At 37.5% G+C, this 72,089-nt stretch overlaps 1 protein-coding gene across 1 annotated transcript; it reads left to right on the forward strand.

The window, feature by feature from the left end:
• Nucleotides 1-27,175: 27,175 nt before the first annotated feature.
• On the forward strand, nt 27,176-56,842 carry GPR171 (G protein-coupled receptor 171). Its single transcript, XM_044070558.1, has 2 exons — nt 27,176-27,315; nt 55,206-56,842. The coding sequence occupies exon 2, from the start codon at nt 55,253-55,255 to the stop codon at nt 56,207-56,209; it is 957 nt and encodes a 318-aa protein (XP_043926493.1). The 5' UTR covers nt 27,176-27,315; nt 55,206-55,252; the 3' UTR covers nt 56,210-56,842.
• Nucleotides 56,843-72,089: the final 15,247 nt, after the last annotated feature.

The following is a 72,089-nucleotide window of genomic DNA, read 5'->3' on the forward strand; positions in this document are numbered from 1 at the left end:
CTGGTTACCACTTATGGACGAAATTCCAGGGGCTTTATGAATATTATAAACAGACATTGGAATATTCTGATGGCAGATGAAAAACTTCACCCTTTTCTTAGAGACAGATGTTCTTTTTCATTTAGAAGGGGACGTACATTAGGTTCTATGTTCAGTCATTATAAGAGACCTTCTTTTGACCCCATAGGTTCTATTCAATTATCTCTTACAGGGGGACCAGTTTTGGGGTGTATTCCCTGTGGTCACTGTTCCTACTGTGCTCGGGTTTTACATACACGGGAATTTAGTGGTAAAAATACTTCTGAGATTTTTGATATTAAATTTTGGACTAATTGCAGTACTGAGTGGGTCATCTATTTGGTGACCTGCACTTGTTCTGCTTTTTATGTGGGGCAGACTTCTAGAGCTCTTCGTTTTAGAATTGGCGAACATTTAAGTGACATCAGGAACAAACGCCATAATAATGCTTCATATAGACATGGTTTAAAACACACAATAGCTACTTTCAAGTTTGTTATTATTGACTGTATTAAGGGTATATGCAGGGATAAACACAATTGGCATGAAATACTAAACTGTAAGGAAAGGAAATGGATAGTTAAACTTGGAGCTCTGTTTCCACCTGGTCTTAATGACCAATTTTGAATTATACATTATTTGTTTCTATTGGTTCCTACATGTCACTCCAGTTATATATATATATATATATATATATATATATATATATATATATATATATATACTGGGTTTGACTTGTTTTACTGTTTGTTATCCACTGAAGAAGGCTTGGTTTTAGCCGAAACCGGTTTGGATATGTGTTATTTAGGGGATTTTCCCCCTATGTTTTTTGTTTAATAAATTATATTTGTTTTGGCACTTTCCACCTCTTGCTGGCTTTGTGTTTTTTGTATTCTACAAAAGGGCCTTACAGAAACAGATGCCTGGTGCCAGAGCCATGGGCTCAAGCTTAATGCCAAGAAATGTTTAGTCATCCCCTTTGGAAAAAAACATGTACCCATGAACTGCCACATAGGTGGCAGGACACTAAACATCAAAAGTGTGATGAGAGACTTAGAGACACAAGTGGACAGTGGTCTCGCTTTCCATAACCACATCGCCACAGCAGTCAGGAAATCCTTCTAGGTGGTACACCTCATCACTAAGGGCTTTTCATCCAGAAAAAAGGAGGTCATTGTCCCACTGTACTCATCCCTCATTAGACCCATTATAGATTATAATGCCCCATTTGGTATGTACCTCACAAGACATCTGCAACAGCTGGAAAGGCCACAGAAATACCTCACTAAAAGAATCACAGGCCTAAAGCAGATGCCATATGCTGACTGTCTAAAAAAACTCCAGCTATACTCTGTGGCATATCGTCTACTCAGAGGCGATCTCTGCTTAACATACAAGGCCATGTCAAACCCTGGGCTGTTGGACATGCTCCACTTAAAGAAATCCCAATCCCTCAGAGCCACACCCTTCAGGGATCTAAACCTTATCATCACAATGAACAAAACATGCTGGAGGGATAGGTTCCTGACCCAGAGACTCCCCATACTCTGGAACAGACTGCCCATACATGTCAAGCAGAGCACCTCATTGGCCCTCTTCAAACGGAAACTTGATGATTGGATGGGAGATAGGAAATTCACCGCGGGGATCATGTCAGTCACCCTGCTAGACAGGGGCCCAGAGAAGTAAATATTGTTGGAAAAATTGTTATGGCTAGGGTTACATAGGCCTTAGGGCCGATAGCCTAGTACCAACCTATGAACCTATGAACAACTTCTAATCAAAATAAAATGACAGCACCACCCCTTAACAATACTTTTCTTGTCATCCTGATTCTGCTCACAAACTACCACATCACCCGCTATATTTTACCCTTGCACACTAAACCAATAACTGCTATCCCATTTCTCACCCAGTATTAATTTGATAGCAGTCCACAACTTTTATCATACCAGTTTCTATCAGCTCCTAACATCTTACTATCTTCCTCCACATTTCCAACTTCTCAAGTTACCCCACTGTTTCCAAACTACTAAATGACGTAAATCATCTAAAGTCAACTTCCCTTCAAGTTTTAATTCACATCTATGCAGTGGGGACATTCTTCCAAATCCAAGGCCCTCCCAGCTCTTCAGCAATTAATAGACATTCAACTCAACCATCATAAACATACTAAAACTCTTACATATACCATAGGCATTTAGATGAAATAGAATTTCCAGCCTACACTCCTGGATTGAATGACATAATCCTAACATTCTAGCTTTGACATCCCTGATCTGGGCCAGTAATCAAGGAACCTTATCTTCACTACTGACACTGGAGAGAGACGTTCACTTGGAACAAAACTAGATACACACAGTATTTCCAGATGCAACTCTCTGCACCAAGCACAGTTTCCCTTAAGAACACACAGGGAACACACTCCATCCTGTGGATGGGTTTCCCTCTCTTTCACCAGGATTCCCACTGGAACTGCTGTAGAGATGAGCCCTCAGCCAAGTGTTCCAAGCCAATTCCTCCACCACCCTTGCTGTGAAACATTGCTTTGTCTCCCTACTCCATGTAGCTGACACACAAACACACACACACACACACACACACACACACACACACACACACACACACACACACACTCTTTGAGATTTGATTTTCACAGACGTGCACACACACACACACACACACACACACACACACACACACACACACACACACACACACCTGGGAAAGCCTGGCATAGATTTACTAGCTAAACCCACTATGTCCAGGCTATAAGGTAGGTACTGCCACCAGAACACTCCAAAGCCAGCTGCTCTAAGGTTCTTACAAGGATACCCAATTATACTGAGTAAAATTAATACTAATACAAATGGCTTTCAAAAGAGGCCATAGTTTTGCTAAATAATTATAAGTACTCTCAAGGGTTAAAATATTCTCTAAAAACCAGCCACAATGGAAAGTTTAAATATATTTAATAATAAATAATAAAAAAGCATGAAAATACTCAATATCTATTTGCAATAAACACCAGATTTTCAATCACAGGAAATATTAAAAATAACACAGATGGATAGATGGACATAGATACAGAAAAAAGTACTTAACTGATCTCACTATATTTTCTTGACTGATCTGATCTGAAGCATTATTATTCCCTGGTTGCTTACTAAAGCAAGGCAAGATGAAGTAGGTGAGTAATCCTTCCTTGTCATGTTTCAGAAACAGACTGCTTGAAGACTTCTGTCTCATCTAGTATTAAAACATCATTCAGTGCTGATTTACAGAATGACATCACATACATCTGATCATCTGACTCTGGTTCGTTCCCACACTACCCTTTTACTAGAAACTTAACCAGAATCTAGCACGTGTTATCCAGACACAGAGCTTTGGTAAGATGTGTTAAAGAATCTGGAAGCTATAAAACCATTTCAAAGCATTCACCCTTCCAGGGTAGCAATAAGTTCACCACTAATGGCAATACAGTAAGATTCCTAGTCCTGGTTTTCACATACAATTTTCTCTGGCTGCAATTAGAACTGTAAGATACAATCTTTATAGCCTAAACCAAGTAATTTAATTTCATACTATTTTATAAAGTTAGCTGGACTGAGATTAACCTATTCTCCTTCAGTATCCTAGGATACAATATATTAATTTCAACAGTTACAATATAGTCTGACATGCAGGTGTATTTCTTATTTGTCTAGCAGGAGGCACGGGTGGTACAAATTTAACACAAGCAGCTTTACAAATACATTTTCAGCACAAGCACATGTAGAAATCAGTTTGCTATACACAGGACATATAATTCTTTTCAAAACTCCAGCTAGCTATGCAGGCATATGTTACACATCCACTGCCCTACTTCTCCTGGCATAGCTGGCAATACCTCACATCATCACATTATCCATAATTAAGACATGGGTTAAAGGCCGCTACAGCCTCTGAAGACATACAGAATTACCAGCTGGTGACAGCTTAATAAACCATGATAGCACAAACAAAATAGGGGAGAGGGTCATTACACCACTCTACCAAAACAATCTCTGGCTTTCTCTGCACCAATTCCATCTTTCTCAAAAGGAGAAATCCTGATCTGATTCACAAAGATTAACTGCACCAAGTCTATTTGCATAACAGCCTTCTATATTCAGTCCTTTAGTGAATCAAACTGTGGCATATTGGAAGACATTCTCTCATGGTTATCTTCTAATATACTACTTCAAACTACCATCTTAAGTGAGGTAAACATCATTTGGTCTTCCACAACACTTCCAAATCAACTTCCCTATATAAACCTTGTCAGTTTCACTCAGTTTAATCAACTCCACTGCTAGATGCAGTAAATTTATAGACTCAGTATTCATACTAGATTGATCCTAGTAATCCAAAAAAAAAAAAAAAAATCAATCATGCTGCTGTTCCACAAGATACCCTAAACAACCATTATATTCTATTTACCAAAACACAGCATGTCAACAACAGAGAAGCTTGTCAGCAGTCTTTCTAACTTCAACAAGGATTCATTCCTTGCATCCCTCCAGGCTCACAACTGGCACCTACTAAAGCTCCTACAACTAGAAAATGCTATGCACTACCTTAACAATACTTTTTTTTAAATATCCTAAATGTTCATGCCCCACTCAGGCATAAAAAAGTCAAATCTATCCAAGTCCTCGGCACAGTATACTTGCCAAACAATTCCAAGACTACAAACATGCAGCCAAAACCTAAATAAATTCAGATATACAACTTATTTCCTCTCCCAACAGACCCATCACACCAAATCTCTCAAATCATTCTGGTCAACCATTTCTAAACTTTTAAACTCATGCAAAACCTCAAAACCTACCCTCTACCTAATGAATCTGCTTTCGATGTAGATTGCTCATTCAACACATGTACTTTATCAATAATGCTGTGCTACTCTTTAATCTCAGTACAGACTCAGTTCCAGTGTCCACATACCCTATTGAAAATACTTTTCCTTTTTTTCTCAGTGCCTCTCAATTACTCCATGTCTCCCAGCTAATATCCTACCCCACTGGAATTACTCCAGTATTGTTGGGGCAGGTTGTGGATCCTAACAGCATCCTGGGGGCTCAGCTGTCTTTGTATCCATCCAAGATTGTTTTCTTTTTCTGCCTTCCACACAAGTCAACTACTTCAGAAAGCAACTTCACTCTTTGGAATACACCTCCCTTTAGGAACCATCAGCAATAAACACCCTGTCACCCAGGAGGAACATGTCCATCCCTCACTTCCACTCTGTTAGTCACCTGAGACACTAATAGAAATGGGGTCACCTAGACCACAGTTATGGTTTTATCCCTCTGTGCCAAAGGACTGGCTATATACTGAACATACTCTTGACTTCAATCCAGTTCCCACCAAAATCATGAAGTAGAAACTCAAAAAAAAAAAACAAAGTCACCATCATAACTCCACAAAACCTCCCCACATAATATCTAATACTTGTAGCTGAAAGATAGCTTATCCTGTCTCTGTCTTAATTAGATAAATTCAGAAAGCATACTTCCCTGAAATTGGTAAAAAAAAATCTTTAATCTTCCCACTGCACAAAGATGGCCCATCCTCTGCTAGCTTTAGTCTTAGACCATGATATCCTCTCACCACGCACACACACAGCGTCTCACTCTCTCACAGCACTAACACATCTCGCCTCTCATTTCTAAACACTGTATATAGCATTAGGAACAGAAATCTAGTACCCTCAGTACTCCATGACCTTTGTAAAAATTTGATATTGTCTCAGAATGCATTCTACTGCATAAACTCTCCAAGAAAGGCTTATCAGACAAAACCATCCTGTGATTTAAATCTTAACTTCATAGAAGTCAGAGAATAAAATGACTAGAAACATCCTCCACATTCCTGCCCATCCCAGTCAGTGCCCCCAAAGAATCTATCCTTAGCCCAGGTCTTTTGAATATATTCTTCAATAATCTGCCCACTGCATAAACCAACTCCACTCTGACTAGTTATGAGATGACTCCACCTTCATCTGTTCAGCCCCTGCTATCTCTGAACTTCAAAAGACACTCAACATTTCTTCACATTTCTGGAAACCTAGCTACTGCAATTTAATGTAGTCCTAACACCCCCCCCAAAAAAAAAGTATACTCTTCTCAACTAAATCAATGTCAGCACTGCTGAACCCACTTAACCATTCAATCAAATTATGGCACATTAATTCAACTAGTCCACCACACTAAACTACTTGGAAGCCGTACTGATAAACACCTGAAATTTGAAGTACAAATTCATCAAGTAAACTTTAAGGCCAACCAAAAATTAAGTATGGTCTATTGATCCAAAACATTTTTGTGTAATCAAGCTCAGATGTCCACTGCTGCTGCCTACTTTATCCATCCCCTGACACATACCTCAGCAATCTTTACCAATCTAATATCAACACAACTCCCAAATTGTGAGTAATCTTGCAGGATACACCAGCCTTCCTAACAGAACACACCAGTGCTGCTCTCCAATGCCTAAACTGACTCAACTTCCCTAATTTCCTCAAACTCAACCAATTAAAAATAGCACAAAAAATCCTCAATAAGCCACAAGTTTATCCCACTCTCAATAGTCTACTGTACTGGCGTATACCTTCTTATAGGATCATAGGAAGTTAGTATGCTACTGACCCTAAGGCCCTTACAAGCCTGGCCAAGAATTTAGCCCATATTATGATAAGTCAGCACCTGATGCCCCTGTTCAGCAGGGACAAGTGGAATCCCAGGGGTGTATTTTCTGTTCCCTATCCAGTTCTCCAAGTTGCACTTAATAAGTGTTAATGAGGTACTCTGCTTGACTTGTAGAGGGAATGTATTCCACACAGGGGGGAGTCTCTGGGATACAAATCTGTCCCGTCAGCAAGTCCTATTGATGCCACAGACCAGGTAGAGGTTGCACATGTGGACTACTAAAGTGGAGCTTGACTTTCAGATATGCAGCAATCTGATCAAGGTGGGATCTGAGATTGCTTTGTATGCCAGACAGAGGTCACCTCTGAGGAGTCTGTATGAGACTGAGTAGAGGGACAGGGCTTTTAGCCTATCTGTATAGGGTAGATGTTTGAGGCTTTGAATTCTCCTGATGAGGAATCTCTGTGGTCTCTCCAGTTACTGCATGTGCTTTGTGAGGTACATGTTGAAAGGGGCATTGTATACAATAATGGTCTTATAAGGGAAGAATACAGGGATATTATGACCTCCTTGTCCCTAGACTAGATACCCTTCCTAATAAGGTGGGCCATGTAGAAAGCTTTCCATACATACAATTGAGGCAATATGGAGGTCAAAAGTCAGTTACTATCAACCTGGATGACCAAGTCCCTCACAACTGATTGCGTGCTTTGGACCTTGTTATTAATGTGATAATTTGCGGGGATGTCACTTTCCCCAAAGAGGATGATGATGCATTTTTTGGAATTCAGTTTGAGGTCATTTGTTTGTACTCTTCTTTCATCTCACAATGTCTGGCAGATGTGACTCCCCTCACACAGCTCTCATAGGGACTTAATATATGCTTTCCATGTGGCAAAAGAGTGAATCTCCCTTCCAAACTCTGTCCATCAAATAAATGCATCAAAAACTTTCAAACAGGATACAGAATCTTTCCTTCTTGGCACCTGGTAATGACTGTGTTCCTAAGCACCCAACTAGCTCCTCCTTCTCTTTCTACCTTTCCCACAAAATAGCATACAGCTACTATTGGCTATCCTACGAGTAATCACTGACTCATTGGTCGCATGTGTTGTTAGTGACAGGATGTTATGTCATGGTGAGTTTTGCTGCAGTGTTTTGTATTATATGAGCAGCCGGTGCATTTTCTGGGTTTCACCTTTTTCTCCATTATAGTGCAACCATGGAGTTGGTATATATTTAACTTGGGAGGGAGATGACCTACATCAGAGGTGGCAGGTGCTTTCTCAACTTAACTATTTTTGAAGTTACATTTTCTGAAAACAGAGAGACAAAAAAGGTACATTCAACAGCTTGTAAAAAAGCCTCTACCAGCAACTAAAGCATCTCCCCTGTGCAAAGTCTTTTCTTCTAAACTAACCATCATCAAAATGGATCCTTAATGTATGACTGACCTATTCAAGCTGTTCATCTGCTTCTTATCCAAAACACAACTTTGACGAATACTTACCTCCGTCTTCATATCTTCTGCTATATATGTCACCAATACATGGTTTACAGAATGGCATCTCTTTCTCATAGCACACTAATCTTCTCTATCCCTATCCAATGCTCAGTTATGTATTAATTTCTATTTCTTTTCATTCTTTCATAATTGTATTAGCTCAGCCTAGGTGCCCCATAATCATTATCCCCCTCACTACTTGAGTGCCTATCTCTAATACTGTCTTTATATATATATATATATATATATATATATATATATATATATATATATATATATATATATATATATATATATATAAATTATGTGTATTATATAGTGCAACCACAAAAACTCTTTGTATTCATTTTTAAATAAAAAATTCACTTTACTATATGTACAGCAGAGTACTACCTCCAAAGCTATCTTTGTATATTTTTTATAAAACATTCACTTTATTGTATATGCCTTGTGCAGTGCAATTAATTCATTGTTAAACTCTTGGTATGTCTCTGTTATAACCTATAAAATGTTTTTCTTTAATTCAATTTTGCATAACTTTATATTTGCAGCCATGGAGCTTTCTCACTGGGCATCTGCTGAAAAAGGGTTTTAATTCTCCATGAACAAATGTATATCAAGAAACAGACAGATAAAATTAAATATGCAAAAACTTACAATAATGCAGAAAAAAGTAAAGTAAGCTAGAAAGCTGTCATGTTTCAAAATCAGTTTGTATGTTTCCAGATTTGAGAACTGGTGAAACATTAGTCCAGAATCTGAGTTTGCTGTAATGATAATACCTAATATTACTAATAGTAATGAGAATGGATTATGAGGAAGGGGGTACTATCAATGACAGAAAATGTGCATTTAATGGGGAGGATGAATGGAATGGTGTCTGAGCAAAAGTGAATTGGAAACAAGCTTACAGTCCAAACACAACAATCTGGTGATAATTCCTCTTTAAATCTATGTAACAGCAAATAGCAACCGCAAGAAAAGAGTAGACATACATATGACTGTGTATGAAGTCTGACTGGACATCTAGTCTTTACAAGGTTATTATGCATTTAGAATAATTTACCTAGGTATGTGGTGTTTCTAGAGCTAGGAAAATAAATTAGGTTATACAAAACTTGCAGTTTTCTGAAAAAAAAAAATTGCAATGGGTTTAGTTCAGACCACAAATGTCCGGGTTAAACTCTGATGTTGCAAAATCAGATAAGCATACAGGCAGTCAGAGTTTCATATCAGATAAATAAGAGCAGTCATATTCTGACACCAGATGCATAACAGCTCCTTTTTTAGACACTATTATTTTCTCTTATTTCAAAAGACCTCCAAAGCAGGAGGCAGTCATTGCGTTTGACTTTAGCAAGGGACAACGTTTTTAAAAAAACTGTCTTCTGTCAGAGGTAATGTATTTTCTGATAGAATTATTTGTTTATTCCTTCTTTATCAGCTCTATCAGTTCAGAGCAACACTGCATGAAGCAATGCAGCAGTGGAATATTTAATGATAGCAGCCTAATAGCGAAGATGTCTGTGGGAAAAATTTGAACTTATCATAGGAATTTATGATCATAGCAGGGTACTAGGCTAATGGCCCTAGGGCCCTTACAAGCCTAGCCAAGTACAACCCCTGTTTCCAAGAATATCAGGATAGTAAGTAGAACTAAGTCAATAACTACTGCCCCCGTCCAAGAGGGATACAGGTGAAACTCCTGGGGTGAATTTGCAGTTTCCCATCCAGTCATTTAAATTATGCTTAAAAGGGTCAGTGAGGGGCTCTGTTTCACCTGAATTGGAAGTTTTATTCCAGAGGACAGGTAACCTCTGCGAGATATATCTGTCTCTCCAGCAAGTCCTGTTGATGCACTTATATAGCCAAACTGGAAGCAAAGCTCTCTTCACCCAATACTGGATTAGACAGTCATGAGGAGAGGGTAAACACTTGCACCGCACCACACTCATCACATAGTCCCTCAAAACCTACACCACCAAAACACACACAAGAAACACAAAACACACACCTACATTCACAGAGGATCTAAATAAAAATCTGCCCAAGTAACAGAGACCTCCAAAGCAGAAACGCAAGCAACTTCCACCCCGCAAAACAACCCAAATGACACATAGCCCACAAACTCAGTGTACCACCCAACCACAGCCCATAAGGCATAACAACATACACAACATTCTAGTCATAGGTGACTCTATAGTCAGGCACACTGATGTTCCACTCACTGGGTTAAACAAGGAGAAAGTTACTGTCAGCTGCCTGTCGGGTGCCAGGATCCACCACATAATGCACACACTCAGGTCACTCCACAACAAGTACAAATATGACTCTGTCATTGTCCATGTTGGTGTGAATAACCTAAGATGTATCCCCCTGGACTACATAAAAAGAGACATGGAGGAGCTCTCCGATCTTGTAGCCCAGGCAAGTATGACCCTAGCCCTGAGTAGCATCCTGCCATCACCCAGAATGATACCACAGTACAAGGACAAAATGACTGACTTCAACAATTGGCTAAGCTTCTGGTGTCATTCTAAGGGGATCCAGTATCTGTTTGCCTGGGATGGCATGATCGACAGACCATGATGCTTTGCCAGAATTGGCCTGCACCTGTTGCCCTTGGGATTCCAGATACTAGCTAACGCACTTCCCACCCCTACAGTGCCTTTTTTAGGCAAGGCTCAAATAACAAATTTACCACCGTAACAGGTACAAGCAAGAAAAATCTGAGGGTAATGCTACTCAATGCTAGAAGTCTAAACCTCAAAATTCACTAATTCGAGGCACGCCTTAAAATGGAGAACATCGACATCTGTGCAGTGACAGAGACCTGGTTCAAAGCTCCAGAGAGCACTTCTGCATTACCAGGCTATAATTCATATCACACCTTTCAGCCACCTAACCTGGACCAAAACATTAAAGTCGGAGGCATGTCCATATTCATTAAGGATATCCACACCTCCAGGCTAGTTGCTCAGCATAATGCATCCAAGATTATCCAAGTGCAACTAACTCTGGGCAAGACCACAGTCCAAATTGTAGCTTGCTAGAGATCCCCCACCATGCCCTAGGATTCCCATTCCTCATTTCTTGATACACTGGAAAATATTAGGGTACAACCTAACACCATAATAATGGGTGATTTCAACTACCCCACCATTAACTGGGAAAACTACTCATGTACCAACTCTTTTGCTCAACATTTTCTGAAATTCATAAATTCCAGTGCCTTGGATCAACTTATCCACAGCCCCACCAGGTGCAGCAATATGCTAGACCTGGTCATTACCAATATGGGCGACTGGTGTTCCACAACAGAGGTCAATTCCTTGTTGGTCAGATCTGACCACAAGCTAATCACCCTAGACATCCACATCCCGCCCGCACCCCCCATTAGGGAAACCACCGTAAAAAATTTCTACAAAGCCAACTTCACGCTTCTTAAGACAGAAGTGGCAAACTTCACTACACCCATGCAGACAGACAGTAGAGGTATGACTGCTGAATCCTACACAAATGCACTTTATAAGCACTTACACGAGTGCATGAATCATGCTATCCATAACAGAACTAAGACACTATCCTCCAAAGAAAAGGAAGCCAATCTGGTGGTCCCCTGCCATAAAGAAACTCTACAAGAGAAGAAAGAAACTACTGCAAAAAGGAGCAAAATCTCATGATTGGAGGAACTCCGTGTTCAGCCTCAGTAAGTAGCTGAGATCCCTCATAAAATCCTCCAAACCTAGTTAAGGAAACAAAGTCATCACTGTTTCTAAAGACAACCACAAAACATTCAATAGCTATGTCAAGAATCTCAATGGCAACACTCAGATCTGCTCTGAGTTACATCACAAGAGCACTAAATATACAGAACCAACTGATATTGCCAAAATCCTGGCAGATAGGTTCAGTGCTAACTTTACCCCCCCCCCCTCACCCCCTAAAGGGTCCATCTCTACACCAGAAGAATGCAAAGTTACTGTAATCATGGCTGCATAGTTAAAAACCACACTCTCCAAAGCGAAGAACACAGCATCCATGGAACCTGACAATATCCCAGGCTGCGTTCTACACAAACTACAGAACAAAGTGGCACCCCACCTAAGTACCTTGTTCAGTCATAGCCTCACCTCAGGCTTTGTGCCCATTGAATGGTGCACAGCAACAGTTATCCCACTCCACGGACCCTGGGAACTACCGACCAATTAGCCTGACGAGCCTGGTCTGCAAGGCCATGGAACGTATCATTATGGAACTTATAAACAAAGACATTGTTAATCTCCAAACTCTGGACCCCACCCAGTTTGGCTTGTAAAATGCAGATTATGTCTCCTAAACCTGATAGACTTCTTTGAAGCAGTCACCAAAGCCATAGATGAGGGTAAGGTGGTTCACACAGCCTATCTAGATCTCGCCAAGGCTTTCAACACCAACCCCCACTCTGGAATTATAGATAAACTCACTAAACTAGGTATAAATCCCTATGTCACAAGACGGGTTGCCAAATATCTCACTGACAGAACCCACACTGTGAAAGTAGCAGACTCCAAATCTGACTTCAGACCAGTGACAAGTGGAGTACCACAGGGTTCACTCCTGGGTACTTTCCTGTTTGGTATCTACTTCTCTGAAATACAGGCTAATACAGAAGGTCTTTGGAGAATGAAGTTTGCAGATGACTGCAAACTAGGAGCCATAATCAAAACTCCTAATGATGTTGACATCCTACAAAGGGGCCTCACTGAGACAGATGCCTGGTGTCAAAGCCATGGCCTCAAGCTCAATGCCAAAAAGTGCATTGTTATCCCTTTTGGTAAAAACTCTGTACCCATGAACTACCACAAAGGCGGTAGTCTACTTAACACAGAAAGTGTGATAAGAGACCTTGGGACACAGGTGGACAGTAGTCTCTCCTTTGATAATCACATTGCCACAGTAGTCAGGAAATCCTTCAACATGGCATACCTCATCACAAAAGGTTTCTCATCCAGGAAAAAAGAGGTAATTGTTCCCCTCTACTCATCACTCATTAGACCCATTATAGAGTACAATGCCCCTTTTGGTATGTACTTCACAAGACATCTACAACAACTGGAAGGGCCGGAGAAATACCTCACAAAGAGGATTACTGGCCTCAGATGCCCTACGCAGACCATCTCAAAAAACTCCAGCTTTACTCCGTCGCATATTGCCTACTCAGAGGCGATCTCTGCCTAACATACAAAGCTATGTCAAACCCAGAGCTGTTGGACATGCTCCACTGAAAGAAATACCAATCTCTCCGAGCTACATGCTCTAGGGACCTAAAACTTGTCACCACAATAAACAGAACATGCTGGAGAGATAAATTCCTGTCCCAGAGACTTCCCATACTCTGGAACAATCTACCTATGTATATCAAACAAAGCTCCTTAATAGCACTCTTCAAGAAAAATCTTGATGATTGGATGGGAAATAGGAAATTCACCCCGGGATCACTTCTGTGGCTCTGCTCAACAGGGGCACAGGAAAATAACTTTCTTGGGTGATGAAAGCCAGGGTACCTTTTTGACTGGGCTTATATAGGCCCTAAGGCCACTAGCCTAGTACCTACCTATAAAGCTATGTCACATACTAGGTTGAGTTACCTAGAACGAGTGCATCTTATACCATTTGATTTACGAAATGTGCAGCATTTCCATTAAAGCAGGATCAGAGATTGCTTTATATGCAAGGCAGAGATCACCTTTGAGTAGTCTGTAAGATACAGAGTATAGTGACAGTAATTTCAGTCTGACAACATATGACATACATTGAAGACACTGACTTTTCTTTATAAGAAACCTTTGAGGTTTTTCCAGTTGTTGCAGGTGACTGGTAAGGTACATACTAAAAGTAGCATTGTACTTTGTTACTGGCCTGATGAGTGAGGAGTACAGGAGGGTTATAACCTCTTTTTTTTTCTTGATGCAATGCCCTTGCTTATGAGGTGGGCAATGTAGAAAGCCTTTCTTACCACTGTGCATACATGGTGGTCAAAGGAAATGTTGCTGTCAACCTGTGTGCCCAAATCTCTCACCACTGATTGTGTGCTTAGGGTGCTGTCATTAATGTGGTAATCTGCAGGGATTTTTGCCTTTGCTGAAGGTGATGATAATGCATTTTGTGCATTGAATTTTGTTTTAGCCCATGAATTTGGCACCAGTTGTTTGTCTGTGTAAGTCCCTCTTGTTAGATGTTGACATAGCTTGGGCACTCGATGACTGCGCCCAGTTTGCAATCATCAGAAAACTGTCAGCCATACGCCTTTTGTTTTAGCCTGTACATCTGAGAAATAGATTCCAAACCATAGGGGCCACAGCACCAAACCCTGTGGAGCACCACTGGTTATGGGACTGCTGGTAGAGGTAGAGTTACCTATTTTGACTGTGTACATTCTCTCAGTGAGCCAGTTTGAAACCACCCTGACAATATATGAGTTGATCTCCAGCTAGGTGAGTTTATCAATGATGCTTGAGTGGGGAATAGTGTCAAAGGTCTTGGTCAGGTCCAGGTAGGCCATATGGATGGATCTGCCTTCATCCAGGGCTTTGCTGACTGTCTCAAAGAAGTTCACCAAGTTGAAGAGGTAGGGTCTCCCCTTTACAAAGCCAAACTGGGTGGGGTAGAGTATTTGGGAATTCCCTATATCTTTGTTAATAAGGTCCATAATTATTCATTACATGACCTTGCAGATAAAGCTGGTCAGGCTAAGGGATCTATAGTTTTTGGAGTCCATGGATGCACCCCCTTTGTGCAAAGAGATGACAGTAGCTGTTTTCCATTCCACTAGGATGAAACCAGTGCTTAATCTGTGATTGAAAAGCATGCACAATGATGATGCTAATTCCTGTTTTAACCCATGTAGAACACAGCACAGGATGTTGTCTAGTGCAAAAGAGGCTGTTTTGTTTTTGAAGAGGCCATTTAAGACCTGCTCCTCAGAGATGCTAGGTGGGGGACAGGTATTATGGATGCTTTGGGTTATATGTGATGAGGACTGGGAGTGAAGTTTTCACTGAACCTGTCAACCAACAGGTTTGCTATATCCACATTTTATATGTGTGTATATATATATATATATATATATATATATATATATATATATATATATATATATATATATATATATATATATATATATATATATGTTTATATATATATATATATATATATATATATATATATATATATATATATGTATATATGTACTACCATTAACTATGAGTTCAGCACAAATCCGGGCCTTGCCTTTGAGGTTACGGATGTAACTAAAATGCCTTGCGGTTATCCTTAGTTAGGGAAGCTAACTTGAATTCATAGTTAACTTTGGAAGACTTCACTAGGAGTCTTATTTGCTTGTTTAAGTTGAGGAGGGAGTGTTTCCAGTTTTGAGATCATTTCTTCCTCCTCTTACATAGCAATTTCTTTCTCCTATTGTATAGCCTATTAATGGCAGTTGTCCACCAGGCAGGTGTGTCTTTCCTTAAAGATCTTGCTTTGGTTCCATCAGGTAGAGCAGAGTCAATATAATTGTATAGGTGCTTGTATAAAGCCTTAGTGTAGAACTCAACATAGGTGTCTGTTTCATCATTGGGGGGATGGGCTAGGAAGCTATTTATGCTGTCACATAAGCAGTTGTAATTGGCCTTGGAGAAATGTTTTACTCTACTTGTTGCTAAGGGGGGGAGGCTTGTGTTATAGTTACTTCTAGCAAGACTGATTTGTGGTCAGATATCAACAGGGATGATCCCCTTGTGGGTGTGTCAACCAGTTGGTCCAGGGCATTGGAGTTAAAGTCCAGGAACCTTTTGGCAAGTGAGTTAGAACACATATAATTTACCCAAACCAGGGTGCTTGGTTGTATCTTGACTGACTCAAGTAGATTCAAGTACGATGAGTGGATGTTGTGATTCATGGAGGGGGTCCTATATCTGGCAATGATCTGAAGAGGGGTCTTACATACAGTCAATTGCACCTGAAGTAATCAAGGTAATTGAGCTGTTTAACCAATCTGGAGGTGTATTTATTTTTAATGAATATTGATACAATACCTTCTTTAGTTCTCATGCCTTCAGTTTGCGGTCTGAACGTGTGGAAAGAAATGTAACCTGGTATTGCTGGGGTACTCTCCACAGCCTTAAACCAAGTCTCAGTGACTGATCAAATATCAGCATTTTCCAGGGTGAGGACTGCTTCCAGTGAGTGCAGTTTCTGGTTTAGACTCCTAGCATTTAGCAGCATAACCTCGAGGTTGTTTTTAGATGTTTTTTTTACATCAGGAATTGTGACATTACCTAAAAAGGCACTATGGGTATGGCATGAGCCTTAGCCAGTAACCAAAATCCCAGGGGTGACAGATGAAGGCCATGTGTACAAAACATTGAGGTCTATTGACCATGTCATCCCACGCTGACAGATATTGTATCCCCTCTGAATGACACCAGAAACTAAGCCAATTGTTGATGTCAATTAATTGTGTTTATATTGAGGTACCATCCTAGGCGAAGATAAAATGATGCTTAAGGCTAGGGACATACCTGCCTGAGACACATAATCCAAGAGCTCAGTCATGTCTCTCTGCATATAGTCCACAAGGTACTGCTCAAGTCATTCACACCAACATGGACTATGATGGAATCATAACAGTGTCTTTTGCTGAGAAACGTGAGAGTGTGTGTGATGTGGTGGATCCTGGCACCTGACAGACAGCTGACCGTGACCTTTTCCTTCTCCAACCTGGTGAGAGGGATATCTGTGTGTCTCACAATTGAGTCACCTATGATTAAGATGTTTGTATTTGTATCATAAATAGATTACACAAAATATTATACAAAAGTGTAAGCAATAATTATGAGAAAGTTAAAAATATGTTTTTGCTTATATAGCTTGTTTTAAAGAGTAATTTAATTATGCATCTGTGCATGCAACATTTTAGCAACCCATTGTGTTTTTTTTTAATGTTAAGTAAGTGTATGGATTCATTGTGTAGTGGTTCCCTTACAGCATTTGATTAGTTAATGTGTGAGTTATTTTAAATTCAGTATCAATGTGAAGCAACCAATGAGAATGGATGGTAAAGCATAAAGGAAGTGACAGTGGTGAACTTTGTTTGTCTGACGAAGTTTTACACATTGTGAAATGAAAGTGCTAACCAGTCTTTATTGTTTTATGTATTAAAGTGGTGCTTGCACCTTTTGAGTACTTGAATGCAGGCTACAGTCATTCTTCATGCTGTTTCCACATTTGTTGACTGACTTTGGGATTTTTTATTTAGTTTTGTGAGTTTTTGTTTTTTTGTTATGCCTTACTGGCTGACTGGTGAGACACTGTTGTGTGATATATTATGTGTACTATGTTCTGCAGAGGACGTATTTTGTGAAGTGTGCTTGTGGATGTGTTTGCGAGGTCTCTGCTGTTTAGGTTAGCTTCTTGTAAGGACCTCCACATATGTAGGTTTATGTGTTGTTGGTTTGGTAGGTAAAGGAGGTGAGGAGTGTATGCTGACAACCTGCTTAGTATCAGATGAACTGACTAGTGAGTGAGATAGCCTGGATTCTAGGCTCTTGATATAGATGCACCTCTCATATAATGAATTTGTGTGGACTAGAAGAAGTGGGTTATCAGTGTACATGAGGCAACTGCTGCATTGCCTCAGGATGCCCTTGTCTACCAGGCTGGCTGGAGAAACTGTGGGAAATTGTCTTTCCATAATGCTAGGTAGGCTGATGTGGTCAGAAAATGGAAAGAAGACAGGAAGGACCAGGTAAAGTAGAGGACAGGAGAAGTGGACATAAAAAATACAAAGGGCTTGTGGGTAGAATCTATGTTGGTACCTCAGGACCTTCACTGATGTATCACTTGTCAGTGAGGGACAATCATGAGAATTCACCAATGGAGCACCAGCAGAGTATTAAGGGAAAATTTGCAGGCAAAAGTGTTTGCGTCTATAACCATCAATGGTGCCTACCACTGTGCAGCACTGTGCGATGTGCGAATGTAGTGCTTATGTAGCAAATGAGGGCAAACAGATCTAAATAAATTAACCAACAAAAAACTGAAAACTAAGCCCTGTTGCAGTAAACTTCAATCAGATGAATTCTAACTGCACACTCCTGCCACTCCAACAAAAGATAGCATGGTTTAGTCCTCAGGTTATACAAAAAGAACTAGATTCAGCAGGTTGGAATCTAGCCTATTCTCCAGCAAACAAAGTGCAACAATTTCAGGAAAAAAAAGTTCAAATAAGCATGCACAATAAGCCTTCAACCAGCAATTCCCAGCTAAGAAGGGCAGAAGCTGCCCTCTCCTTCCACAAGAGTGTAGACCACTAACCTTCTTAATGTAAAATAAATGGCCTGAAGCCCAAGCGCTTAAAACATAAATAATATACTTAGAATAGCAGACATACTAAGCTTTCAACCAACAGTACCCAACTTAGAAGGATATAAGCTACCTCTCCTGCCAGAGTGGTCTTCTGAATGTAAAACAACTGGCCTGAAGCCCAAGTGCTTAAACCAAAGCCAACAGGCTTAGAATAACAGTTACAACTTAATTAGGCTACTAACAAGCAGTAATAAATGCAGTAGAATAAATGCAATTGAACACTAAGAATAGGCAGCAAAAGCAAAACAAAGTAATAAAGTAGGAAGAAACGCCAATACAGTAAAAGCAGCTGAATAAAGTGCGATTTATTTAAAGCTGAGTAGGAAGGGAGGAAACAGAAGATAATTCACGGTTAAGAAACTAAGGGGTGGGTCTTCCCAAATTATCTCTCTGTACGCAGTAAAATGAACTGATGAGATGAAATTGGAAGGAGTGTCCAAAATTAAATTTATAGTAGGGGCGGGCAACTCAAAAGCCACCAAGTTTAAGAAAACAACAACAATTTGAACCACCAAAAGCAACCATTTAGAATGGAGCCCAGGATATTATTAGGTCCCATGGAAGCTGTATTTTTGGATTTGGAGATGGCATTTATGACTTGGAGATTCTAGGTGGTGGGCAGATGGTAGGGATGCTTTGGGGATATGTGGCAGGGAAAGGGAGGAGAAGTTTTCACTGAACCTGTAAGCTCGCAGGTTGGCTATTTAGGCAGGTTTAGTATGTGTGGTGCCATTAGCAACCAGTTCTTCACAGATGCAGGTTTTTCCTTTTAGGTTTCTGACATAGCTAAAGAACGCCTTATGGTTATCCTTAGCAAAGGTGGCTAATTTGGATTCATAGTTAGCTTTAGAATGTCTTACAAGGTGGCCTATTTGCTTGTTTAAGCCAAAGAGGGAATGTTTCCAATTCAGAGACCATTCCTTCCTGTTCTTGGACAGCAATTTCTTTCTCTTATTGTATAGCATGTTAATGGCGATTGTCCACCAGGCAGGCTTGTTCTTTCTTGAGGATCTTGTTTTGGTCCTATCAGGTATGGCTGAGTCAATATATTTGCATAGATGCTTATACAAGGCATCGGTGTAAATCCTAGTATAGGTGTCCATGTCACCTGTTAGGGCAGGGGCTATGAAGCTATTAATGCCAACATGTACTAGGTTGTAATTGGCTTTGGAGAAGACTTTTAGTCTAGCTGCTGCTAATGGGGGCTCAGATGTTACTGTTACTTCTAATGAGACTGATTTATGATCAGATCTCACTAGGGAGGGCTGCGCACATGGGGTGGTGGAATGATCACCCATGTTAGTGAGCACCAGATGCAGAATGTTTGCCCTTCTTGTGGGGGGTATCAACCAACTGGTCCAGGGCCTAGGAAGTGATGCACTCCAAGAACTTGAGCAAGTGTGTTAGTACATGTATAATTTACCCAATCTATGGAAGGGTACTTAAAGTCATGTAAAACCAGGGTGTTTGGTTGTATCTTGAGCGATTCAAGTAGATCTAAGTATACAGTGTGGGTATCCTGGTTCATGGAGGGGAGCCTATAACTGGCAATAACATGGAGAGGAGTCTTACCTACAGTCAATTGAACATTGATTAGTTCATGGGAATTGTTTTGTTTAACCAATCTAGAGGTGTATTTATCTTTGATGAATATTGATACTCCACCTCCTTTAGTTATCACACTTTTAGTTTGTGGTCTGTATGTGTGGAAGGCATTATAACCCGGTATGACTGGGTGCTTTCTGTGGCCTTAAACCTAGTCTGTGTGCCTACACAAATGTCAGCATCTTCTAAGGTGAGGGCTGTTTCCAGTGAGTGCATTTTTAGGTTTAGACTCCTAGCATTTAGCGGCATAACCTTGAGATTGCTTTTTGAAGATATTTTTACATCTGGAATCTTGTTGTTGTGACATTGCCTAAAAAGGCACTATGGGGAGACAAGAGCCTTAGCCAGTAACCAAAATACCAGAGGTGACAGATAAAGACCATCTCTGGCAAATCAGCATGGTCTATCTACCATGTCATCCCAGGCTGACAAGTATTGGATCCCCTTAGAATGACACCAGAAACTAAGCTAATTGTTAAAGTCAATAATTTTTTGTTTATATTGTTGTATTATCTTAGGTGAAGGTAGTATGCTGCTTAAGGCTAGGGATATACCTGCCTGAGGCACATATTCAGAGAGCTCAGTCATGTCTCTCTTCATATAGTCCAGTGAGGTACAGCTGAAGTCATTCACACCAACATGAACTATGATGGAGTCATAACGGCACGTTTTTGTGGAGATACTTGAGTGCATGTGTGATTTGGCAGATCTTGGCACCTGACAGACAGCTGACCATAACCTACTACTTGTCCAGCCTGGTGGTGAGTTGGACATCAGTGTGTCTCACTATGGAATCACCTATGACCAAAAAATTTGGTTTAGATGTGCTTTGCCTTAGAGGCTTGTTTGGTGCAACACTTGTGCTTGTGGTTTTATGTGTACAGAGTGCTGTAGGTACTGTATTAGGTGTAGCATGTTTGTGTTTTGGAGGTCTCTGGTGTTTAGGTAAATTTCTAGTCAGTACCTCTGCATATGATGGTTTATGTATCGAGAGCTTGGTTTGTGCAGGAGGTGTAGTATGTGGGCTGAGAACCTGTTCAGTGTCACAGTTCTGTAAATGAGAGAGCAAGGATTCCAAATTCTTACTGTATATGCATCTCTCACAAATTGGGCTTGAGTGGTTTAGGAGTAATGGGTTGTCAGTGTACATGAGGCAATTGCTACACTGCCCCAGGATACCCATACTAACCACCCAAAATACTAGGTGCACATTTTCTTACTTTAATGAGGAAGGATGTGGTTTAATTGGAGGCTTAATGCTGGGTCTATACTAATGGGGTTCTCAAGGAGTACGAAAATATTAGGTATTAGCAGATTTCAATTAAAATAGCAAATGCAGTAGAAAGCCCAGCTGAGGAGCTCTCTCAGTGAAATTTAAGGGACCCTCAGTTGAAACACTGACAGCTTCTAAGGGAAGATACATCTATTTTAGCTTTTGTGTCTATAACTGCCAATGGTTACCTCTACTGCATTGTGCTGTGCGAAGGTGCCCTACATGCAAACAGATGCCTCGGATTGCTCATATGAAGATATTAAAGCAGTGGCTGGTCACCAAACATTGTGGAGTTGTGTTAAAACGGGTACCAACGTGCACAGATGTGGGGCTTATGTAGCAACTGTGGGAACCCATTTTTAAAACAAGTTAAGCAATTTTCAAACAAGCTGGCCAAAGCAAATGCTCAATACTGAGCCTTATTCCAACAATCTCCAACTTAGATCGGTCCTTCATTACATTGTTCTGCTACAATGTAATGTAAGATGGCTGGTTTTAATGCTCAGATAATGCCAAACAGTCTAGATTCAGCCAATCTGAATCTGCCTATGCTGTAAAGTACACAAGTACTAGACAACACCAAGTGCAGAAAAACAGTCTCAAACAGCAAACAGTTGAAACACTGAAACAGAAAAACACTAAACATGGATAAAAAAACAGTTCAAAGTATGTCATGACCGTGTGTAACAGAAGGAACTCCTAAGAGATAAACAGTGTTTGTATTATATTCTAAGATAAAATGGGTGTAAGCAATTAACTAGATATAAATTTGGTTATTAACTAGATGTAAATGTGGTTATTAAAGGAAGACCCAGGAAGTAGATTGCTACAGTCATGGTGGAAATAAGTTTACACCATCCAGAAAATGCACATTTGATATTGTACCAGGTAAGTGAAATGAACTAGTGAGGGCCCCTTTCACCAGTGACCCTAGTTATAAACACGATAATACATGGGATATATACTGCGAGTTAATAGCATCCATTTTCAACAGTGTGTATTAAGAAGGTGTGAGGAAACTAGATTATCCAGAGAACATACAAAATTCCATACAGACAGCAACAGGAAATCATGACTGAACCTTGGACAGTTACATTTACTACTAAGCAACCATGATGTCCATACAGTATAACAATCATGCAGTCATTATAAAGGCATTCTTTGAGGATTTGTGCAGTCTTCCATGGCTGCCTTAAGTCTGCTATGTATACTGACAGCTTTAAGATTATCTCAAGCCTAAACTAGTTCCATCCTCCATCACAAGGTGATGATCTTGTCTAGAAAATGGTTCATTTTGTGCAATCACTAGTCATCATTGTACAAAAATCAAAGTACAAAAGAACATGATGCTATTTTCACCTTGTATAATTACATAATATAGTATGTAATAATTTAATTAGAGAAAAATAGAGACAAGTCTAAAGCAATTTCTCATAATCAGTTAAGTTAAACTTACATTCGGGGCCTTATCTTAAGGGCTACACATGTTGAACTGGATCTTTAAAATGTATAACAGAAGATCTGAGTAGTTAATAGAATCTTTGTATATGATTTTGTCCAGGTGGATCAAAATAACAAGTAATAGTCTATGAGTTTTTTTTTTTTTTTTGCATCTTATTTTTCTGAAGGAGAGTCATTTAGATGATGGTTATCATTTTATCATAACAACTGCCAGCTTTCTTGGTCTTAAGCTAAACTATGGAAATATCAACTTTTGCATTACTGAGAGACGGCAGTATAAAACCCACAGGAAAAAGAAATGAAAAGTTAGAGAAGAAAAATCAATACTCTTAATTAGTGACTACCCACTACTACAAACACCTGTAGATTTAAGAGGATAAAGCTCATTTTTAAAATCCATACAACTTAGTCCACAGAAACATTAACTTTGCTTTGAGGAAAAAAAAATGTATTCCTCTTCATCAAACACCAGAACAACAGATAATATCCCTTAACCACCACAAACATAATTTACCAGTTAACCAATATTAGTGTAATGGCTTTGCATTTTCTATGATCAGTCAATGTGTTGAACCTGTGCAAATTAGCCAAGAAAGGAAGAATAAAGTCAGCAAGTTGAATGAGGTACAGGAAGGAAGGGGAAAACAATTTACATATGAGGAGGGGCCCGCAGGGACGGCCTTTGGTCAACTGTTGCCCTAGGCAAAAGGGGACCATAGTGCCCCCTCCCACCACCTGGTGCCCCCATCCTGGTCTACCTACACCAACCAGATTACTGGAAAAGTGCCCCTGATAGAGCGGCGCCCTAGGCGGTCGCCTAGTTGGCCTTTGCCTAAGGCCGGCTATGGGAGGGGCATAAGGAGATGAGGACACTTAGTGATCTGGCTGTAAGGAGGTTCATAGGTAGGTACTAGGCTATCGGCCCTGGGGCCTATACAAGCCCAGCCAAAAAGGTACCCTGGCTTTTGCCACCCAAGAAAATTATTTTCCTGTGCCACTATCGAGCAGAGCCACAGAGGTGATCCCCGGGGTGAATTTCCTATTTCCCATCCAATCATCAAGATTTTTCTTGAAGAGTCTTAATGAGAAGCTTTGTTTGATATAGATAGGTAGTTTATTCCAGAGTATGGGAAGTCTCTGGGACAGGAATCTATCCTTCCAGCATGTTCTGTTTATTGTGGTGACAAGGTTTAGGTCCCTAGAGCGTGTAACTCGGAGGGATTGGGATTTCTTTAAGTGGAGCATGTCAACAGCTCTGGGTTTGACATAGCTTTGTATGTTAGGCAGAGATCACCTCTGAGTAGGCAATATGCGACGGAGTAAAGCTGGAGTTTTTTGAGTCGGTCTGCATAGGGCATCTGTTTGAGGCTGATAATCGTCTTTGTGAGGTATTTCTGTGGCCTTTCCAGTTGTTGTAGATGTCTTGTGAGGTACATACCAAAAGGGACGTTGTACTCTATAATGGGTCTAATGAGTGATGAGTAGAGGGGAACAATGACCTCTTTTTTTCTGGATGAGAAACCTTTTGTGATGAGGTGTGCCATGTAGAAGGATTTCCTGACTACTGTGGCAATGTGATTATCAAAGGAGAGACTGCTGTCCACCTGTGTCCCAAGGTCTCTTATCACACTTTCAGTGTTAAGTATACTACTGCCTATGTTGTAGTTCATGGGTGCAGAGTTTTTACCAAAGGGTATGACAATGCACTTTTTGGCATTGAGCTTGAGGCCATGGCTTTGACAGCAGGCATGTTAGCAGAACAGGATTGCAGGAAAAGGGAGAAAAGGTAAATAATAATATACTTTCTGGGTGTGCCTAGAGTAAAGGAAAATGTGATTGGGTGGAACTGTTGAACAGGAAGAGAACTGTACATATGCTGAAATGAGAAAAACATATGAAGGTGGTTATGGAAATGATGCAGGCTGTGTAAAGAATGAGGGAAAAACGAAGTTATGTGGGGGGCATATACAGAGTCATTGGAAGGAATGGATATGGAAGTGACAGAGGAGAGGAGTAGGGTAAAGGTTGACAAACTGAGGCAGAGTATTGAAGAAGCACAATGGACGGGGATATATGAGCACTGAAAAAGTAATAGATTATGAAGAAATAAAGAGCAGGTATAATGTGACAAACTGCAAGAGGAATGTCATTATAAGAATAGTGTAAATTGGTAAAGGAAATAGTAAATTGAATGAAAAGTATTTTGACAAAAATGATGGACTTGCATGTGATACTGGAGGACAGTGTAGTTAGCTGTGGGACTAAAAAGGTGCCATAGCTTGCTTGGCACTGGTTTACTCATTTTTGTTTTGTTTGCTTTTGCATTGTATCTGGAAGTTTGTTTCTTTGAGCATTATAAGCTTGTTTGTTTTCCTGAGCATTTCAAGTTCATTTGTGTGCTTGAGCATTGCAGCTCGAGGTTGGCTTTCCTTGTGTACTGATTAATGCTGCCTTTTGTAGAATATATTTAGCCTTGAAATGGGTTTATTATGTGAAGTCTCAAGATGAATAGTCCAATGAAAAGAGTATTTTTTAATGATTACTCTTCATCTGAATTGCAGTGACAATGCTGTAGGAATATATAAGTAAAGGGGATGTGGTGTTGAAGCAATCTACGCTTTAAAGCTTGCCCCCATAAAAAGCTTGGTTTAATTTGCTGGATTTTATTTGGATAAAAACCCGTATTCTCTTAAGCACCAGCATTTAGAGACTTTGTATACTCAAATTAATTGGTTTCATGCTACAATGTACAAGCAGGTGTGCTTAGAGTTTTGCTAATTTTGATCAGACTTAGTAAAAATATTTATAGAGCAGAAGGTGTGACAGTATTTATAATATACAACATTTAAAAATCCAGTAGTAACATGCCATTACAGTTTAGCATCTAATGCATAACCAGCAATGGAAAGGAGAAGCCCTCTTCAACACTCCACGTGCATATACAACCACAGCAAAACCACTTCCAATGAACAGTATGACAGAGTAAAATGCAAAAGTAAAAATCAAAACGGACAAACATGTGGCTGAAAATCAAGTTTATCCTTCCATAAATGTCTACTGATTGGATTTATCCATGTGTATTTCACTCCACAGTACTATAATTTGGGGTGTCTGCTGCCTAAAGAAGCCACTGCATAAAGTCATGTAATCAGCATGAACAGTGTCATGTTACAATTGTCTTGTGTAATCTCTATGCATCAGTTTGGAGCTGATTTAACACATTTGGTTACTGACTTTGGGGATTATTATTATATTACACTGCATGACTGTAACGCAGAAAAAGACAAGCTATCTAGCTTGCCTTATTGACATAGCTAATATCGTTAATCTATCCCTTATATGCTCTTCCTATTACCCACCTCTTATTCACACCATCCTAAAGGATACTAGTCTTATACACCTCTACAAACTCTGGTAACCTGTTTCATTTATCAGCTGCTGAATTCATGGAGACGTGTAAAAGTTTACTACTTATGACTGACACAAATTGCTTTCTATACATTTGTGTTGGCATTTACCCTGCAGGTGTTTTTCCCCCATTAGAGCCATCTAGGCTTTCCCTCAGTATTTTCTCAATGAATTTCCTGGTTACAAGTTCAAGTTTACAAGGTTTGAAGTTGACATATAAAAATAAAATAGTTTCCTTATGTTAAGCTGATATAGGGATTTTCAGGTACAGTGCTGCCACTCTAGTCCAACAGTCCTTCTTTTTATCCCCACTTCCTGAAATGTTGTCATCTGATATTTATTAGTCACCACCTTGTCAGATGGACATGAAATGAACCTTAACTATCAAGTCATTAAACAATCCACACAGCTTGCTCTAGCTAATGCCTAATAATGTATTCCTTATCTAATTTAAAAACTGAAAATTGATCACATGGCTATAAAAGTCCTCCTCCCAGTACTGTAGACACAAAACACAGTTGCTTAAATTGCAATACTTAATCTAATCACTTCATCTATCATTCACACGCCATTAAAATTATCTTTCATACAGTTATAGTGTCTGCTTTACTGCTTGCAGCAACAAAGATGCACAAATGTTGTAATCATGGGAAGTTCTTTATTCTTGTTTTTTCAATAAAGTAAAAAAAAGAAGTGAAGATATAATGTTATGCATGTCACAATAACAGTAGATGATTCAAACAAACACTGTATCATTTTATTCTGTGGAGTTTTGGTTTCAACTACGTCAATCAACACGTTTTTAAAAACCACATCAACCACGGCAAGCAGCAGCTACAAGAAAAGGAAAACATGTGCAGTTTTGTCAGACACACGCCTTATCTTGAGCTGCTTTAACATACTCGATGACAGCCAACTGAGGTAGTATCACAATAACCAGTAAGGACTGGGATTACACAATCCAGGTTAGTAGATCATAGATCTGTCTCTCACTGTTTTGTTCTTTATATACAGATGCCCAGTTAGTGTACAGAAGTATAAAAGGTTTGAGGTTGGTTGTGACTGGAATTAATGCAGCATTATACTTCTTAATCGATTAAGTATGTTAATATATTTATAGAAACGTATAAGGTAGTAAGCATTAGTGAATAGTAGAAGCAATGCCTTTACTAATCTTAATAGATGTTTGCTGATCTTTTACAACTGTCCGTGCAATGTGTTTAAGGTTTCTTAATTTAGGATGCTAGTATGCTGCATAAAATGTGAGTGCCTGAAAATCAATGTTGTAACACTGTACAACTTCCATAGACTTGAATACAACTGCTCAACATATTTAGTTTAGAATGGCTTTATTCATTTGTATACCAATGAATGGATTTAATTATTTGTGAACTTAACGTGTTTGTTCTTGTATAAGCCTCACAACTACAAAAACTGAAACATGCTAACAAAATAAAAATAGCCATTCAACAAATAATCCATACAACATGTAGCTTGGTTTTGGTTTAACTAAGTACTGTGATCCTTACTGTTAAACACTTTTATCCTCAGTAATTTAAGATGTCCGGATAAGATATGAAAGTGTTTCAACTTCTATCACTCTCCAGCGACAGCCATGTTTACGACTTTATTAATTTATGATTTAAACATGGCTTCCGTCATTTATTTAAAATTTAGAACATTGACAATTGTGCATGATTTGATGTTTGGTTCATACAACTACATGGAAGGAGATGGGAAAAATTCTAAGTGTGGAACATCCACACTAATGTTTAAAAGATGAACTGAGCTGGGGAAACATTACCATACTTAATGAGTAAGTTATTTCTGTGCTGTGGAAGAGTGTGGTGGTGATGATGGGGGGAGGGTAAAGGAGGGGCCCTTTACATTTCCAAAAAGATTAGGCAGAGAAACAGCTCATGTTTAAAACTTGATGCGCACATGCACACACACACACACACACACACACGTACACACACTCTGAATTTATTCTTTCCTTGTGCTCATGGTCATGACTTAAGTGGGTCCATAATGATCAGTTCCCTTACCCAGTTATTAAATGAGTTAAAAATAATTAAAAAAATTGAGCTCACCTCTTAGTTTATTTCTCAGTGATGATGTTTTAAACTCACTGGAGAATACACATCTGTTTTATTTTTATGTATTATCCTCTCACTAATGTAATCAAATTTCTCAAGATAAACCTGCAGTAAAGTTGCCAAATCTTGCGATAATTATAATCTGTTATTCTAACCTGGGTCAGATGTAATGGCAGAGATAAAAGTTTAACATCCTCTGTTAATGTGCCCATCTACTGAACAAAGAAAAAACTGCAGATTAACATCATGTTAAACCCTAAGGAAATAAATCATACTGTTGTAGTTTTACACAATTTATGGTAAATCATAGAGTGAAAACACTGAGCACAGACTTTCAGGCCATGAAGTGTTGCATATATATATATATATATATATATATATATATATATATATATATATATATATATTCTATTATTGCTGATAATTCTTGTCTTAAAAAGCTTTAGCTTCAGAGTACTCGGATGGTGACGTACAGCTACTGAATTGTTACATAATCATTTCCTCGAGCATTTCTGAGAAATGAAGAACCTCACTGCTTCCTTTCAAACAAAATATTCCATTAATAAGAATTTAAAATGCCTCTGTCACAGTATTACTATGTAGTAAGTATGTTACATTTTAAGGCAAAGAAACAGACAGATATAATTACACAACAATACAGCCGCATTGTCAGTAGCACAACAGGTATCACACCTGCCTTTGGTGCTAAAAGATGAGAAGGCTATGGGTTCTATTCCCACCCAATGTGCATGGACTGATTTCCATTACTGTCACTATCAGGCAGCATTAGGATGGTTCTGCATTCCTGAGTGTACTGTCCTGCAGATGACATGTTAAACCAAAGCCTCATCTGCCTCAGTCGGTAGTAGCTCAGGGAAATGTAAAAGATCCCACTTCACCTATTGAAAAACTAGGGGTTCCTTTATTAAATTTAATATTTACATGATATACATTATTTACATCTTTTTGCACTTATATTCTATCATTTACTAAATTTGTAAATAGATTCAATTTTCTTTGTTTACATTCCTTACATGTCCCCACTAAGTTTCCATAACCAAAATCATATTTCTTCAATAATTCTGAAGATATCCATTTTCCATTCAATTTCATCTAATTTAATCTTTCTTTTGTTCTATTTAGTTCATATTATGTTAAACATATTTATACATTCCCTTGCTTTTTTCCTCATTACCATAATTACCAAATTGTAACATATCCATATTTATATCCCCCATTCTCTAAATACCTTCCACAGCCTTATTTTCACATAATTTCTTCACTCTTTTACATCATAAACAAACACATTCTGTTGTTTGAACTTCATTACAATAGTTACAAATTCTTTGTTCTGGTTTTTTTTGTATGGCATATTCACTTTTTACAAGTTTTTTGCACCACTCTAGTCTTGCATTTATAGCTTTTTTCATGCTCTAGCTTTTCTCATGAGTATATGCAGTTAAACATATTCATTATATTTGAATAACACTCTTCCTTATTATTTTCTATATTACCTATCTTTATTTTCCATAATACCATTTTTATGGTACTCTTACTTCCCCATTCTATTATTTTCCCCTCTTTTCAATTTACTAATTATATCCCATATTTCCTTATGTTTTTCTTTAATTATTATACTTATCAAAAATATGTTTATTTCCTTTCACCCATGTCAACACTTTATGTAAATTCGGTGATAATGAATAAACAACTAGTTTAACCCAACCCAGTCCTCATCTTTTTTTCTTTAACATATAGCACCTCTCTTTTTGCTAGGTTTAGTCTAGGTCCCCATATAAATGAAAACACAAGTGGCCTTAATTATTGTTCATATTTTGCCAGAACCATAAACACGCTCACTCCATGTGCAACCCCCCCCCCAAAAAAAACACCTGATTAAATATACTTATTTTTTTTTAATTTCTTCAAATCTTTTGGGTTTCTAACACCATGTCAAGAAAGGACCCCATTCCCAAGTCAAAGTATAATTAAAGTTCATGAAATTAATATTGTTTCAATCTGTAATGTCAGCCAGAAGTGCTCTTTGCAGCACCCACAATGTGCCCAGTAATGACTCCTTCTGCAATCCGTATGTTGTTACATGTATCGGTAACATATCTAAATATGATTGTAGATTCTTTTTTATGACCCATTACTGTTACTACTATTGGAACTTTTGGGGGTCTTTCTTCCACATTGCTTTCATTTCTGCCTGCAAATCCTTATATTTTATGACTTTGTGTTTCTCTGTAAGTAAAACACTGTATTCAGTGGGTGTAGTAATTTCAGTGATCAATGTTACTTTTGTCTTCTTTTCATGGACCTTTATATCTGGTTTTCTCACATCTATCTTTTAAACTGTTGGTTTCTGGTGATCCCACATGATGTAAACATCATCATTTTCTATGATGCTTTGTGGCTCATTTTCCAGTGTTTTTCAGCTATTTTAATATTATAATGTTTGTAAAATCCCCAGTGCAACAGTCTTGCCACATTATTATGCCTTTCAGTATACAGTCCTTCTGCCATTAGTATGTCACAAGCAGCAACAAGGTATGCAACTGTTTCCAATTCTATTTTGCAGAATCTGCATTTGTCTGCTTCTCCAACATGTTCAATGGACTTTGTAAACCAGTGTGTACTTCCATTATCCTGGGCCGTCAATATTAACCTTTCATCTTTTGGTTTGAATTCACCTCTCCTTAACCACACCTGCATTCGAACCTAATCAATATGAGGCTCTCCCAGGAGCTTTCTATACTTGCAACTATATTTATAAATTTTCCACATTTCTTGCCTTCTCATCTGATCCCCTTATAATCTTTCTCTTGATTTTTGGCATATTCAGTAGCTGCCTGATTTTTTTCTACTTCTGGTTTGATTTCCATTCCAGATTGACACCAATATGCGTCTGTTGGAAGGGAAGTCATCTTAGATTTATTTTCCTCATGTTTCAAAACTTTCACTATATTTGGGTCTTGTGAGGTTAGCAGATATGTATGCAGTTCCATGATTGCAGATTTATACATGTAATTAATTTCAAAGAGGCCAATACCTTGTTCGGAACAGGAAATATCTAATCTTGGTATGCATTGATTTTTATAAATCATCTGATGAACACAAAGTATCCTACTTGTTTTCCTGTGTAATCTGTCCAACACCTTTTGGGGCCAGTCAATCACTCCAAAACTGTAAGTAAGGACAGGAAGAGCAAATTGGTTAATAGCTTGAACTTTGTTTCTTGATGTCAACACTGTTTTCAAGATTAATTTAAGTCTTCTAATATATTGTTTACTTAGTTTTATTCACATCTGATTGTGTCTTATTGCTGATCCTTTATCAGTTCCCAAGTATGTATACACTCCCCCTTGCTCAAGTTCTTTTATATCATATTCTTGTTCCAAACTGATGTTTTCTTGGTGCTGCAGCTTTCCTGCTTTAAAGGTTGCTTTTGTACATGTATCAAGACCAAAAAACATTCTTATGTCATCTGAAAAGTTTTGACTGCTTGCAGTTGTGCTTTTATTTCCTCATCTCATGAGCTATATAGTTTGAAATCATCTACAAAGAGAAGATGAGAAGTTTTTACACGTTGTTGCTTTCTGGGAGGCAAATTATAGCCATGACCTAATCTGTTAAGCAGACAGCTTAACAGTTTAAGGGCAAGGCAAAAGAGCAGCAGTGACAGAGGGTCACCTAGGAATATCTTCCTTTGGATTTGTATCCCTGGAATAAAAATTTGCCCTTTATCATGGCTTAACCGCAAAGTGGTTTGTCACTGTTTCAAGGTCACTGTGATGCTGTTTATCAATGTAGGCTGTATCTTATACATTTTTAAGCACTTTTTATCCATGAGTGTGGAATACTGTGAAATGCTTTTTTGTAGTCAATCCAGGCCATACTTAAATTCTTCCCCTTTTTATAGTTCTCCACTATAACTTTAACAACAAATTATCCTTTGTTAAATATGAATTTCTTTTATTGCCCTTTTGTTCTACTGCCATAATTGAGTTTTCTTCTAAATGACTATAAACTCTGTCAGCATCAATTCCAGTGTAAAGTTTATACATTGTTGGAAGACAAGTTATTGGTTTATGGTTTATAGGGTAGCTTGCAGGTTCAATCCTAAGTAAGAGCAGTGTTTTTCCTGTTGTTAGCCAGGCTGATGTCTTTTCAGGCTACGCATAAAAATAATTCTTAATCATGACTAGATCTTCATGTAAAGATATTAATACTTTAGCCAGAAGTTAGGTACTGGATCTGCGCCTGGGGTTTTCCATTTAGAGGCTTTTCTTAACTTTGTTTCAATCTCTCTGGCCATTACTTCATCCCATTCATATCCTGTACATTTCAACTTCTTATTCTTTCTTTTACTTCTTCTATCCATTTAGCATCTTGTTATGTTCCACAGGATCTTCATAAATATTTTTCCAAAATGTATCTATTTCTTCTTTTTTTGGTGGTCTTTCAATTCCTTTTACCTTGTTTCCCAATTCTCTATAAAACTTGTTTGGGTCGACAATAAATTGCTTATTTTGTCCTTTATATTTATTTGTGTATTTTCTAAGTTTTTCTGTCTGTGCTGATATTTTTAGTTTATTGTTTGTGATAGTGCATGATAAATCCTGATCTATTATAATACTGCTCATTGCTTTTTATCATGTCTATCTCTCTAAGTATTTTTTGTTGATCTGGTCCTTCTTCTATACTCTTCTAACATTCTAACAGTATCACTTCTTGTCTTAATTGCTTTATAGATTTCTCTATTTGATACTTCCATGATGACATTCGATTTCTCTCCGTCCTTTCCCTTACTACCCTGTGTTCTTGTGGTAGGACTTTATCTGTTATTAATCTTGCTGCACAGTAATGTATACTATTTACTTCTGTTATATTGCATGAATCTCTAAGGACAGTCCTAATTACTACGTTCATTTGTTTTATCAAACTTCTAATTTGGGAGTTTTATTGACCTTTTGCAATCTATTTCTTTCATTGATCTTAATATGCCTGTCCATCTCTGTTAAATCAAGCAACTCTTCTCTCAGATGATTTTCTTCTAAACTGAGAGCACATTCTTTGTTTGCCATTCCCTGCAAGCATTCTATATAAAGTTCCAGAGCATCTTTCTGTGCCACATTCTCCTCAGTTTCACCCTGTGCCATCCATTGCTCTTTCATACGGAAACTCACTGGGCTATCACTCCACGACATTGACTGTGTGAGAGTTGCCACAGTTTTCTGTTCTTTTCCTTGATGTATAGCTCTAACTGAACACGTAAACCAATTAGATGCTTCTCACTCCACTAGTTTCTCCTTGATTTCAGTGTTCATTGCTTTATCCTGTTGTGTTGTTATTTGAGTTAAATTTTCTACACTTACTACACTAAATCCTTCCCTTTGCAGGTAATCCATAACCTTGGTTTCTATTTATTTAACTTCTCCATTACTAATCTTCTTTTCTACTTTTCCTCTTTGTTTTCCTATTTTTTGTATTACAAAAGTTTCCATATCTGGATGTCTTTGCCTGAATTTCTCTTCAAATATATTTGGTGCTGTTCTTTTTTGCATTGATTAGTTTTGCTCTCTCCTTTGCATACATATTGCACCATATTAAATCTCTTTTTTGCCATGTCCATATTTCTTCTTCAGATGTCTCCTGCTCCTCTTGTTTCTCCTTACTTTCTTTCTATATGACAACTTATATGGCCTGCAAAACAAACATATATTGCTTAATTTCTGTATTATATTATCCCTTTGTTGAATTCTAAGTAGGTCTCTAACAATTTTCATACATAATATTTCAGTTTCTTTTCTAGTAAACTGAATATTTCCTATTTTATCTAGTATTTCTAAACCTTTACTTTTGTCCTTATTTCTACTCATACCAATAGCTACCTCCATCCATTCTATGTTTTTTGCCATTAAATCTATGTCAGCCACATAAGAAAACATAATTGGTACTTTAAGACTTTCTATAGTTCTGTATCCTGCTATTCTTAATTATGTATTTAACTTACTAACAACAGAATTCATAATCAATGCAAATAAAATACTACTCAATGGACATCCACTTCTTATATCTATTTTTTTACTTAACCAGCCAGTCACCACTGCTTTCACTGTATTATTTTCCTACACTGAAACAAATATTTTTATTATTTTCTCACTTATATTATAATGTTCCATTATATCCCATAAAGTTTCACCCTATATCTTATTGATTGATTTGCTCAAATCATCTGCCATAATTTTAACTTCAGACTTTCTATTCATTGAGTAATGTACATTTTTCTCAATGTCATCAGTAACTCTTTTGAATTACTTTTCCTTTTTTCCAAAATATTGTTTTTTTTCTAATATTGTTTTAAATATATTGTTTTAATCTATTGGTCTGCAATTTCTCATGTCCAGCTTTTCCTCTTTTTCCATATAAACATCATATAAACACGTATTTCTTTTTCTACAACAGCTCACTCTAACCATTCACTTAATGCTTCCACAAAGTACTTCTGCCAATCTGAGATGTCTTTATACACATAATATTCAATCTCATCCAGTACTGTAGCTGATTCCACGTGTACTGTCTTTAACACATTATTCACTTCTTCCAGTACTTCTTTTTCTAACTCTTCATTATCCTCTTTTGTTATTTTTTAACTTTCCACTTTTTACACTCATTTCTTGTTGAGTTTTAATATTTTCTCCTGTTTTATTTCTCAAATTACTCTTCTATTTCCTTTACTATTTTATTCAAATAAGGTGCTACCTTATCCTTTTTCCTTTATAAAAAATACCTTTGTTTAAACAACTTGTTAATCTTCCCTTGATTCATTTCATATATCTTCCTTTCTCTTTCAAAAAATTCTTTATTTCTTAATAATTCTTTAAACGCATCATTCCTTATATTTTTTTCTTCTCCTCTTGTTTTTAAAGTTTGCCATTCCAAAAAGCATTTCTAATATTTTTCTTTACAAAAATATCCAAAATTCCAGTTTTTTAAAACAAACTCCTACCTACACAATCTTTCCATAATTACTTTACCCCATTCTCTACCTTCCTTATCTAACCCGCTTTCTCCTTATCTTCTGTATTTTCCTTAAAATCTATCCATAAATGTCCTGTTTTTTTCACCTTTCACACATTTCATTACATATTTTTTTATTTTGCTTCATGCCCTACTTTACCACAAATATAACATTTTTTTGTCGCAATTACTAATTAAATGATTGGTCTTGCCACCAATGAAACATGTTTTTGGTTGCCACCAGTATTTCACAGGAACTTTTTTCCTTCTACATTTATCATACTTGGAATATGTATTATTTTTTCATTTACCATTTTTATTACAACACCATATTCCCAGACCCCAGTCCATAAACCTCTGTTATCAGAATGTTTTGTAATGTCCATAACATCTTTGCATACAGTCTATAAACAGTCTTTTAATACTTCTTTTTTCTACTTCAGTTTGAATCTGAACATAAATTTTCTTTTTTATCTCTCTATTAAATGCTTGACCATCATATAAGTTCCATGGATTAAATTGTTTCTATAATTAATATTGTTCCAAAAATTTCTGCATATACTGTCCTGATTCAAAAATAATGTCACAAAAAGTGTCTTTATTAATATGAATAAATGCTGTTACCTCCTTAGGTGAACTACCCAATGGTGGTATTATATTATCCCAAATGTCATACCTATCCAGTTCTTTCTCTTTTCTGCTGCTTATTCTTACTAAGAAATTATTTTTCCTTGATTCCATTTTCTTTTCTTCTCTTCTTTCTCCTCCTTTCACTTCTCTGCATACAACTCTTTCCCATCTCTTCTTATTTCCTCTACTACTACTTCTTGTATTCTTTCCATAATATCCCTCCACAACACAGCTATTTAATTTTCCAGCTCACTTTGGTTAATCAAGTAATTTAAATAAACATCCCGCAACCTTCCCAATTGAAGAGTTGTAATGATGTATCCAGACTGCAACTCACTTTCTCTTTCAAATATCCTTTCTTGAAACAAAAACTCTGAACCTTGTGAAGGCACAACACCCTTCACATTGCTCTCCACATGTGTCTCTTCCTTCTCACTTGACACCAACATATCCTTTGCACTCTGCATGCCCTTTCTCCTTCTACTTCTTCCTTTTGCAAAGGTTTGACTCCTTTCACACTAAACCTCACCTCTGAACTATCTTTCATTTGCTCAGACTCCTTACTTTTTTCAAATAATTCCTCTGTACTGCATATGTTCACCATATTCCTTCCTGCTTTTCTCAGCTAAGTCTCAGAACAAGTAGCATTCCCACTTGCCCTGAGCAAGTCAGTATGCTGGTGCTAAAATTCATATGTGTCTGTTTGGCAAATTCCTTGGTGGGGTTTATGCATTTTTAACTGATTCTTTTTAATTTACTCAGTCATACAAGCAGGTAGCATATCTGTACTGGGACAAGGATCAGGGATTTTTCCACTTTAGCCTCTACTTAGATTTATTATAACAGAAGAAGATTTACAGACAATTTATAAAAAGAGTGTCTAGTATAAGGAAGCCATTTAATTATGCAGTCTTTGAATAGTTGTACATTTAAAACATTTCATGTACAGTGATATGTAAAGACAAAACGTCAGTTATGATTCCCACCTATGAGCAGCTTGCCCAATCAGTTGCTGATATAACTAAAAGGTTGATGACTGTATTGACTTTTGACCAGCTTGACAAATCTAGCGGTCTGTCACTCTTTTCTCAAGAGTGCAGATGTTTTGTGGTTCATTAAAGACTAACAGTGGAAATAAGGTAATATTATGATGAAAGTCCTTCATAAAACAAGGGCAATACTATGGCCTGCAGCAAGAATTACACTTCACAGTCAATGCGACCTTAGCTGAAGAAAATGTTTTTCCTTTACATGGCTCAGTAAGTAATAATAAGTTACGTCATCATTACAGATGAATTACTGCAACTTGAACATGCTTGGCTGTTAGGATACCTTTCCAGCTTTGAACATTTGCATGTACAAGCCTTGGAGTTCAAAACAGCAAGGGAATGAAGACCAGTGTTCCTCCGTTCCTCTTTTTAGTGCAATTGTAGCCTCCATTTCATAACAAGCCATAGCTTTTTAACCATATTCTGCATTTTTGTTTGTTTCTCGCTAGACAAAATGTAATACCCTTTCAAAGGGCTTCAGAATTTATGCCTTGAAATATGTTTACTAATTCTTCACATTTTTAGAGCTTCAGTGTTTTGCACAGCTTGGAAAACAGAATGTACATTTTGTGACTACTGGATGAAAAATGTTATAGGGTTTTCACCATTTCAACAACATTAATAGCTTTAAACTGGCATTGTTTCAGACAATGAAGTGCATTTTTTTTGCTTCTTAAGTGTATACTTAGATCAGATCCCAAACATTCAGATGTAAATCCCTCAGAATGTCCCACCACCAGCAAAAAAGTGATTTCTGAACTCTTAGATGCACTTGAAACCAAAGGCATTGATAGAGGAATAGTGATTCCCTTCATGGAAAAAATGCTACTTAATGTCTACTATCAGAAAAAAACTACATGTAGGCTGTTTGCCACTAAATGTACTCCAGTAAAATGAAGGCTCAAGGATGTCCACACAGGTCTAGAAATTAGGGGCATGACCAAGAAAAAAGAAATTACTAGAAGTCAGACTTGCCAAGGGCTATCCACTTCATTAAATCCTCTGTTGCTTCTTCTTGGGTTATGAAAACAATCCTCAGAAAGATTATTGACTAATCCAAAAATGCTACTGCCTCTGAGCTTTTGAATTTGGGGAGGTCTTCCTGCTCACCCATCTTTTGATACATGAAGAAATTAAAAAAAAAATTCTTTAGCTAACTTTCTTGTTAGATTGGAGTCTATGTTTTCTTATTTTAACCCATAAATAGCCCCCATTTTCAAACAGTGACTTACGTATGTCTGCACATGTCCCTTCGGAATACTTTTTCATTCCTGTGACTTTGATCTGTACTTATAAAGGCACCATGTAAAAACTGACAGCAACAGCAGTCAGGGTAGCCAAAACAGTATACAGTATAGCACAAAACATTAGCCTGATATGTTTACTCATACTTAATTGTTATAGTCAGGGTATGGAAGAGCACCCCCTTCAGTAAGTGCACCATTATGGCAGAATGCTTCACAGTGGAAATGGTTACAAGCTGTTTATGAGTGTGTATTGAGCTGTATATCACACTGTTTCCTTCAATTCACATTTGCTGTGTTTATTAAGGTCCCATTGCCAGCTTTGTATTATAAACTCAAAACAGCTCAGCTGCGCTTAGGAGAGGGACAAAGGTCAGTCCTTTACTCCTTTTCTTTGGCAAATAAAAAACATTCTAATCTGGCAACATTATGTATTTTATTGTGACATTAATACCTTTCATTTCTTAACCAAGTAAGGCAACAGACACAACTTTCTCTTTTCCAAGCTTGCCTACCAAGTCTGTTTAAGTGAGCAGTTAAAGAAATTAACAGTATAAAATAAGGAGTGAAGCAAGCAAAACCGGGACTACATGATGAAACCAATTAGGTTATAGTGTAAAGCAATGAGCCTTTCTTACAATAACACTGACATAAAACGTGATAACAGCATTAACTAAAAATTGCTCCAAGTACCAACTGAGTTTTACCCGTCTGCTGATCAATCTGTTTTACATAACTATGAAATGGCAACAGCAACAAGGATTTAGGGGTCATAAGCAGAAATATCCTAATGGATACTTGAGTAACAGCACAAGAAAGAAGAGTAGAACTGGCAGCCAGGAAGCACAAGGAAAAATTATTTATCTTTTTCTGCAGTTAAACATTTTCCCAACATATGGCTATGACATGATGAACAATACGCCCATGCTAAAAATGACGGCATACTCAATATAGCTGGGAAACTACAGATAGAGAAAACACTTAAGTCTTTTCTTTCCCTGGACAAAGAAAGTGGTAAGAAAACAATCTGTGCTCTGTTCTTGAGGACAATTTGTTATTGTCGTACTGCTGGAAATACTTGGTTGATTACCTGTTCTAAAGTGTGTGTATATGTGTGTGTGTGTGTGTGTGTGTGTGTGTGTGTGTGTGTGTGTGTGTGTGTGTGTGTGTGTGTGTGTGTGTGTGTGTGTGTGTGTGTGTGTGTGTGTGTGTGTGTGTGTACATATATATATATATATATATATATATATATATATATATATATATATATATACATACACAGATAGATGTAAATATATAGATTTTTATAGATACATATACTGGAATAAATGACCAGCTACTTTAACACTCAGTAATAAAGTTAAAACAACAAATGCCAACATGTTCTACGCATGTTCCAAGGAACTACCTAGGAGTGGAATAAATCAAACACAAGTGTTTTTAGAGGAGGCAAGCTCCCCTGTACCCCTCCCCATTTGAGGGACTGTGTTCCCACCCCTCCATTAATTATATATGCTAATAAATAGATTGCACAGTCTAAAGAGAAAGGGGATATTCTCCTACCTAGTGATTGTCGATCTCGCACACCTGTTGACCATCATTTTGCATTGACCAAATGGTGTCAACTAAATAGAAGTTGACCTTCCTTAGAATTCAGTCCAGTGTCCACAACCCATACATTTGTAAATGTATATATTACATTATGGATGCCTTATTGATCAGGTCATGGCTGAGCAATCAGTGGAGTGCAGTTCATGTACCTGGTTAAAAATGTATAAATAACTAAATAATAAATACAATACAATCCTTTTCTACATAGAAAAGATACACATCATGATATCAGCCTGTCACTTTCTCTCTCTCCTGGAAGATGAACATTCGCATTGCCCCTAGTATATACACATAATGGCTCTCAAAGGGATACGTGTAATACATATACACAGAAAAGCACACTTGCAGTCAAGATGAATGAGTGAACAGCGGTTAGACATTATCACAGAAATTTTTACAGATGTGCATTGACAAAGGTCACATATCACTAACTCAAGTAATGGTAATGCTCCTTAAAGACATAGCTACTACATAATCACCATTTATTCACAAATGTTGCCCTATATTTTGCAGAGATTACATATCATGAGACTTCAAACAGATGAATAATACCAGCCAAAGCTTCATCTAAAAAATGTTCTACTCCCTGTGTGGGGAACAGAGACCACTAAAAATGAACTTGATAAGCTAATACAATGGCATTTTAACTACAGCCAATGTAGGGAAACCATTTACATATGACTGTAGAATTTCATGTAGTAAAATTAAAAATGCATGGCAAATAAGTAAAATAAAAATATTTTGTTTCAATATACATTTGTCACCACTGAAAAGGAACAATTGCATCCAGTGGTCATACCTTGTCATCAAGTAGGCAAATAAATAAAGACAAAGGTCTGTCTACATATACTGAAGCAGAACATTTTCCAGAGTAAAACTGATGGTAAATATCTATAATTTAGTAAAAGCCATCGCAGTGCTATACCCTGTGTAAAAATTATGTAGTAGTCCAAAATCATACCTATATCTCACAGAATGGATAAAAACTGTTTGTATTCCAGTCTGTTACTTACTGAAAAAGAGGAGAACAACTACAATTGGTTACAGATTCTTACTACAGTAGTGATCCTTAATTCTGTAGTAGATTCAGAATACCTATGTCATCTTTTTCCCTCTTTTTTATACTTTCTCCATCCATTATCTACTTAGCCCTTTGGGTGTTCTCCCAGTTTTTGAACTTTTACATCCTGGATCAACCAATTGCTTCTTGCCAGGCTACGCCCAACATAACCCTATCTCCAGGGGATACCCAAACTACACTGGGTATAGATCTTGTAGTACACATTTGTACTGCCTGATGACAAAGGGATCAGATAATGAGGTATGGGATGTAGCAATGAGAGCTATCATGTGTGTGAAGCCAGTTAAAATCCCTAGCCTGGGGAACAGTTTGTGCAATGATGTCATAACATCCTGACATTCCATCAAGTAGGGCATCTACATGACTCATGGTCTTCGCCAAAGGCTTTGTAGGCTGCAATTTCTCTGTATCCTTCTCCCAAGAGAAAAAAGCTGGCTGCAGACCACTTTAGCCTATCATCCCCTGCCTGACCATACCAGTGATAGGAGCCTGTTTCTGTGTTCAGGCCAATAGCAGCAAAAATGCAATCAGGCCGGTCTCTATGTCTTCTTTTCTTTCATTCTATTTACAACTTTTCCTGGATATTGGTAGTTTGTGGTGCTGAATGCATTTATTCTACCTCATTTCTTCTAACATAGTCAGTCTAATTACCACTAGAAATTTTGAAGTAGGTAGCGAATTGATAAGTATAATTTCTCTTTCTACCAAATTATAGCAAAGGTGATGCTATTTTAGATTTTTTTCCCCAGGTTCTCTATAGGCAGTCACTACTCCTTAGCATATCTATGTCCATGACCCTCAAGAAACTCAGAGGTTAGGAATGCCCATGGGGGACAATGGTCCTTATATCACATCAGAGGCAGGTGCTGCCTATTAACTCTATGGCCTGTGTTAAATCTTCACAAGACTAGAAGTCTGCTAAGTAAAACATTGAGATGAGAAGATCAAACCAGCAAAACATAGAATACTGTGGGTCAACAACAGTTGGTCCTTTCCAATATTGAAGTTACTATCTCTCTCTCTCTTTCTCTTTCTCTAGATCATTTGATACAAAGCATTTTTTATCTTGAAGCCAAACTCCTACTTAGTATCTTGATTTACAAATTAATTAAAATGGACGTTTGTGGGTCCTGAAGCACAACTATAAAAGTTAATGACAATAACAGAAACTTGAAGTCTGCTGTTTCTCCTCTAATGTCAGTAGATACTCCTATATGTATATATCTTTTAAATTGTATTTCCAATGCATTTACATTTTGAGATGAAATGATATGTTTTTAGCCTATGTTAAGGAAGTACCAGCTTCTTTAAAAAGGAAGTTCAAAATGAAACAAAATACAAGCACATGTGCACTGCTGTTGCTATGTATCTTTTCCATTCAAAGTACATGCAGATGAAATTGGAATGGTATATTAAACATACACTGCATACTCAAACCCTGTTAGTTTTAGGGCAAGTCCAGTACTGGGTGCAAATGATGAAATACATCCATTTTCTAATTTATTTTAACTAGATTATGAACTAAAAAAGGCTGTACTGGCCTGATTCAGCTGGGTTCCTATCACATAGTCGAACTTGTACAAGTTTGAACCTTATATGGTCGAGACCATAAGTTCAAACTTGTACAAGTTTGAGCATTTCAACAGAAATCTCCGTAAGGGGAGGTTTCCGTTCTGTTGAATGAGGTGCAATCTCAGAGTTGGTAAATTTAAGTAGCAGGGGGGTGTGGGATTTATTTTGTTTATTCATAGTTGAAGTTTTGTAACGTCAAACGGAATGGTTCGTACATTTTGTGTTCGAAGTTATAAAACTTTGACTATGTGATATAGACCCGATTCAGCTTACCTCTTTATAAAGTGAAATTAAATGATTACCTTAACTTGGCCAAAGACTTTGAAACAATCCCCCACTCAAGCATCACTGGAAAGCTAACACAACTTGGTGTAAATCCTTATCTCATCAGATGGGTGGCCAACTGGCTCACTGATAGGACCCACAAGATCAAAATAGGTGCCTCTACCTCCGACAGCAGACCTGTCATTAGTGGTGTTCCCCAGAGATCTGTCCTGGGACCCCTACTGTTTAGCATCTACATCTCAGGGGTCCAGGCAAAGACAAAAGGCCTGTGGCTGACCAAATTTGCAGAAAACTGTAAGTTAGGTGTTGTCATTGACTCCTGAAATGATGTTAACATACTACAAGGGGGTCTCACAGCAACAAATGACTGGTACCAAAGTCATGGCCTTAAGTTAAACCCCCAAAAATGCATTATCATACCATTCAGCAAAAACATGGCCCCTACAGTTTAACACATCAATGGCAATCCCCTAAGCACACAACCTGTGGTGAGAAACCTGGGTACACAGGTTGACAGCAACCTCACATTCAACCATCATGTAGTGACAGTGGTCAGAAAAGCTGTTTACTTGGTTCATCTCAAAAGTAAAGGGATTGCATCCAGAAAAAAGAAGGTTATTACCTCACAGGACTCCTCCCTCATTAGGCCAATAATTGAGTACAACACCCCATTTGGTATGTACCTCTCCAAACACCTGTACCAACTGGAAAGGCCACAGAAATACCTCACAAAGAGAATCCATGACCTTCAATACCTGTCCTATGTGGACAAGCTCAAATCACTATCACTCTGCTTGGTATTGTACAGAATGCTCAGAGGTGATCTGTGTCTCTGCTACAAGTCTAACTCCTCACGCATTACCCGACTGAAAGGCCTAAATCTAATATGCAACATTAACAAAACCTGCTGAAGAGACAGGTCTGCCTCCCAGAGACTGCCCCATCTCTGGAATAGACTCCCCATACACATCAAACAAAGTATGTTGATGACCCTCTTCAAGGGCAACTTTGATGAGTGGATGGGAAACCACAACTTTGTCCCATGGGTTCCACCTGTGTCCCTCTTTGACAGGGGTGACAGCTGCTGATTGAGGTTTTTTGGGGGGATAATCTCTTGGCTACACTTGTAAGAGCCCCAGGGCCATTAGCCTAGTAACCTCCTGAGATCCTATGATCCTATAAAGCAAATAATAATTAAAACTAAATATAGCAGTAGATGTTATTCATTTCAATTATCTACAAAATGAAAGGTAGTTCATTTAATAGTACAACTCACTTGCCTGTAAACTGGTTGAAGTGCCATTATTTTTTGCATTGTCAACAAAATGAGGTTCTTTAAAATAAAAAAAAATGAATATCAATCAGAATATCACAAGTGAAAAACTTGCACATTATGAACAATGTATAAAAAGAATGATATTTCTCTTAAATATGCTACTTGCTGCTTTGGTAATTAGCAGAAAAATCATCTGTGTGATATTTTTTTAATTCTCTAGCAAACAAATATAAAAACTTTAAAACCAATATGATAACCTGGCACGCTGTGAGAAAGAAAGATGCACATATAAAAGTTTGTCTGCAAAACAGCTGAAATGTATATAAACATTGCCAGTAATTATTTTGTAGATTGTTAGAAACATCTGCAATATTTACTTCCTCATTTTCAAAAGACAAGTATGAATAAATTAAGCATAAAAATATACAGCAGTACATACAATAGCCTATAAAATGAACAGTGTTTCTATTACAAATTTCAGCATTTGTTTCTACAAAAATATATACCTGCTCATTTTTGCTAATTGCACTTTCAACATTTTTACTGGATTTTTCTGGTATAATCAATGAAACATACACTAGCAAACTGGGAAGCAACTCATTTTCCTGGTAAAGTTGTCTGCAACCTAACTTAGTTAACTGTGGGCATCACCACTGAGGCATGTAAACTTGCTAGTTAAAGCAGCAAAGGGTCAACAGACGGGTGCATTCATCAGAAAATAACTAACACTGTACTTCATTTGTTCTATCAGTTGTCAAGGTGAAGACTATTAGTATGTAAAATATTCATGATGTTGGACCTTTACCCCTAATTAGTTTTACTTTGGTGTCTTATTCTTGAGGTAAGATATCAGGACCTATGGCATGGTCTACTTTCGAAACCACAAGAATACCCCAAAATAGTATTTTAAACTATTATTTTCAAATTATATTCTCAGAAGAGTTGTATACGTCAACCTATTTTCATGTCTCTAGTTCACACACACATGAATGTGCAAAAGCAGAGAATCAGCATCTTAAAGCACCTTAGCAACTATGGCAAGCTAAAATGCTTATCTATCTGAGAAAACCAGAGGCATTTCAGACTGCATAGTAACGCTGCATTTGTCTCTTGTGAGGTTGGGTGGGTCACATGATGTTGGCTATTCTTGAGCCTTTTCAGCCTTTATTACATCTTTTGTATGAATTGTATCCAATGATTCCAAAGTCATGGCGGGGATGCCAATGGTTTAGACCCAGAATGCAGCATGAATTTAATGAGTGGGGTGTGCTCATCTCAAGATTATCTGCTAACAAAGCAGCAGAGGTAAAACATAGTTTGGCTACATATACTAATTTGCACATTCTTCAGTGCATCTCTTAAGATACACTTGGTGTGGCTAATGATTCTGTAAGCATGAATAATGCTCTAAGGAAGTATCTATTCTTGTTGGAAAACTATCTAGCAGAAGATAAATGGAGCAAAAAGTTGATAGTTTCAGGAATAGGCAAGCAGAGTACTTCCCTAGCAACTTTTTGTCAGGAATATGTGGAGAAAGTCTAGTTAATGGGGGAACTGATAGTGTCCCACCAGTATTGCATGATGTAGCTGAGCCTGTTTATGGTTCTTTTCTCTGTAAGCGTATTAAGAGCATATAAACCTATGATACTTAACACATGGATCAGTGCAGACAAGAAAATATGGCACTAGCTCTAATTCAAGTCTGATCTAGCAGTAAGACAGATAAGGAATGCCTGACTTTAAAATTATTTGACCAACTTTTAGCAGTAAGTGTTCATGCTTTGTTAGAAGAAATTTATCAAGAATGCAACAAATTAGCTTACTACACCACAGTATATGAATTTAGTAATTACCTACAATAGCTGATATACCCTTGTTAACACTTCACTTTCTAACATGGCTTCCAGCTGATGAGACAGTGGGTTTTATTCATGTAATTCAAGGAACACGGTTAAGGCTTCACATGTAGTGCATGAGTAACAGGCATTTAACATTTTTGCTGATGGATAAGCCGTGTTGGTCAAAATGCACAAAATGCATTTCAGTATGGCCTGTTAACATCATCAGATCATGTGCTTACCCCTGCATTGTTGTTTATCAGATAATAAAGTTTTACTTTTGAAATGCAATGGATTATCTCTTCAGGATTTAGTTCTAGATTTGTAACTTGTATGGAGATGTATGAAACTTTCAAATGTATTTAGCTATTTTGCAGCATTCATGCTATAAAATTAAAGGTAAAAAAGGTACATGCAAGAATGATTTATGATGCAAAAACTGCAATTGTGACAAGGTTAAGGGCTTCTATGCTCCTTACGCCTTAGCCACCGGTCTAAGGGGTTACTTCATGGGACATAAGCCACAGTTACCAATATTATTTCATCACAGTCCATGTAGGTGTAAATGACCTGAGACATGCCGACCTGGACTATATGAATAGAGACATTATCCAGCACTCAGACCATGTGTCTCAGGCTGGTATGAGCCTGGCATTGAGCAGTATATTACCATCACTGAGGATGATGCCACTATATGAGCAAAAAATGATTGACTTCAACAACTGTCTATCTTTTTGGTGTCATTGTGAGGCGATCCTATATTTGTCAGCTTGGGAGGACACGGTTAACAGACCACATTGCTTTTCCAAGGATGGTCTGCACCTTTCCCCTCTAGGCTTTCAAATACTGACTAAAACTTTATCCAATCCCCACAATGCTATTTTAAAGGCAATGCCAAATTGACAAACCTAATGACACAGTATAATCAACTCAATTAAACCTTAAGGTGTTAATGCTCAGTATCAGGAGCCTAAATAAAAAATTACACTCCCCCCAAGTGCTCCTCACACTCGAGAGTATAGACATCTGTGCAGTTACCAAGACACGGTTTAAATCAGCAGAGAGTACCCTGGTATTGTAAGGTTTCAGTGCCTTGCACACTTTTATGCCAGTAGCTGCATAGCGGGTCTATATTATAAGCCCGAAAAGACTAAACCGTGAATGCTCAGATGAGCGAAAATGCTGGTAATCGAACTTGCTATTGTGAGGGTCTGTGCCCCCCACACCTCCCGCTAACTATATATTTCAACTCTGAGGTCGCACTACAGTGAGGAAAGGGCAAATATCCAACTCCTCACTGTAACACGACCCACAATCACAGTTTCGATTCCCGACATTTTCGCTCATGTGAGCATTCGTGGTTTTGTCTTTTTGTGCATCTGATATAGACCCTTGCATAGCCAGGGACAAAAGGGTAAAGGTGGAGGTGTCTCAATATGCATCAATAACAAGCGTACTTCTACCTATCCTTCCTATCTTCTAGGAAGATAGGAGGAAGGTTAGGAGTGTAGCAGTGAGGGTAGGAACTTTGAATGTTGGCAGTATGACTGGTATAGGAAGAGAGCTAGCTGATATGATGGAGAGAAGGAAGGTTGATATATTGTGTGTGCAAGAGACCAGATGGAAGGGAAGTAAGGCCAGGTGTTTAGGAAACGGGTTCAAATTGTTTTATCATGGTGTGGATGGCAGGAGAAATGGGGTAGGGGTTATACTAAAGGAACAATATGCCAAGAGTGTTTTAGACAGAGTGTCTGACCGAGTGATGTTTATGAATTGATGGTGTAATGATGAATGTTGTTAGAAATTTTGGAGTGAGTTGGATGAAGTTGTGGTGAGTGTACCCAAGGGTGAGAGACTAGTGATTGGGACTTTAATGGGCATGTTGGTGAAGTGAACAGAGGGATGAGGAAGTGATGGGTAGGTATGGTGTTAAGGAGAGGAATGCAGAAGGTCAGATGATTGTGGATTTTAAAGGATGGACATGGCTGTGGTGAATTTTAAGAAGAGGGTGGAGCATAGGGTGACATACAAGAGTGGAGGAAGATGCTCACAAGTTGATTATATACTATGTAGGAGGGCCAGTCTTAAGGAGATTGGAGACTGTAAAGTGGTGGCAGGTGAAAGTGTAGTTAAGCAGCATAGATTAGTGGTATGTAGAATGACGTTGGTGATCAAGAAGAGGAGGAGGAATGTGAAAGCTGTGCCAAGGATTAAATGGTGGAAGTTAAAAAGGGTGATTGTGAAGTGGAGTTTAGGGAAGAGTTAAGACAGGCACTCAGAACTAGTAAGGGTGACTGCTAGAAAGGTGCTTGGTGTGACATCTGGACAGAGGAAGGAGGACAAGGAGACCTGGTGGTGGAATGAGGAAGTACAGGAGAGTATACAGAGGAAGAGGCTAAGAAGTGGGATTGTCAAAGAGATGAAGAAAGCAGACATGAGTATAAGGAGATGAGGCGCATGGCAAGAGGAGAGTTGGCAAAATCTAAGTATAGGGCATATGGAGAGTTGTTTTGCTAGACAGAGGGACAGAGCTGGGAAAGATGTGCAGCATGTAAGGGTGATAAAGGATAGTGAGGGAAAGGTACTCACAAGAGAGGAGAGTGTGTTGAGTAGATGGAAAGAGTATTTTGAGAGGCTGATGAATGAAGAGAATGAGAGAGAAGGTTGGATGATGTGGGGATAGTGAATCAGGAAGTGAAACAGATTAGCAAGGAGGAAGTAAGGGCAGCTATGAAGAGGATGAAGAATGGAAAGGCTGTTGGCCCAGATGACATACCAATGGAAGCATGGAGGTGCTTAGGAGAAATGGCAGTGGAATTTCTAACTAGATTGTTTAATGAAATTTTGGAAAGTCAGAAAAGTGTTTTGGTACCTATCTTTAAGAATAAGGGTGATGTGCAGAGCTGCAGTAACTACAGAGGGATAAAACTGATTAGTGGAGGTGATGATTAGTGATCAGCAGTATGGTTTCATGCCAGGAAAGAGCACTACAGATGCAATGTTTGCTCTGAGAGTGTTGATGGAGAAATACAGAGAAGGTCAGAAGGAGGTGGGATTACATCAAGGATCAGCTCTGAGTCCTTTCTTATTTGCAGTGGTGATGGACAGGTTGACAGATGAGATCAGACAGGAGGCCCCGTGGACTATGATGTTTGCAGATGACATTGTGATCTGAGCAGAGGAATGAGGGTCAGCAGGGCTAAGACAGAATATATGTGTGTAAATGAGAGGGAGGGTAGAGGAATGGTGAGGATGCAGGGAGTAGAGTTGGTAAAGGTGGACTGGGATCAACAGTTCAGAGTAATGGTGAATGTGGAAGAGAGGTGAAGAAGAGAGTACAGGCAGGGTGGAATGGGTGGAGAAGAGTGTCAGGAGTGATTTGTGACAAAGGTCTACAAGAGTGTAGTGAGACCAGCTATGTTATATGGGTTGGAGACCGTGGCATTGACAAAAGGCAGGAGTCAGAGCTGGATGTGGCAGAGTTAAAGATGTTAAGATTTGCAATCGGTGTGACTAGGATGGATAGGATTAGGAATCGGTATATTAGAGGGTTAGCTCATGTTGGACAGTTTGGTGACAAAGCAAGAGAGGACATGTGCTGAGGAGGGATGATGGGTATATTGGGAAAAAGATGCTAAGGATGGAGCTGCCAGGTAAGAGGAATAGAGGAAGGCCTAAGATAAGGTTTATGGACGTGGTGAGAGAGGACATGGTTGGTGTGACAGAGCAAGATGCAGAGGATAGGAAGAAATGGAAAGAGATGATCCAAAGCCAAAAGAGAATGATGAACAAGCGTACTTCTAGGGTGGTCAAACAGGATGATGTGCTGGAGCTCTTCTAAATGCAAATCACCATAGAAAAACTCCTGTACCATATCCGGGCCAGCTATAAGTCACCCTACATGTTCCAAGAAGCATACTTTGGCCTATTGGAGACACTTAGCATCCAACCTAACACCCTATCAATGCAAACTTTAATTACCCCTCTAAAGATTAAAAATCCTACATGGCCTGAAATCTGCAGGCACAGAGATTCCTGGACTTCATAAATACAAACACCTTTGGCCAAATAGTGAATACACCCACTAGAGGTTCCAATACACTGGACCTCATATTCACAAATATGGGAAGATCCTGCCCCCCCCCCCCCACCATGTCTTGTCCTCCCTGGTATAGTCTGGACATAAGGCTGTCTCCTTCAAAATCAGAATCACCTCTGTAACCCTTGTAAAACTAGTAATAGTTAAGAACTATATTAAGGCAAATTACCTTTTATGAAGTGATGGTTTGTTAAAATTCATTTCCCCTCCAAACCCTGAGAACACAGCAGCCTATGCTGAAGTGTTCATAGAAACTCTGTACAACCATATCAGTGGCCAAATAGAGGCTGCTATACCTGCCAGAAGTAAACCCAGGACTAGACCCAGGAACAAACTACCCTGGTTGCATCCTAAATTAAATAGGATATGCAACAAGAGGAAAAAAAATGATGGCAAAAATGAGTAATGATAATTACTGTAAAGATGAAAACTCTCTCATCAAAGTAAATAGGCAACTAAGAGGGCTAATTAGGTCAAGCTAAGCCAACTTTGAGGTTAAGATAGCCTTGCAGGTGAAAGATAACCATAACATTTTCTACAGCTATGTCAGAAACCTCAAGGCCAGCACACAGCAGTGTAACTGCCACATCCAACAAGCCTGGTGATATAGCAAATATGTTAGTTGACAAATTCAGTTCTGTTACCCCATTCTCACCCCTAACCATCCCCAAAATATACTCTCAAATATATAACTAGAGAGTATGTACTGGCTGCACTCACTAAAGCCAAGAACATGGCCTCAATGGGCTCAATAACATCCTAGGATGCAGAGCATAAAAGGCATCCCTGGACCCTGTTTTGATGAACCTTTGGCACATCCATAAAACAAACAGCATCAAAACTACTAGATTAAAAGTCCTAAATGTTGCTTGTGACATAAACAGGTCATGTTGGAGAAAAAAAAATGTTTCTCAAAGAATTTCTATTCTCTAAACCAGGCTCCCTATCCATGTGAAGCAGGGTTCCTCCATATATGTATTTAAGCACAGCTTGGGCAACTGGATGGGTAATTGGGCATTCACCCCTGGTCTGGCTGCTGTCTGTGATGGACAGACACAGTCAGTATATCACCCACTATAGAAGTGAAACTGGGTTACACTGTTAGGCTTATAAAGGCCCATGTGGTAGTTAGCCTAGTATAGATCTGTGAACATATGACCCTATAAGATTGTTTTCTCACATAATCAGCATCTGTAAGAAAAGACAAATAGTAAAAATGAAACTACTATTTATGTGTACTTAAACAAATGTATAACACGTTATATCAATAAAAGTTGACAAATTAGGCAATGTAATTTTTTTTTTTAACGGACACATTTTGAGGAATGTTTGCATGTGGCTACAGGTACCGGACATTAAGAATATAAACATAGCTGCTGCATATAGCTCCAATACATACCTGCATTTGGCAGAATAACAACGCCTAATAGAGTGAGCATTTTACTACAGCAAACAGCAACAGTCAGACACAGTGGTCTTTATGACTACTGGATCACTTAATATGTTCTACCAATTGAAGGTGGCACACCTTTTAAAGGAGTACTATACAGCATTATAGTTCCAGATACAGTCCTCAAACACTCATCTCACTGGTTCAACTGTATGTTTTTAGTTGTGGTGCATTAGAACTGCCACCACAAAAGTATCCATGTAGGAGAAAGCTGAACATTAAAATGCATGTGAAAACTCATGAAAAACATTTAAGCACAACATACCTCCACTTCCAGACTGGAAATAGTATCCCTTTACAGTACAAAATGCAAATTTAGTCTTGACAGTTCTTTAAGTATAAAATAAGTAAAGTCCAAGTACAGGCATTTAATGCCACAATATATGCCGCAATATAAGTGACACTAATTAAGAATGACCCCCTTGACTGCATTTGTCTACAGTTACAAACCTAATCATTACGTACTGAATTTGTAATGCAATAAAGATATCTTTACTTCTTTACTTCTCAGTGTTTCTATAAACATTGTTCAAACAGGAGTGACACCACTATAGAATGGAAATATTTAAAAAGTTAAAAATATATATATTTTAAATGACCCAGTTTAAAATCGGAATAAGCAGTGCCTAGACTTTGGAGATGCAAGATTAAAGACTGACGTTAATAATCTCTGCCAAGCAGCAACTGATGCTTCAACTGCATGGACACATTATACTGGTCATAGGTTGATTCTACCTTACAAATGGTCTGCACATGGTCAAGTTTATTATCCACATTTGTTACTTTCTGTAGTTTTACAGCAACATGAATGAACAGTAGGATGTTGTGGCAAAGCTGATCTGTTAACTACGGAGATATAAAAACAACCATTCTTACTTTGATCAAATCTGCAGATCTGACTATGAAAATTGCACTCACATAGCCCTTTGTCCCTTTTACTTAAGGACTCTATCACAGGTAGCTACACTATTCATTTATATTTTTACTTTAAAGACTACCTTTCACCTATGTATGCCTCATATTCCCCTTCTAATCCTACCTTATCCTTATCAATATATCTCTCCTAGCTTAAATTAACATTATTCCTGTAGCAGAAATTCAGTACGTAAGTAGCTTTTAAGTTCTGCAATGAGTTAGTCATTGGTGTTGTAAGTCTGCATGTCTATGGTTTAAAATTTAGTATTTTGAAATTCAGCATTGTAAGCTTTTAGTATAATGAGATTCAGTCAAATTAGTTTTCAGTATTTTGAAAATTAGGTATTGTGGTCTCAGTCAAATGAAATTCAGTCAAATGAGTTTTCAGTCATGTGAAGTAGACGCATATATGTATGTATGTATATATATATATATATATATATATATATATATATATATATACATACACACACACACACACACACACACACACACACACACACACACACACACACACACACACACACACACACACACACATACACACACACACAAACATATGTGGTGTGTGTATGTCTTTACAATGTTGCTGTTATTATTTCAATACTTTAATAGTATCCTTTTGTGGCATTTTATTATAAAAAAATCAAGTTCACCTTGAAGAATATCCTTTGTGAGAGTTATCAATGGCCCAATAGTACCATTGTGATGGGTACTAATAAAGCTTGAGTAAATAGAAAAAACTGACAACACCTTAGGCCAAAGGCTTAGGGTTAATACCTGCCACTACTGACTTGCTGAAGAATAAAGATCTTTGGATATTTACAGGACAGCTTATGATGATTTTTACTTAAGACCTACTGCACAGATCTGCACTAATATTAATTGTAACCATACTGTACTAGGATTTAAAAGAAAACTACTGTAAACACCTAATAGACAACTTACATCCCAACTGTAAGTGGATAGTTTACCAGTGTAAACTGTGGTTTTAAAGCTGTCATTTTCATAGACTCGGAAAGTTAATTTTAACTTATTGAAAGCTGTATATCATGCCTAGTCTCTCTGTGAAAAACAACCAAATATGGCTAAAAAAATTAAAAAAAAAACTCAACTCATGGCAGTTATTAACCCTAGGCCTCTGACCTAAAGTGTTGTGATTATTTTCATTATTTTATTAAGTATATAATGGCTAGAAAGGCCCAAATGGCTCCGTTCCTATGCAGACATGGGAAAAAAATCATAGAAAGTACAGGTAGTTGACACAAATCAGCTGATTTGTTTTACATGTGCAAGACAGTCAGATGGCTGTCAAGTTTTATTTTTATTTATTTATTTATTTTTATTTTTCTGCAGTCTTTAGAAATCAATTCTGACTAGGTACCAGTGCAAAGTTATTAGAGGATGTAATGTAGCAACATAATTTTGATGGTTCTTTGAAACAGTGAAGTTCTAGATATTTAAAGACTAATTGGTTATTGGTCTCTCTTAGCTGCTTTTGTTTGGGAGGGGTCTGATTCCATGTGATGTGCAATGAGGTCTTGATTGTGCTTCAACCCCTTTTAAACTTTATTTTCTCTGTAAAACATGCATTAAGTTCATGTCCATGTAGGGCACACTTCGAAGACATGGCTTGTAGTTTGTTGGCCAGGGAGGGACTGTATTCTCTGTACAGAAATTTGTGTAGTAGTGTGTACACAAACTGAATTGCAATACAAATAGTATGAAACCAGTAAGCATGTGACATAGACATATGAGGTGATGCTCTGTGTGATGAGCAAGTGTCATGAATTACCAGCTATGTTATGCCATGGTTTGAGTGTATTTAAATCTGCTGGTATTTTTAATGCATACACAGGACTGAGGGAGATCTTGCATTAATAATCTTTACCTGACAATAAATTAAGAAAGTAAAACCTGACTGACAACAGCTATATGACTAGTGACAAGACTGAAAAATGTTATTTCCATGTTACAGATAACAGGATTCGCTGCAAACAAGCTAACAGGGATGTTTTATTTTTCACAGCATAGATAACAATGCAAGCAATGCACACAAGCATCAGTAATAATTTTGTAAACAAGTTACAAATAAGTCATATATAACTAATCTAAATAAACAAGTCATAAATAAATAATATAGAAATAAATATGTAAATAAATAAAAGACTAAATAAAGGCTAACTCAAACATAATCTATGATCATGTTACTCAATGTATCTGCATATTATAAGTAAAAAAAAAAAAAAAAAGTTGGGCTATGTGCCGACCAGAACCACTGATCCCTTACATCACTACATCTTGTTTTACCTACTATGCCATTTAGCAGCTAGAAAAGACATGCTGTGACTCCTTACTTCTATTTTATACTACAGTGACTACAGCATATTCAAACTACATCACCTGTATTGGTTTTAATTATCTGGTTGCTGCTAACTTGCAGGATCAATGAAAATTTCAGTTGTAAATTTAATTCTAATGCATTATTACAGACAGTATGCAGTAATTATCATTAGTTTTGTTATAATTTTGCTAACCTCATACTGGAGCACTTGCTTAAATTTAAATAGTACCTTTTACTTGAAAATATGATACATAACCCTGCACATAGTGCAAATTAGAAGTATAAACAGAAACTAGCTACTGAAAAGCATAATTCTTTTTTATTCTCTGCTTACAGGACTTGGATTATAAACACTAATCAAGAAAAAGCAATTTTCACCGAAGATGGAAAATGCAAATCACTCTGACTGTACTATTAATAAGCAGATGGAGCCATTTACATATTTCTATTACCTGATTTTCCTAATTGGATTTATTGGAAGCTGCATAGCTCTATGGGCATTCATTCACAAAGACAAAAATCGAATGTGTATGAACATCTACCTCATAAACCTATTAACAGCTGACTTCTTGCTAACTTTAGCTCTACCATTTAAAATTGCTGTTGATCTTGGCATTGCACCGTGGACATTAAAAATTTTCCACTGTCAAGTTACAGCTTGCCTTATTTACATTAACATGTATGCTTCAATAATATTTTTGGGATTTGTAAGCATGGATAGATATCTTCAAATAAGTACAAGCTCAAAATTTTTTCGCATACAAGAACTTGGATTTGCCAAAATGTTATCAGTTGTTGTTTGGGGATTAGTTCTCTTAATAATGGTTCCAAACATGCTAATTCCAATTAAAAGTATTAATGAAAAGCCCATGGTTTCCTGCATGGAATTTAAGACTAAGATTGGAATGCACTGGCATGTGCTGACAAACTTCATTTGTGTGACAATTTTCATAAACTTTTCCACAATTATTCTGATTTCAAATTGCCTTGTTTTCAGGAAACTCTACAAGAGAAATGATCAAAACTACATAAATGTAAAGCGAGCTATGTTAAATATTCTCATTTTGACTGCTGTATATGTAGTTTGCTTTGTTCCTTATCACATTGTTCGAATCCCATATACTCTAAGCCAGAGTGATGTCATTACTGACTGTTCCCAGAAGCAGTCTTTGTTTTGGGCAAAGGAATCAACTTTACTTCTGGCAGTTCTGAGTTTGTGTTTTGATCCTCTACTTTACTTTCACATGTCCAATACATTTCGGGTGAAAATTAAGGAGACATTTTTGGCTCCTGGAGACAATTCAAACAGGAAATCCTCAACAGACAGAACCAAATTATAAGAAAAGAAAAGAGATAATCCAGATGCATTTGCTTTTCCATTGTTGTGCTATGAAGGAATTGATGTAGGTGGCATTTCTGAAGCTCATATTATGCAACTTGAAAGAAGTGTTGCTTTCTTTTTTTCAAAAATGATAGGCATACGTTGTCTAAAACTCAGATCAGAAATACTATCACAATTCAGGCAAATAACTGACAAAAACATAAAAAAGATAAGTAAAGACAGCCATCACCATGAGCAAGGAAGCACTTTGTGAATGTTTTCCATTCATTTGCATTCTCATCCGCATCTCTGTTATTAAACAAAAGTTAATTCTGTGTTGAGTTCTTCTGGTTCAGCTATATATGTCAAGTGTTTTATGTACTTTGAATTAGGAAAGTAGAAAGCCCTTCCCATATGTAAGCTGAAAACCGTCATCCTGAAGTAACTCAACCCCATGTGTATAAGGTGAATCTTTTCTAAAGTCTGCAATTAAATCATAACACATAATTTCTGGATGCAGCACTCATCTACTGATGCTGACACAAAAATACTGCAGGTGAATATTATTCTACAGCAGCAAAACATTTTATTCATTCTGCATTACTGTTTAATGTAACTGTGTGTATTTATTAAACTATTTCATTTTGAATCACCCAGAATCTAAAGAGTTGTATATTCAAAACAGTGGTTTATATCTGCAATACATAGCTAACAACATTACTTGTGGTCTTTAAACAGGCTTTGATAATATCTGGACCAATTTCTCCAAGGTTCAAGTACACTGTAAGGCCTGAACTATATGTTATACATCTCACTGGGGTACATTGTGACATTCTGGGCAATAACATGAAGTGATGCAATGGTGCTGTTGAGGAAATGGCGTGGAGAGCATTGGCTAACTTGAAGTATTATTTTAGTTATAATAAAAAAGATAAACCGCATGCTAAGTTCTAAGCTCAGCTTGAGACTGGAAAAAAACTAACCATACAGAAATGCTGTATCAGAATAATATAACATCTATCCAGCCATATTTAGTTGTAATGGAAGAATCTAGAGAATGAATAATGTTTCAACATGTGTATATATATATATATATATATATATATATATATATATGTATATAGAGAGCGAGAGAGAGAGAATGAATAATGTTTCAACATGTGTATATATATATATATATATATATATATATATATATATATATATATATATATATAAAATGCAAACAAATATTTATGAATAACAAATGCTTTTGACTGATTACTTGGTCAGTCCCTTCCTACTCTAAAAAACATGGCATAATCTGCTCAAATGTATTTCATTCAGTTTATTTATATTTGCCATATCTAGGCTATTACCTTTCATCAATTTTCAAATTAAATAAGCAAACATTTCCAGACATTTACATGCAATGGCAATATAAAAGACTTTTGAGCTATTTTAAAAACTAGGGAAATTAAATCTCAACTTACATTATAAAGTATTTATTTAATACTATAACATATGCAATAAGAAACAGAGTTGTGTGCTTCTGATTTCTTACAGCAAAAGAGAAGCCAAGGAGAGTAGAACCCCTTGTGTGAACAAAACAAAGATTTTATAAGCAAATTCTCGTGTTATCTTCCACAACACATCATTGGTGTTCTTGTGCATAACATATTTTTTCTGTCTTAAAAAGATAATTACCCCCTCCTGGTATATAAATCACAATGGAGAGTAAAATGCTTTGCTTTGGCTGTTAACATCTTTTTCATCTGTGTTTGACTATAACCAGAGTGTTTAATGGTAGTATTAGTAATAACAAGGACTCTGCCACTAACAATCTGCAGTGATTTACAAGACTGTTATAAGCAAAAGAATAAAACAGTATACATTTACATATACAAGCATACACACACACACGTACAAATATTTCAGAAATGGTCAATAATATCTTTCTAGACTGCCAGTATATCAAAACAGCTGTTTCCATAATAAGTGACTAGGCTGTCCTTAAAATGTCTAAGCTAGTGCCTACCTTAATAGTCTGTTCCATGCATCAGCTAGTCTCTCAAATAACCACTTAGTACACTTTTCATTCCTACAGAGTTTTCTACATAGCTTGTCTGATTATTCTGTACTGCTTTTTGATAACCCAAACATTCCCAGAGGTAGTTGCCTATAAATGCCTTATATACCTAAATAAGGTGTCCTCTTAAATATTTATACAGGACACTGTAGAGCTGCAGATATTTTAGTCTTTCATAATAACTTAAATGTTCACATTCATGGACGTCCTTTGTATATTTCTGCTGTAGTCTCTCTCCAGTTTATTCATGCTTATTTTTTTATAAGGTTTCCATACTGTTATGCCATACTCAAGTTTGGGTCTAATAAAACTAATAAACAACAATTTCATCTTTTCTGATTTCCCAGACTTAATAATTTTTTGTACAACCTATATTTCTATAGCTATCATTAGAAAAGCTCAAAGCTGGATCTATCCACACGCACAGGTCCTTAAATGCATCTATAGTTTCAATCACTTTGTGCTATATTCAGCATTCACCCTTCAGTTTATGTCTCCCAAATCTCATATGCTTATTTTTGATACATTTATTGGCATACTATTCTCCTTTGCCCAAATAGTCAATTTATTAAAGTTCTTTTGCAAACTTGCTGTATCTGTAACGCACATAATCAGTTTACCCATTTTCCTGTCATCTGTGTACAGACTGTAGAACACCTTGGATGAAAACGATAGATTTAAAAGATACAATCTAAACAAGTATGGGCCTAGAATAGAGCCCTGTAGGACATCTTGACTGTAACCTCAAATTTCAGCTGTACAGCTGCTGTATGATACTTGCCATGTCCTATCTGTAAACCATGCAAGACAACCCTATCAAATGCTGAATGTAAATCTATATAAATTATATCACAGCACAATTTTTCATTCATAGCTGTTATTATTGTGCTACAGAACATCACATTGCAGGTGGTAATAGATCGATTTGCAACATACGTGTGCTGATATATGGTTTCGGATCTATATTATAACCGCAAAACCTCACTTACACGAATATGGAAACGTCGACACATACTGAGCAAAAAAACACTGAACATTCTGAAGCACAAAATTCAAAATGTCATATCAGCATAGTTGGCCAACCCCACCGCCCATTACGTACCCAAACAAAATAAACAATCCACATGCATACAATTAACAAAACCCTACTTCTAACCCTAAACTAAAGCATGCATATACCACTATATATGCACTTACCTTAACCCGCACCCTAACCCTAAGGTAAGTAACTATTGCACACTTACGCTAAGGAGCTATACCCAAACAAAATAAATAATCCACAAACAAACAAACACTTAACAAAACCCTACTTCTAACCCTAAACTAAAGCTTACATATACTACTATGAAGGCACTTACCTTAGCCCGCACTCTAACCCTAAGGTTCGTAACTATTGCACACTTACCTTAAGGAGCTATACCAGGGAAGGGCCAACTATGACAATTCGACATTTCGAATTTCGTGCTTCAGGACATTCGGTGTTTTCACGGTTCGCTCAATGTGTGTCGACATTTCCATATTCGCGTAACAGAAGTTTTGCGGTGTAATAGGTAACCATGGTTTCAACTCCAAAACCTTTACATTTCTGACAATACTTTAGCTACTATAACCTTCTCCATTATTTTTCCACAGCATGAAAGTAAACGTTTGCATCTGTATGACTCTGGGTTCATCCTACTTCCCCGTACCTTAAAGATGGGTTTAACAAGTGTATGTCTCCAACCATGAGAGATCTCTCCATATTTACACAGCCTAGTGAATAAGCGATATAATGGTACTGTTAAGTTCATGACAAAGTGTTCTCAGGTCATTTTTACTAATTTTTACTAATTCCATGTGCTTTGCTTGCATCCAGTTTGTGAAGTTTTTTTTTTTGTCAGTATAATCTAATTTGAGTTCAGTATCTGAGGTTTACCTGGATGTATACCTGTGGCGACTCCTAATGGGAGCAGCTGAAACAAGAAGATCGGAGGTTTACCTGGATGTCACTAGGAAGACTTATTTCCCCTCTTTGTGGAGCCAAACTGTTTTGCATAAGATATCTTTGAATACGATTTTTTAAACATAACTATAATTTGTTGTGCCTGAGAATAAATTTTAGAATCTACACACAGTTTATCAGTTTGTATGTCTTTACTCCTACCACATCTTATGTATCTATAACATGGTTTCCTACTTTGCTAAATATTTTTGTATACATTTTATTCAACATTTTCCTTGATCTTGCATCACTATATTTTATTTCTCTCTCCAGCTTGTTTATTTCAGTTTTCAAAGTCATAGTTCAACCTCTTTTCAATTTCTTAAAATTTTCTCTCTCTCCTTAATAAAGTATCTTCCCTTATGAAATATTTCCTCCTGATGTTATCTGCCTAGATTCTGATGTTAAGTATGTTTTTTGATTTTTGATGTTTTGAATTTAAACAAGTTTTCAAAACCTTCCACATTCCTTCTGCAGTTTTGCACTAAATGCATCACTCCAACTAGTTTTACATTAGTGACAGTTTTGCTTCCATATAATCTGTTATTAATCTTCTGGGCATTGGCTTAGATTTCAGTTTGGCAACATTATCTTACAAGAAATTAGCCTCTATAACCCATGATCGCTGTACATCAGTGGTGGTAAACCTAGACAAAGTAACAGTAGTTTCTATAGGAACACAAACAATGTCAAGTATGTTCCTTTCTGTGGTAGGCTTTATTACAATCTGAAGCAATTGCTGTTCCTGAATATCATCATCATCAACCACATTTTTTTTTCACATTTTCTACATGTGGTTCAGATGTCATGTTGACTGTTGCCATCTCTCTCTATTCAATGCCACTCTCCCGCCTTCTTTAACACTCATGTCTGACTGTCACAAGTCTTCTATCACACAATCCATATACCTCTTTGCAGGACACCTTAATTTCTTCTTGCCTTCTTCCTGTGTGTCCGAAATCTTTTTCACTAGATTGTCTTCTTCTTTTCAGCACATATGCCCAAACCACTGTAATCTATTCTCTATGATGTTTTTTTGCAATTTGAGCTACTTTGGCTTCTGCTATGTCCTCATTGCTTTGTCTGTTGCACAGTGAACATTTATTTTATTTATTTATTTATTTATTTATTTATTTATTTATTTATTTAACATTTGTTGACCGGGAATGTCCGACTAGGTTCCACAGAGCCTGTTTTCAGCGGAGGCCCGGGGAGAAATGCTCCAGATGCATGTCTTTGGAATGTGGGAGGAAACCGGAGTACCCGGAGGAAACCCACGCGAACACAGGGAGAACATGCAAACTCCACACAGAAGGCACCCCAGCCGAGAATCGAACCGGAGAACTTCTTGCTGTGAGGCGACAACGTTAACCGCTGCACCACTGTGCCGCCCTAACATCCTACCAACCATCTTAGGCACTTCATTTCCTTTACCTCTAGCTTCCTCTAGTGCACTGCCTTTACTGCCCAGGTTTCATAGCAAACAGTAGCACTGGTTGCACCACCATTTTGTGCACCTTACTCTTCAGCTTCTTTGGCATTCAGCTGTCATATACTACATCTGACACTGTGCAATTTGGATGCAGTCCCTCTGATTCTAGGTTTGACCTCCTCATTTAGGCTTCCCTTCTCCTTAAGCACCCCTCCCAAATACTTGACACTGTTAACTTGTTCCATTTTTTTCCCTTCTATTTCAATTTTCATCTTCTTCTGATTTCTCCTACTTGCTGCCATTACAACTGAATTATCTGTACCTACTTTCATCCCGTGTGCCTTCAGTTTTGCATTCCTTTCCCCTAATCTTTGCTGATGCTCTTCTGCATGTAATGTCACATTATCTGCATACAGCAACTTTGTTGATCTCTTCCCTCTGACATGTTTGCTAATGTAGTCCATCACCAGTATGAACAGCAGTGGGCTAAGAGCCGAAGCCTGATGCACACCTATGCCCACTGGGAACTCCTCCGTGAGACCAAACACTATTCACACTTGAGTCACTGGGTCCTTGCACATATCCTGCACTAATTCTGGCCAAAAGAACTTTCTTGTCACCCTGTCATATGCTTTCTCCAAGTCTGAGAATGCCCAGTTGGACTCTTTCCTCATCCCTACCTTCTACATAACTATCAGTTTCACTAAAAACAGCAGGTCAGTTATACAGCATCCTGATCTGAAAACAAATTGTTCATCTCTCATCTCACTTTCTACTACTCTGCATATTTGTTTAACGATTACCCTCTCCAGAACTTTCACTCAGTGTGACCGGAGCTTGATACCTCTGAAACTGCCCACAGTTGTGCCCCCTTTTTTCTTGTACACTGGCAGTAGTATGCTTATTCTCCAGTCATCTCGAATACATTGTTCTCTCCATATTGCTGTGAGCACCTGCAGAAGCCATTTCCGTTCATCTCACACAACATCTTGATAATATCTGCTGTGACCCCATCTGAACCTGCTGCTTTCCCTGACTTCATTGTCCTTAGTGCTGTTCTTACATCTTCTATAGCGGGGTCCTTCCCTTATTCAGAAATGGGTGTACTCCTATCTGCCTTTGATCTCCTGTAGACTAGTGAGCAAATTGTTGCTGCTATCCCTTATGAAGAGTATCTGACTATCTTCTTTATATTTCTGTCTTTGCCTTGCAACCTGATATAGTTTGCTTGTGCCATCTACTGACTCACTTTCCAGAAACTGGTAGAGTGCCTCTGATGCCTTGTTCTTTGCTACTGCAACTCTGTTCTTAGCCTTTTTGTTAGCCAACCAATATTTCTTTCTAGCCTGGTCTGTCTTTTCTATCTCCCACTTTTTCCTACATTCCTCCTTTCTTTTGATGCCTTCCTGGACTTCTGCAGTCCCACCACTGGCATTCCTTATGTACCTTATTTTCATAACTGGCTCAGCTGCATATCTGTTCTCTTGTCCTTACACATGTTGTTTGATGCACTGCTATTCTTCAAGTCCACCTATTTCCTCTTTTTCTTCTTCTTCAGGTGCTAGAGCCCAGAGTAACTCCTTGAAAACTTGTGCTTTCTCTCCAGTTTGCTTTCAGGTCTTCAGCCTAGTTTCTGTTAAGTTTAAAGCCTTCTTTGACCACTGTTTCATTGGGGATGAATTTGCAATTGCTGATTCACCCCAGTGCCCTTTCTTTACTAGGAAGAAGTCCACCTGTGTTACATGTTGGTCACTCTTGTGTGTGATCTTGTGACTGTCTCTTTTTATTGGTGGCTACTATCAAGCTATTTGCCAGACAGAAGTCTAGAATGGCCTCTCCTTCTTTATTACTGCTGCCCCACTTGTGTGGACCCAGGCAGTCTTCATATGCTTTTCTGTTTTTCTGATATGTGCATTCAAGTCAACCATTAGCAATACTAATTCAGGTTGAATGCACTCTTTTCCTCATTATCACAACCCTGCCGTGGGGTGTATGCTGAGATTATGAATAATGCCCTATTCTTACAATACAGTCTGATTGCCATAAGTCCATCATTAATTCTGATGATATACCTCATTGTTATCTGAAGCCCTTATCTTACCACAATTCCCAAACCATTTCTCCTATTGAGTAGTAGACTCTAGATCCCAAGCCAAAAGTCTTTCTGCACTGCCCTTCCATTGTATCCTGTATACATAGGATGTCCAGGCTCCCCCTTACCATCATGTCATCCACTTCTGAGCTCAATCCTTTCAGTGAACCTACATTGAGTGCAGCAATTCTTAGTTCATGCTTGGCATGCTGACTGGTTGTATGTCCATCTTTTGCTCACTAGAGCTATCCCAGGTAACCCAAGCTGGGCAACTGGACACCATTTGGCCAGTAGCTTATTGACTTAGGACTGCTGGGCTATATGGCAAGCACACACTGGCCAACAGGGGCACATACACCCCTCCCACTATTAGCGTCAGTCCCTGGCGTTTGTTGGAGTAAGCCAGGTCTTCATCCCACTTATTACCTGTATATACACATGCCCATTTTACAACATTAGTCAACACAACCAAATTACCTAGAGACATATCTTACATTGTCAAGTGGCTAGCCCTGCCATGGCACAGAGTCCGTGATCCACGTTCTCCTCTCATGAGGATACTGCATACCACAGTAGATGCCCAAAGCAGTTGGTCTGTACAACTCTTCTCCTTATAGGGCACCATCTAGAGTCTGTGCTGCTGTCCACAGCTCTATTCTTTGATTACTTTGAGATGGAAACACTCAGCATGTTTTTTTTGAGGTGGGAGGAATGCCACAGAGACACAGGGAGAAGATACAAACTCCAAACAGGCATTGGTTGGAGGTCAGGGTCAAACCTTGTATGTTATGGATGGGAGGCAAAGACTTTAAATATTATGGCAACTGGTCTCTCTGCTGTTTCTGAAAATACATTGTAAGCAATTTCCTTACTAGTGTTGTTGAATCAATATTATTCCAGTGTGTTTCTGGTAAATTTAATTCTCCATCCACTATTAAGATTCCCTCATGTAGTTCATGCAAGAAATGTATGACTTCCTCTAGGTCATCAGTACTGGATTTTGGTAGTCTACACACTCCAGCAATTATTATATGTTCCAGGGTTATATTTATGGTCACAGTTACATAATCTACAGTACTGGTGTTATCATTGAACATGTAATACTCTTTAATCCCTATCATAACACTTCTACCTGATGTTTTGTTAGAATGTTTGTCACTGTAGAAACATTTAGACCTTGACAGAACTAGTATCCAGTCATTGTTTTTTAACCATGATTCACAAACAATACTATCAATCTAATGGGAACATGGCACATTTTCCAATAAAAAAAAATATTATTAATACTCCTAGCATTAATAACCATCAGAGATGCATCAAATGTTGCTATCTGTGAACTATTAAATTTTTACCCTAGCAAAAATCCTGCCTTGTGTTGTCAAATACTGTAAACTATGTGTTGCAAAAATTCTCTTCCCTAAAGAGCACACCATCCTGTCTAAAAATGTGTGCACAAAATTATGCTCAGATACTCTACAAATTTCCATTTTTTTTTAAAACAGGATTTTTTTCATGTAGATATTTACCCAAAAATCTTTTCATTCACAGTGACCTGACTCTCCTTTCTAAATGTGAGTTGTAAAAATACACCCTATGCCATCTAAAAGGGCTGTAAGTTCTCTACTAACAGAGTCCTTGCAAGTGAGATCATTTGCACTGACATGAATTAAAACAGATCCATACTTCTTTACATTAAAGTGCTCTAAGGCCTTTCTCACATCCTCTATTTTTGCTCCCGGCAAGCATAACACTATTTGATATTCATTATCTTCTCTGCAAATGTAAGTATCAGTTCCTCTAATAATTGAATTTCCAGTTACAAAAATATCTTTTCTGACCAGATCTGAAGAATCTTCAACTTCTAATTCAGTATTATCTGCACTATCAATTGTTAGAAAGGCACGATCTCCATCACCATTAGTCTTATTAATCTCCCTGTTTTCATTGCTTATCACATTTGCAAGCACACAGTTCTTCTCATCCAGCTGCCTTTCTACATCCACAGCTCTATGATGTCAACTTCTGTCTTTTTATTCCTTTTTTCCTCTTACACTAATGTTCTTCAGTCCTTCCACCTTCAATACTGATTTTTTTTTTCTTTTCACCTGCCCCTTGCCTCATTTTTCCGTCTTCTCTTTTGGAAAAACTATGCCATTTTCTTTAGTCTAACAGTTTTCTGGTTAAAACTGTTATCTTTCCAGTAATGTGTGTGTTATATAACAATGCAGTGGCCTTTTTAAGTATGTATTCTCTTTCCTGTATAGACATTATTCAGTTTCTTTTTTCTTCCTTTCTTTCTTTTTTTTATTTTCTTCTATATTCTCTGAATCCTCAGATTGCTGAATACTTGTATCCATAATTCCAGAGTTGTGAGTGTTACTATCTTATTCAATAGAGGCTGAGTGATATCTACTGACAATAGACAATCCCTTTCCCAAATTTGTTCTATGTGCTCTTTGTCTAACATTTATCTCATCAATCCACTCATTAATATATGTAACAACACTTCTCCAAACCATGCCAATTGCACAAGTACAAATGTTATCAGTAAGTCTAGATTGACTACTAATAATGGTACCCAGATCATCCAACTTTTGAGATGAGGTATGCAGCTCATCAGAGATATCAAATGTTACCTTTAAATATACAGAGCATTTAATATACTGTACAAGATACTTGTGCTTTAACAAATCATTAATTGCATACTGATTTAAGGAATCCATTTTCAGCTGCAAACGAATAAAGAATTCTAAAAGAAAATGATACTCAAAATCAATACTACAGAATTCACAGAGATTTTAAATCAACTTCTGAAAGAAAAATCATACAAACGATATACAAATAAATATTAAATTAAGTAGAATAAATTTGTTGCTCTGACTGTATCCGTTGTGAAAAATGGAATTCTTTTCTCACTATCGCTCATAGTTGCACCTCTTTTTACCAGTAAAGATCAATAAATTATAAACCAACATGCTGGTAAATCTTCTTGCCTAGAAGCTACTTCGTTCTTCCTGCAAACAGTGAAAACAGTGGTAAAATATAAATCAAAATAAATCTTCTCTTATTAGGCAACTCCACAATCCATCACAGACCAACACAACATTATTTAGTTAAGCTCTGGGTTGTATAATGTATAGATTCTTCACCACTTTATCACCTTGAAGTGAAAATGTTATTTTATAACTCAACTCCCAAGATATTCACACGTGGTATCATTTTATTATTGGAGCCTTAATTCAGGTCTGAGTCGTAAGTATCAAAAAGGACAGGGCTTTTGTTTTATTCAGGTTTATTTTCAGATTGTCCATCTAAGCGCAGCCTATGTGTCTTATCTTTATTTTTTGTTCAAGAGTAACATAAAGAACATAAATAGGAAAAAAATAGGAATTGTGGGAACACTACATACAAGGGAGTAATATGGCTTAAAAGGCAGCAGGACTTAAATGAGCTATGTAATGTTGGAGTGAGAAAGATTGGGTAGATTTTAAGTGATATATAATGTTTGCAACTGGGAGTGCGTTGGTATGGTTTGTAATGTAAAATGCTTGAAACTAGGATTGTGTCAGTGTGGTTTGTTTTCACTCATATAAATGTATGAGTTCCTATGTAGTAAGTGATGGTTTAATAAAGATGTTTCTTGTTTAAAAAAAAGACAGGAATTGAATAATTTATGCAATGTTGCTTAGTTCATATGACACATAGCAATATATGTAAAGTATGATGTTTGTTATGTTAATATAGTTTGACTACTTTTATATGAAAGGAAACTTGGCTATGTCACAAGTGATAATTCAATAAAGGTGTTTGAAAAAAAAAAGATTAACATAAATACCAAAGGTATTATTAACTGATCTTTTCAAAGGACCATTTAACCAAAGGGCATCTGCAGACCAGGTTGCAGCCATTTTATTTCATTGTATACTTTTGCTGACAATATCTAGTGTACTACCTTCACTGCTCCAGAGAAATATACATTCACAAGCATAACAATAAAATATATATTACAGCTGTAAAAACAGGAAATAACAGATGTGCACAATTTTGATATGGAAAACAGAGCAGTTATATATAAGAGGAAGGTAGGGTAGGATAAAAAGAGTTCATAATTAACATACCAGAATGTGTGGTAGATGATCACCCAGACTGCACCTAAGTTATAGAGATAAGGCATAAACTGGACAAAAGCAGTGATATAAATTTCACTTCAGGATTAACAGCAATATTTTATTTAAAATATGCTGACTGAGAAAAAGCACCTATCATAAGTGATCAATTTCAGACTTAACCTGGGAATACAAAGAAAGTCAAAATTACATTTCATGAGAAATAGCAATATAGCAAAAATACGCATCCGTGAAATGCCATCATTAGGTTACAACATTTTAAGAGTATCTACAATTGCAATATGCAATATTTACAATAAATCAAGACAAACCTCATGTAGAAAGTGAGGTGTTTATGTAATAATTACAGCTGTGTCTTGTCTAAGTGGAATGATATGCTAGTTGAGTGGACTAAAGGAATTTAGAGTTTATTAGTAGTAGGAAAAAGAAATTATGTTACATAAAAAATTATGCAGATAAGAAGAATGGATTTGTGCAACAGAACATGCCATATGAATGAAATTCAGAGTGTTACTGTTAGGGGAAAGAGAGAGAGAGAGAGAGAGAGAGAGAGAGAGAGAGAGAGAGGGAGACTGAAGTATCTCAGGTTAGGTGATATTGTTAGATGACAGTTAATGATATTTGGCTGACGAGAAGAAATGGGCCTTGAATTAAGTCCTAAATTTAAGGTAAGATGAGGTGACATTTATTCGTGGAGGAATTCCAAGAGTTTTAGATATAGTGTAAAGATGTGGTAATTTACAATGGAGGTTTGCTTGGAGGGGGGTTGCAGTATTTGGGCAGAGTGGTTATAATTTCTGAGGCTGTAAAAGGAAGGCTGTCTAGTTAAGTTGTTAAGGGAGAGAAGACCTAGTCATTATATAAATATGTGTGGAGATTGATTTTGATATTGAGGCTACAAGGGGGAGGTCATATGTAAGTTGGGACAGTATAATGAATTTACCTAGGGCTGTTCTGGAGTGTTTTAATAATAACAGGAGAGATTTTATTTGTCCAGAATAAGAGAGAGTTACTCTTTTTCCTTATAAGGTCAAGACAAAGGAAAAATTAAACAAGAGGTCAAATCAAGTACTAATATATTTAAAACAAAATTCAGGAAATCATAATCTAAAGAGTTTCAAAATAAGCAGCAATCTGCAAGTCAGAGTCAGTACAGAGCATTACCATATTTACAGAGTTGTAGCCCAAAAAACCTGCAATGTTGCAGGACATTCTTCTGGCAGTGTACTTTTTCATTTCAGAATAAACTTTGTGAAATCACATCTTAAGTAAAATGGCTATTTAGCCTGACATTCATAAAAAAGTCATTCAACAAAATGTATAACTTAATAAAATCATTGTGAATTTCTTAGAGTTTAAAATTAAAGTTAAACTCAACGTTTTCTCATAAAAATCAGTAAATTAACCCAAATAGATATATATTATGGTGTATATCGCATATCCCCAGCAAAGCCAACCACAGAGGCATGAAATCTGAAGCTAAGATCAGTAGCCAGAATTTCTAAAGAAGAAAAATAAATAAGTGGGTGAAAAATAAAAGTAACAAAGGAAAACTGTTGCAGACAGGTATGTAGAAGTCATACAGTGAGTAGACAAGGGGAGAATGAAAACTGGAAATGTCTAGGCATTTGAAAATACAAAGCAAAAATGCAAAGATATACAATAATGTACCAAAATGGTTCAAAACGTGAGCTGAGGACATGAAGTAAAAGTATAGAGGCTTAAAAGTTCATATGAAGTAAATGGAGAAAGGCTTAAAAGTTCACACATATGAAAAACAAAATATAACGTTTTTAATATGTGCTAAAAGCTGTGAGACTTAAAAGTTCACAAATTTGAGAGATAACATATAACAAAATAAGGCTTTAAAGAATGCTCGGAAGCAATTGGTCAAGAATTTATTCCGCTGCACAAATCAACTATATAAAGGAAAGGCAATGTTTTGTATCAGTTTTAAATAAAGGAGAGGAATACAGCTGTCTAATGGGGGTAGAAAGCAATATTTAGTACTGTACATAGGATAAATGGAGTGCCTATGCAGAAAACAATATTTAATACTGCACATACGATAAATGGCATCCCTATGTTAAGTATTTGATATGGGCACCTTTACTAAAGTAGCATTAAATTACTTCAGAATATAAGTGGAAAAATATCATGACGGGATATCAGGTAGTGAGGGCCATTATGGGTATACAAGTTTATGAAAAAATGTGAGTAGAACAATGGAAAAGAGGTTGGTCAGGTCCAATCAGCCAAATGAACGAAAAACATCTCACCCAGTCTTATCAATGTGAAGTATTATTAGCAAATATTGCAATTTTATTGTAATTTGTACCACCTTTAGCAGGAGTTTGAGTCAGCCATCATTGTCAACAGCCCTTTTTTTTTCCGTTTTACATGGGGGCAGATGTCAAATCAACATTAGTAATGTAACCAAATCACCTCGAGCCACTGCTTATAGTGCATTAACGTCACAAAAAATGGCAAACAGGAGAAATAATACAATTATTTTCTTGAAGACATACAACCTGATAGTCTATAAAGCAAGTAGGGCCTTTTTTGGTTTCTGAGATTACTCATATGATATGGAGGTTAAATTTGCACATGTGGTTTAATTTTACATCAAGAATTTTAAAGACATAGATACTTAATTTTGGAGTTAATGGTAGTCTTTATAATGAATTTTAATCTGTTATGAGGGTATTGAAGAACATTCTTGAGTCTGATAAGCTATCATACTACTATATCAAAACTAAGTTAAAGAGTTGCAAAGTTGCTTGTACTTCCGTGCTGATTAAGTCTATATATAGCATAGATGAGTATTCTGTCTACTGTATCAGATAGGATGAGGCATAATAGATTTGAAAATTGAGGAAATTTAAGTAAAAAGGGCATCAAGGACAGATACTTGGGGAGAAAGAGGAACATGAGCTCTCTAGGAAGAGTTCCAGTAGGCAGATCTGTTTCTTGGGTTAACTTTTAATATATAAGTGAATAAGATTACAGGCAGAAATTGCCCAATTCCTTTCAAAGGAGATGGTACAAGGCATCACACTCCTTTAACAAATCAGAAAATAAAGCTTCAGAAATCTCCTGAAATTTGGATTACTATGAAATCATCCAGTTGCGCAGTACAGCAGAATTTCTATGACTATGTCTGAACCCATGCCGCAAACACACAGTACATCTATAGAAGGCAGTGCATGGTATAAGCATGCATTCTAGACAGGAGCAGAACACAGAAATGGGCCAATAAATGTAAAGTTCCACAAATGTGCCTCTCTTTTTAGTGGGAAATGATTATGTTTTCTTTCTAAAGTCAACAGATACATCATTCCAATGTTCATTTGTTCACAAGAGTTGTTCTGGGCAATAATATATGAGATGAAAGTCTGGATATAATAAAGACAAGACTTGTGTGACTGCTCACATGAGAAAGCTTCCCCCCATCCCTTATGGGTTATGTCTAGCCAAGACCAAACAGAAAAAGCTGTACTCATTCTTTGGCTTTAAGCAGGTTAATCTACAATGAATCACAAAAATATGGTTCCTTACCAACTATGAGGAATGTCAGAAAATAATTATTTGATCAAAGTCCAAGAAAATAAAAAGTAACATTCCTGTAATGTATCCCATAAGAAATTCTTGGGCCTGTGTGTGTTCCATTTCAAGTAGTCAAGAATAAAACATTAGTTACAGAGATTTTAGTCCCAAGACAAGCAAATACTTTTAATAACCTCCATAGGTCTCTCATTCACCAAGTAAGATAAAACGGCCCTTTATCCCTTCCTGACTTCAGGATGCATTAAAAACCTCTTCTTTCAGAGACACCTTGTGACCAACCTTGTCATTATCTAGAGACGCCTTTCTCGACCCAGGAGCCACACATTGAGTTTCGGAGTAAGGGGGAAGTGGCCATAACATAGCTCTATAAATATGTGTACACGTTATTAAACTGTCTTACTTCAGCCTAATACAACCTCTTGAACTTTCATCAGTATGTCTCTGTCTCAGCAGTAGTGTGCTTTCCTACCTCAGCAGTCATGGTGTTACATGACCATTTCAGCACAGAACTATGGGATGTAGCCCTGCTGGATGGGCTGCAGTCTTAATACAGTCTATCTCCATTTAAGGGATTGTGGTCAGGATAGCCAAAATTGAGGGGGATCATGAAATTAAAAGACCGAGAGAGTCAA

Source organism: Protopterus annectens, chromosome 4.part1 (genome assembly GCF_019279795.1).
Source record: "Protopterus annectens isolate FY-2018-M chromosome 4.part1, PAN1.0, whole genome shotgun sequence".
Taxonomy (NCBI): Eukaryota; Metazoa; Chordata; order Ceratodontiformes; family Protopteridae; genus Protopterus; species Protopterus annectens.

Excerpts from the sequence above, each read along its gene's own strand:
- GPR171 (XM_044070558.1), top strand. The coding sequence starts at position 55,253 with ATGGAAAATGCAAATCACTCTGACTGTACTATTAATAAGCAGATGGAG.